Source organism: Zingiber officinale, chromosome 4A, assembly GCF_018446385.1.
Source record: "Zingiber officinale cultivar Zhangliang chromosome 4A, Zo_v1.1, whole genome shotgun sequence".
Lineage (NCBI taxonomy): Eukaryota > Viridiplantae > Streptophyta > Magnoliopsida > Zingiberales > Zingiberaceae > Zingiber > Zingiber officinale.
The window spans coordinates 116,667,699-116,739,168 of record NC_055992.1 but is presented as its reverse complement, the minus strand read 5'-3'; the positions used below and the strand labels follow the sequence as shown (position 1 = coordinate 116,739,168).

The window sequence follows — 71,470 nt, the reverse complement described above, 5'->3', positions numbered from 1 at the left end:
ATAAAGAAACAAAGACCTCGGTTATTATGGAAGTGTGTGCTCTTAATCCTGATATAATAACAAGCACATATATTTGATATTTATTTCTTTAATTTATCAATGGGTGAGATTTAGTTCGATGAATCAATAAGCCCGATAAGTTGGGAAATGGTATCACTTATAGTGTGTGTTGTTGATTATAGAAGGAAACTGTGTCCTAGAGATACTAGGTTGAGAATGTCCCCAAGAGGAGCTCATAAGGATTGTCATGTTAAACCCTGCAGGTGGACTTAGTCCGACATGACGATGAAGTTGAGTGGTACTACTCTTGGAACTAGATATTAATTAAGTGAGTTGTCAGTAACTTACTTAATTAGTGGACATTTGTTATCTTAAACACAGGGAGACTAACACACTCATAATAAGAAGGAGCCCAAAATGTAATTTGGGATTGGTGCGGTAGTTCAATAATAGTTCTTTAGTGGAATGAATTATTATTGATGAAATTAAGTTGTGTGTTCGGGGCGAACACGGGATGCTTAATTTCATCGGGAGACCAAAACCAATTCCTCCTCTCGGTCCCTATCGTAGCCTCTAGTATATAGAGATTTATACCCACCGCATACCCACCTTCTTACCCATCCAATGGGGCCGACCAAGCTAGCTTGGAACCCAAGCTAGGGCCGGCCAAGACCAAGTGGATGAGCCATGTAGGTGGCCGGCCAAAGCTTGGGTCCCAAGCTTAGGTGGCCGGCCACTAGAATATTAAAAAGGATTTTTATTAAAATTATTTCTTATGTGGATATCATGTTTTTAAAAGAGAGTTTAAAAATTTAAATCCTTCCTTTTATAAGATTCTACAAAAGATTAAGAGAAGAGATTAATCTCTTTCCTTATTTGTAGATTAAAGGATGATTTTAATTTTTGGTAAAAACTTTCCTTATTTGTAAATCATCTACATGTTTAAAAGAGAGTTTAAAATTTGAAATCTTTCCTTATTTGTTGATTAAAGGAGGATTTTAAATTTTAAGAAAACTTTCAATTTTAATCATGTTCATGATTTAAAAGAGAGTTTAAAATTAAATATTCTCTTTTATAAGTTTCTACAAAAGATTAAGAAAAGATTTGATATCTTTCCTTATTTGTAGATTAAAAGAGATTTTAATTTTTAGAGATAACTTTCTTTTTATCCACATGTTTAAAAGAAATATTTTAATTTATAAAATTTCCTTTTTATTAACCACCATGAAGGGAAAAATTATTTGAGAAATTTTTATAAATTTCTGAAAGCAAATTAGGAAGTTTTAATTCTTGTGTGAATTAAAATTTCCTTGATTTGTGGAATGGTGTGGTCGGCCATTGTATTTGTAAAAAGGAAATTATTTTTAATTAAATAAAATTTTCTTTTTCATGGCAAAAGAATTAAGGAAGTTTTTAATTAAATTTCCTTATTTGCCAAGACCAAGGATTATAAAAGAGGGGGTAGAGGTGCCTTCATGTGTGATCAACTCTATTATTCTTCTCCTCTCTTTTCCTCCTTGGTGGCCGGCCCTAGCTTCTTCCTCTTCTCTTCTTCTTATGGCCGGCGGCAACCTCTCTTTTGGAGCTCTTGATGGTGGCCGGTTCTAGCTAGGAGAAGAAGGAGAGAAAGGTGGTTTTGTTTCTTGCATCCCTTGGAGCTTGGTGGTGGTGGCCGGACCTCTACTTCTCTTGGAGAATTGTGGTGGCCGAAACTTGTAAGGAAGAAGAAGGTGCTTGGTGGTTCTCATCTCGGAAGATCGTTGTCCACACAACGTCCGAGGTTAGAAGAGGAATACGGTAGAAGATCAAGAGGTTTTTCTAAAAGGTATAACTAGTAATTTTTCTTTCCGCATCATACTAGTTATTTTTGGAAATAATACTAAATACAAGAGGCATACGATTCTAGAGTTTCGAATTTATTTTCGATATAGTGTTCTTTTGTTTTTCTTGTCCTTGTGATTTGATTTTCTTTTCGGTTAACCTAAAGTTATTTTAGGAAATTAAATATTAGCTTTCTATAAAAGGTTTTGTCTAGTCGGTGGTGGTTGCTCCCATATCCAAGAAGGCCATGTGCCTCGCCACGTCAGTACTGGGAACCGATTATGGAAATTAATATTTAATGGAGTTAATAACTTAAGGTGACTTGGGTCGAACGTGTTAAGTTCCGCAGGAGATCCAAGTCAAAACCTAAAAGAACAAATAGATTAAGTTTTGGATCAAACGTGTTAAGTTCCACAGGCGATCCAAAATTTAATTTAAAAGAACACATGGTAGCTAGGAAAAGGTTCAGACCTTTGTACAAAATTTTTGTACAGTGGAACCTCTAGGCTTTCCGAGTAGCAACCAACAATTGGTATCAGAGCCTCAATAGGAGGGATAGATCCCATCTACATTACTCACATCCCTCCGCATAATTTGTTACATACCCAGTAATCGCCTTTATAGTCCACCCAGTTACGGGTGATGTTTGACGAAGCCAAAGTATGTAACTCCTTATGTAGGGAACCATGGTGACTTCAGGTCCTAGGACTAATAGTCATACTAATAGCCACATGAGAAAGTATATGACACTCATATAACGATCCATGATACTTTCTCATGGCGGGTTATTCAGTATACATTCTCCAATGCATACCCATGTGTCAACTTGATATCTCCATATCCATGACTTGTGAGACCAAGTCATCGAGTTGACCTACATGCTAGTCTCGTCGTATTAACATTGTCCCTGAATGTTAATACTTGACTAGGAATGATTAAGAGTAGTGTTCTATATACCATCTCACTATCGATTCAACCAATCGATTGATATAGATAAGAACTTTCTACTCAAGGACGTTATTATACTTAGTTATTTGACACCAATACAAGTAAGTATAATAACCAAACAAATGTCTTTATATACATAGGAATATGATACAATGAGTCCATACAGCAATCATCATATGATTGGCTCTAGGGCTCTAACTAACAATAGTATACTGAGCAGCCCTCTTCTTAAATATCCTTGCTTGTTCTGCATCATTCAGAAGAATGCCCTGCTGCAAATATAATATGATTGGTGCCTTCCAATCACCTTGTATTTCTGCGTCAGCTTGTCTTTCGATACAAGATATTAACAGTGTTAGAGTGTATACTAAAAGCCTAGCTTTTGTAAATATTTATTTGTTGAAATAAAAGAATCACATTGGTCAATATCTGCATTTATTTGTTAAATGTAATTGTTCAATTAATTTATATAGTAGATAACATGGAGTGTGGTGTCACACTCAGAAGATTATATTGTCGGTTCTATATAGATTATAAACAAGTTGCTCATGACTAAGATGGAAAGGAACAAACCATCAGAATAGTCGTAGTGTAATTAAGTATTAGTTTATCTTAACTAATAAATTACACTGATACACTTAAAGTGTATTGAGTAGGACCATTTAGATATGTTCTTTTTGTACTGACTTAGTAAAAGAACTAGACCTTAGTTATTATGGAAGTGTGTGCTCTTAATCCTAATATAATAACAAGTACATATATTTAATATTTATTTCTTTGACTTATCAAAGGGTGAGGTTTAGCTCGATAAATCAATATGTCTGATAAGTTGAGAAATGATATTACTTATAGTGTGTGTTGTTGATTATAGAAGGAATCTGTGTCCTAGTTATCTAGGTTGAGAATGTCCCCAAGAGGAGCTCATAAGGATTGTTATGTTAAACCCTGCAGGTGGACCTAGTCCGACATGACAATGAAGTTGAGTGGTACTACTTTTGGAGCTAGATATTAATTAAGTGAGTTGTCAGTAACTTACTTAATTAGTGGACATTCGTAATCTTAAACACAGGGAGACTAATACACTCATGATAAGAAGGAGCCCATAATGTAATTTGGGATTGGTGTGGTAGTGCGATAATAACTCTCTAGTGGAATGAATTATTATCGATGAACTTGAGTTGTGTGTTCGGGGCGAACACAGGATACTCAAGCTCATCGGAAGGCCAAAACCAATTTCTCCTCTAGGTCCCTGTCATAGCCTCATTATAGCCTCAAGTCCATCCAAATGTAAGGCTCTTCTTGGTGTCCAAGAAGGGGGCCGGACCATTGCTTGGTGACCAAGCAATGGCCGGCCACATCCTGTTATAGGGGCCGACCCTATTGCTTGGTGACCAAGCTTGTAGGGGCCGGCCAAGATTAATTCAAATAGGAGGGGTGTTTTGAATTTTTAAAATCTTCTCTTTGTAGAAAACTATAAGTTTTTAAAGAGAGATTTTAATTTTTAAAACTTTCCTTATTTGAATTAGGCCACATGTTTTAATAGAGAGTTTTAAAAGTTTTAAAACTTTCCTTTTTTAACCATCCTCATGGTTTAAGAAAAAAAAAAGAAGATAAGTTTTAAAATTAAAATTTTCTATCATCATGTTAAAAAAGAAAATTTTGTTAGAGAAGTTTTAAATTTTAAAACATGGTTTTAATTTTTTAAAACTTTCCTTTTTTAACTCTAGGAAAGAGAGCAAGAAAAATTTTATAAGAGTTTTTCTTCTTGTAAAATTTTATTAAAAAATTACTATTCCTTTCCTAAATATGGTGGTCGGCCACCTTGCTTGGTGCCCAAGCAAGGGGCTGGCCAAGCTTAATCCTAAACCAAATAGGATTGATCACAACCATTGATTGGTGATTGATTCAATCAAGAGGAAAGAAAAGGAAAAATAAAAGGGAAAAGGAAAAACTCTTGGATGATTTTATTTTTTGTAAAAGGTTTTTCCTTATTTGCCTTGGGCAAGTAATATAAAAGAAGGGGTGAAGGGGCTTCATGAGACACAACTCTTATTCTCTTGCTTGGAGACCTCTTGGTGGTCGGCCCTCTCCCTTCTCCCTTTCCCTTTGCTCTCTTCTCCTTGGTGGTGGTGGTGGCCGGATTTTAGAAGAAGAGGAGAAGCTCTTTTGGGTGGTGTTCATCTTGGAGGATCGTCGCCCACATGACGTCCAAGGCGAGGCGAGGAATACGGCAGAAGATCTCGAGGTCATTAGCTTACAAAGAGAAGGTATAACTAGTATTTTTCTTCCGCATCATACTAGTTATTTTTCTTTGTATGAATTCTAAATACAAGAGGCAATTAGATCTAGTTTATCAAATTTATTTTTCGATTTTGTGTTTTCTTCTTTTTCAAATTTGTGATTCGATTGTTCTTTTTGGTTAACCTAGAGTTATTTAAGGAAATAAATATTAGCTTTCCTTAAAAGGCTTTGCCGAGGCAGTGGTGGTTGCTCCCATATCCAAGAAGGCCATGTGCTTCGCCATACAGTCCTGGAAGCCAATTTTGGAAATTAATATTTATGGAATTAATAACTTAGGTAGATTTGAATCAATAGTGTTAAGTTCCGCTTGCGATTCAAATCTAAACCATTAAGAACAGATAAGCTAAATTTGGAATCAATGATGTTAAGTTTCGTCTGCGATTCCTAATTTAACTTCTAAAGAACACAATAGGTTATTTAAGGAAAGGTTCGACACTTGTACAAAAATTTTTGTACAGTGGAACCGGTACGTTTTCCTAGGACTAACCAACAAACAGGGTCTGCTCCACTGGCCGATCCAGATTTCATGGTGTTATAGCGGAGGCTAATTTAGCTAATTCATCGGCTACTTGATTTTCGGATTGAGAAACTTTTTGTATATTTACTTCTTGAAACTGAGACTTCAATTTATCAAATGCCTCAGCATATAACTTGAGCCTATCATTATTAATTTCAAAGTTACCTGATAATTGTTGGGCTGCTAACTGAGAATCAGAATAGATGAGAACTCGAGCTGCTCCTACATGTCGAGCGGTTTGTAATCCGGCTATCAATGCTTCATACTCTGCCTCATTGTTAGTGGCTCTATAATTTAGCCTGACAAAAGTTGAAGTCTATCTTCTCTCAGGGATATAAGGAGAACACAAATTCCACTACCTTGTCTGGTTGAGGATCCATCCACATAAACTTTCCAAGTATTTTCTTCTTCAGGGCCTTGAACTTCTATAATGAAATATGCTAATGCTTGTGCCTTGATGGCCGAGCGAGGTTGATATTGTACGTCATACTCACTAAGTTCGTTCGTCCATTTGATCAATCGACCCGATGCCTCTGGGTTAAGCAACACTCGCCCGAGAGTACTATTGGTCAACACAATAATTGTGTGTGCTAAAAAATATGGGTGCAACCTCCGGACAGTCAACACTAATGCATAAGCCAACTTTTCGAGTGTAGTATATCTACACTCAACTCCTATTAATAAATGGCTAGAAAAATACACTGGGTGTTGCTCTTTCCCTTCCTGTCTAACTAACACAGAGCCTACAACATTTTCATTGGCCGAGAGATATGCCTACAAGGTATCTCCTGTTAGGATGTATACTAAAAGCCTAGCTTTTGGTATAAACATTTATCTAGAAATAAGAATCACATTGGTCAAATGTCTACATTTATGATAAATGTAGTTGTTCAATTAATTTATATTGTAGATAACATAGTGTATGGTGTCACACACAGAGGATCATGTTATCAGTACCTTATAAATTATAAACAGTAGCTCACGACCAAGATGGAAAGGAACAAACCATTGGAACGTCGTAGTGTAATTAGGTATTAGTTTATTTTAACTATATAATTACACTAATACACTTAGAGTGTATTGAGTAGGACCATTAGAGGTCATTTCTTTTATACTGACTTTATAAAGGAACAAAGACCTCAGTTATTATGGAAGTGTGTGCTCTTAGTCCTAATATAATAACAAGCACATATATTTGATATTTATTTCTTTAATTTATCAATGAGTGAGATTTAGTTCGATAAATCAATAAGCCCGATAAGTTGGGAAATGATATCACTTATAGTGTGTGTTGTTGATTATAGAAGGAAACTGTGTCCTAGTAATCTAGGTTGAGAATGTCCCCAAAAGGAGCTCATAAGGATTGTCATGTTAAACCCTGCAGGCGGACTTAGTCCGACATAATGATAAGGTTGAGTGGTACTACTCTTGGACTAAGATATTAATTAAATGAGTTGTAGTAACTCACTTAATTAGTGGACATTCGACGTCTTAAACACAGGGAGACTAACACACTCATAATAAGAAGGAGCCCAAAAATGTAATTTGGGATTGGTGCGTTAGTTCAATAATAGTTCTCTAGTGGAATGAATTATTATTGATAAAATTAAGTTGTGTGTTCGGGGCGAACACGGGATGCTTAATTTTATCGGGAGACTAAAACCAATTCCTCCTCTCGGTCCCTATCGTAGCTTCTTAATTATAGAGTACTATACCCACCTTCTTACCCATTCTATAGGGGCCGGCCAAGCTAGCTTGGAGACCAAGCTAGAGCCGGCCATGGCTTGGTTCATGGGTGAATTCATGTGGCCGGCCCTAGCTTGAACTCAAGTTTAGGTAGTCGGCCCTATTAAAATAAAAAGGAATTTTAATTTTAAAATTTTTCTTATGTGGATAACATGATTTAAAAGATAGTTTAAAATTTAAATCTTCCCTTTTATAAGATTCTACAAAAGATTAAGAGAAGAGCTAAATATCTTTCCTAATTTGTAGATTAAAAGGTTGATTTTAATTTTGGTAAAATCTTTCCTTTTAATCATGTTCATGATTTAAAAGAAAGTTTAAAAAATTAAAAATTCTCTTTTATTAGTTTCTACAAAAGATTAAGAAAAGATTTAATATCTTTCCTTATTTGTAGATTGAAAGGAGATTTTAATTTTTAGAGATAACTTTCCTTTTTGGAAATTATCCACATGTTTAAAAGAAAATTTTTAATTTATAAAATTTCCTTTTTATTAACTAATCATGAAGGGATAAAAATTATTGGAGAAATTTTTATAAATTTCTGAAAACAAATTAGGAAGTTTTAATTCTTGTTTTAATTAAAACTTTCCTTGATTTGGGGATTGTAGGTGGCCAGCCATTGATATTAAGAAAAGAAAATTATTTTTAATTAAATAATTTTTTCTTTTCATGGCAAAGGAATTAAGGAAGTTTTTATTAAAATTTCCTTATTTACCAAGACCAAGGATTATAAAAGAGGGGGTAGAGGTGTCTTCATGGCTAACGACTCTATTCTTTTTCTTCCTCTCTTTTCTTCCTAGGCGTGGCCGGCCCCTAGAGTTTCCCCTTCCCCTTCTCTCTTCTCCTTCTTGTGGCCGAGACTTCATCACCTCTTGGAGACATCGAAGTGGTCGAATCTAGCTTGGAGAAAAGGAGAGAAAGGAGGCTTGTTTCTTGCATCCCTTGGAGCTTGGTTGGTGGAAAAAATTCTTCATCCTTTGGAAGTTTTTGCTTGACCGAAACTTGATGGAAGGAAGAAGAAGGTGCCTTAGTGGTTCTCATCTTAGAAGATCATTGCCCACACAATGTCCGAGGTTAGAAGAGGAATACGGTAGAAGATCAAGAGGTCATTGAAAGTTCACAAAGAAAGGTATAACTAGTAATTATTTTTCGCATCATACTAGTTTTATTTCTTTGTAAAAATACCAAATACAAGAGGCATGTGATTCTAGATTTCGAATTAGTTTTCGATGCTGTTTTCTTTTTGAACTTGTGCTTCGATTATTCTTTTTGGTTAACCTAGAGTCATTTAAGGAAATTAAATATTAACTTTCCTTAAAAGGCTTTGTCTAGGCGGTGGTGGTTGCTCCCATATCCAAGAAGGTCATGTGCCTCGCCATGCAGTCCTGGAAGCCAAATTTGGAAATTAATATTTAATCAACTTTGTGACCTAGGTGATTTGGATTGAACGTGTTAAGTTCCGCAGGAGATCTAAATCTAAACCTAAAAGAATATATAAGTTAAACTTGGGTTCAAACATGTTAAGTTCCGCATGCGATCCAAGTTTAATTTAAAAGAACACATAGTAGCTAGGAAAGATTCAGATCTTGTACAAAATTTTTGTACAGAGGAATCATTAGGTTTTCCGAGTAGCAACCAACATCTCCTACTACAGGCTTAGCCAATATAGGAAGGGTGGACAGATAGTCTTTCAACTCTTGAAAAGCTTTGTCACATTCTTCATCCCATTGAAATTTGTTAGCCTTCAGAAGTATCTTGAAGAAATGGAGACTACGATTGGCCGACCTTGAAATAAATCTAGACAAGGCTGTAATCCGACCGGTGAGTCTTTGAGCTTCCCTCATGTTGCGTGGTGGCTCCATGTTCTGCAGAGCTTTGACTTTGCTTGGGTTGGCTTTTATTCGCCGCTCGGACACCATATAGCCCAGGAACTTTCTCCCCTTTGCTCCAAATAAACATTTGCCTGGGTTTAGCTTGAGCCCATATTGCCTCAATGTCTTGCAGGTCTCCTCTACATCCCTTCTCTTGGTCCTCCTTAGCTAAGGGGACTTGATGATAGCCCTGATAAGTGTCCAGCATAGAAATGTATTCACACCCAGATGTAGAAGCTACTAATTCTACTAATTGGTCAATCCGGGGCAGTGGATAATAATCTTTTGGGCAAACTTTGTTGAGATCATGGAAATCAATACATACCCGTCATTTGTTGCCTGGCTTAGAGACCAATACCACATTAGCTAGCCAGCTAGGGAACTGTACCTCCCTGACGTAGCCAGCTTCCATGAGTTTAGTCACTTCTTCCTTGATGATTTGATTTTGTTCTGCGCTGAAATTTCTTTTTCTTTGCATGACCGGCCGGGCATCTGGGAAAACATGCAAAGAATGTTCCATTACCGAAGGGGAAACACCCATGACTTCTTTGGCTGTCCAGGCAAAGATATCATTGTTTTTCTTCAAGCACTGAACCAGCTCGGCTTTTAATGTAGGATCAAGATCGGCCGTGACATAAGTAGTAGCTTTAGGTCGACCGGTCTGTATCTAGACTTCTTCCTTTTCTTCATAAACCAGAATAGGTGACTTTTCTTGAATGGCATTAACTTCCATTCTTTGGATTTTTCGAGCGGCGCTGGCTTCAGTTCGGACGATCTCTACATAACATTTACGGGTTGTCTTCTGATCACCCCGCACTTCCCCAACCTGGTCATCAACGGGAAATTTAATTTTTTGACAGAAAGTAGAAACGACTACCCTAAACTCATTTAGGGTCGGCCGACCCAATATTACGTTGTAGGCAGATGGAGCATCCACCACCATGAAGTAAGATCTTCTGGTCCTCATTAGGGGCTCATCTCCCAAAGATATGACCAATTTTATTTGACCGAGCGGTTGTACCTCATTACCGATGAATCCATATAAAGGAGTCACCATCTGTTGAAGTTTGCTTGGGTCAATCTGCAGCTGATCAAAAGCTTTCTTGAAGATAATATTCATGGAACTACCAGTATCTATGAAGGTACGAGAAATAGCATAATTGGCTATCACAACCTTAATTATTAATGCATCATCATGGGGTATTTCTACTCCCTCGAGGTCTCTGGGCCCAAAACTGATTTCTGGACTGGATGCTCTCTCCATACTGCAACCTACAGCATGGATCTCGAGTTTTCATGCATGTGCTTTCCTAACCCTATTGGAATCTCCATCAGTGGGCCCTCCTGCAATCATGTTAATGTTGCCTCGAGCGGTATTACTCCTGTTTTCTTCTTGTCAGGCTGTCATGGCTTCAGGTTGAGTCTTCTCAGGCACCTGAGTCGTACCGACCGGATTGGGTAATGCACCTTATTGAGGCTCGACCGGGTGATATTCCAGTTTGAGCGGACTTTGTTGTCTGGGGTATTGTTACCGATAATAATTTTGCCTTTGATAACGATCCCTGTTTGCTCTCTTATTTTTAAAACAAAACAGTCCTCTATATGATGACTGCTGGTCTTATGGTATGTGCACCACCTTCTTGGTGCTTCTTGTTGCATCTCCACGTGTTGTACTGCTTGCGGGCGATATTCTGAATGATGATGAGATGGATGAATTACTCGAGGTCCTCTTGGTGGAGGGACAGGAGCAGGAGCCTTCTCCTTAACATGGGTAGGAGAAGAAGTAGTGCCTTCTTTTCTACGGGTAGCCTGAGCTTCTTCAACATTAATGAATTCAGTAGCACGCTCGATTAAGGAGTCAAAATTGGCAGGAGGATTTCTTACTAGATCTTTAAAGAAATCATTATCATTCAGACCTTGAGAAAAATCACTTACTAATATTTCAGTAGTAGCGTTAGGTACATCGATAGCTACCTGATTGAATCTTTTGATATAGGCTCTAATGGACTTCTTAGATGCTTGTTTAATTGAAAATACACTCCAGGGAGTCTTATGGTGCCTCTTGTTGCTAGAGAAATGGTGTAGGAAAACCTTCTTGAAGTCCTTGAACTTTCGAATAGATCTTTCCGGCAATCTCTTAAACAAACGCTGCGCGGCTCCTCCGAATGTCGTGAGGAACATCTGACACTTCACTCCATCAGAAAATTATTGTAATAGTGCTACGTTCTCAAATTTTAACAAGTGATCTTCTGGATCTATAGTCCCAGTGTACTCAGCAATCTGCAGATTTTGATACCACTTAGGAAGCGGATCCTTCGATACACTTTAGGAGAACGGAGAAATGATTCTTTCCGGCGAGCTATCGCTAGCTATCATCTTAACTTTGCATTTTTCTCTGTCTGGTGCTTCGCTAGAGGATTCCTGAAATATAGGCTTTCGTCCTCCCTATTCCAAGGAGTACGAAGGAAGGCTCGAGGATGCCTAGTCGGAGATACTGTAGTCGGAGGGAAATATACATGTTCCTCTTCTTCTGGCTCCTTTCCCTTCCGGTGCTCAGTAGTCGAAATCGTCGGATTATGAGCTACCGGTAGAGTAGCCCCAGTATGAGCTTGATGTTGTTGTTGTTGCAAAGCTTTCTGTATGTGAGTATTAATGAGAAGATCTAGATCCTCATAGCTAATAGTGAGTAGATTTGATTTTCCAGCCTCTTCCATCTTGTAGTCTCAGATTCAGGTGAAGTTTCCCATAGACGACGCCAAATTTGATCCTGACTGAGAAACTTAACAAAATGGAAAGCTTGGGAGAAAACCTACTGCTGATGAAGAGTAATACCTAACTGACTAAATACTGATCCGAGAAACTCAAAGCGGATCGAGGAGAATGAAGTCACCGAATGCCCTCCTCCTGTGAAGATTCAATGACGAGATAGAAATCTAATTGAAGAAAACCGAGATCCCGAGCTTCCTAGGCTTCCTGCGCACAAGAGACCAACCAACACTATCAACAGCGACCTAAGACCGGGGTGGGAATCCCTGGCTAGGCCCTCCGACGCTCAAGTCAGTGATCTCTTTTGTTGTAGAAGAAGGAAGAAGAAGAAGAACAGTAGTTGAGAATTAGGGTTTGTGAGTGCGAGCAGTCATGTGAACTTACCTGGCCAACGGAGAGGATTCTCCTTTTTATACCACTTCATATAACCTCCGTAATCATGAAGTGGACCCCGGTTTGTTAGAATTTGTTATGAGATGACGTAAGCTGCGTACTTGTGGCAAATGACTTTTAAGAAATCTTTTTTGTACCCCAGATGTACCTCTTTTATCATTTAGTACCTGCAGAAAAGTCTAAAAACACACTTCCCACCAAATAAGTAAACCTGTTATACAATCACATATAGATATCTTTATTAAATTAATTATGAGTATTCTTGAAATATTTGCTCCTACTCTATCTTATAAGTTATATCGGAGTATATTTATCACTCCTACCTATTCGTCCTGTCTTTATTATGTTGTAGACAGCTTGGTATCATACTATGTTTTGTATTGACCGAATATTAAACCTAGACCTTGTTCGGTCGATTTATTATTATCACTCAACTAATCGTTTAGTAATATACTACCAATTCTATAAAGTCTTAGATCTTTTCATTACCGGGCGATCATGTATACTTAATTAATTTTAGATATGCCACTTTAAACAATCCTGGCTTCTTATCTCAAACGTGTAAACCCGACCGATATTGATTTACCCTTCCTAAGATGTATCCCGGCCGATATTGGCCTATTCTTCTCAAGATATTTCTCGATCGGTATCAGCTTACTTTCATTAAGGTATATATCGGTCGATATTAACCAGCCTCTCCTAAGGTATATCTCGGTCGATATTGGCATGCCTCCCTTGAGGCATATTTATGTCGATATTGGCCTACCTCCCTTGAGGTATGTATCGATCGATACCGGCCTACATCCCTTGAGGTATATATCGGTCAATATTGGTCTCCCTTTATCAAAGTATTATCTGACCGGGATTGGCCTACCTCTCTTAAGTTATAGCCCGACCGATATTGATCTATCCTCTTAATTGTATATCTCTATCGATATTGGTCTTCCTTTATTAAGGCATTATCTGGACGGGATTGACCTACCTCTCTTAAGGTATAGCCCGGCTGATATTGACATATCCTCTTAATTGTATATCTTGATCGATATTGGTCTTCCTTCATTAAGGTATTATCTGGCCGGGATTGATCTATCTTCTTAATTCTGCTATCTCCCTTTCCTTTTTCATCAGAGACCTGCTAAACCTAACCCATATCAATGTGCATCAACCCAAGTTCAAGTTAGGGTAAAACAAACAAGTAATAATTTAAAGAAATGATTAAACTACTAGTTTAAACATAAATTTGCAATTAAAATAAACTGCAACATAAAATTTAGTTCTATCTGACACCAATTTTTGAAAGGTTTGTGAGTGCGAGCAGTCATGTGAACTTACCTGGCCAACGGAGAGGATTCTCCTTTTTATACCACTTCATATAACCTCCGTAATCATGAAGTGGACCACGGTTTGTTAGAATTTGTTATGAGATGACGTAAGCTGCGTACTTTTGGAAAATGACTTTTAAGGAATCTTTTTTGTACCCCAGATGTACCTCTTTTATCATTTAGTACCTGCAGAAAAGTCTAAAAGCACACTTCCCGCCAAATAAGTAAACCTGTTATACAATCACATATAGATATCTTTATTAAATTAATTATGAGTATTCTTGAAATATTTGCTCCTGCTCTATCTTATAAGTTATATCGGAGTATATTTATCACTCCTACCTATTCGTCCTGTCTTTATTATGTTGTAGACAGCTTGGTATCATACTATGTTTTGTATTGACCGAATATTAAACCTAGACCTTGTTCGGTCGATTTATTATTATCACTCAACTAATCGTTTAGTAATATACTACCAATTCTATAAAGTCTTAGATCTTTTCATTACCGGGCGATCATGTATACTTAATTAATTTTAGATATGCCACTTTAAACAATCCTGGCTTCTTATCTCAAACGTGTAAACCCGATCGATATTGATTTACCCTTCCTAAGATGTATCCCGGCCGATATTGGCCTATTCTTCTCAAGATATTTCTCGATCGGTATCAGCTTACTTTCATTAAGGTATATATCGGTCGATATTAACCAGCCTCTCCTAAGGTATATCTCGGTCGATATTGGCATGCCTCCCTTGAGACATATTTATATCGATATTGGCCTACCTCCCTTGAGGTATGTATCGATCGATACCGGCCTACCTCCCTTGAGGTATATATCGGTCAATATTGGTCTCCCTTTATCAAAGTATTATCTGACCGGGATTGGCCTACCTCTCTTAAGTTATAGCCCGGTCGATATTGATCTATCCTCTTAATTGTATATCTCTATCGATATTGGTCTTCCTTCATTAAGGCATTATCTGGATGGGATTGACCTACCTCTCTTAAGGTATAGCCCGGCCGATATTGACATATCCTCTTAATTGTATATCTTGATCGATATTGGTCTTCCTTCATTAAGGTATTATCTGGCCGGGATTGATCTATCTTCTTAATTCTGCTATCTCCCTTTCCTTTTTCATCAGAGACCTGCTAAACCTAACCCATATCAATGTGCATCAACCCAAGTTCAAGTTAGGGTAAAACAAACAAGTAATAATTTAAAGAAATGATTAAACTACTAGTTTAAACATAAATTTGCAATTAAAATAAATTGCAACATAAAATTTAGTTCTATCTGACACCAATTTTTGAAACGAATATCATTTTATAAAAATTCAAACGGATTGTGAAAATATTTCTAACTCCCCCTTAACTTGTGTCTATCTCTCCCCCTTTGATCACAGCAAAAACGGGGTATAAAACATGTTCAAACTAAATTCTAAGTCTTTTGAAAGAATTAAAAATAAACAATTTAAGAATTTTTCTAAGTAAAACTTAGGTAAGATAATTTTCTGAAAATTAAAAAAAATTCTAATTTCAGAAGAAATTTTAACTTAGGCAAAAAAATATTATTTAAGAATTTTCCTAAGTAAAAATTTTATGTAAGAAATATTTGTCTAACTTTTAAAAATATTTTTGATGAATTAAAAAAATTATTTTTAAAAAAAACTTTCTAAAGCATTATTTAATTCCAATTTTAATGCTTTTCCAGAAAGTTAATTAAACATTTTATTTCAATATTTTGGTTTTTAGGTCGTGGCGAGGCACTAGACCTTCTTGGTTATTGGAGCAACAACCACTTCCTTAGACAAAGTCTTATAAAGAAACTCATTGTTTAATTTTCTCGCTGTAAGCTCTAACTTAAAGAAAATTTTAATCTAGTAAAGATTTTGGAATCCAGTAAAGGTTCCTTCCTGCTGGATTAATCAAAAACTTAGGGGGTACATAGTTTCTAGGAACTTTTCTAAGTTGTCCCTGATGTTTTCTAATATACCAATTTAATTTTCCATAAGTTCTATGTTTTGATTTTGGAAATTTATTTAAGCATGCATGATTATTCTTCAATTTTTCAATTTTTTATTTTCTAATTTTAAATTATCATACATTTCTAGGAGACATGCTTTTGCTAATTTCAATTTCAATTCAGCATTTTTTTTTCCTAATTTTGCTAGATCTTTCGTAAGTACTTTGATAAATTGAAAAGACTGAGTAGGGGTTAGAGCATGTATCTTACTTACCTCACTTGGTGATGCTCCCCCTTCGTCACAGCTTTCTTCTTCTGATGATCCTTCCCCTTCATCTATGCTCATCTCCGAGCTGGTTTCTTTAAAAAGGTGGTTGGCCATCAGTGCTACTCCCGAGAAGGCTTCAACTTCAGATTCCGAGGATGAAGATTCATCCCATGTATCCTTCAAACTCTTACGTTTAGAGGGCATCGGTCTTCGAGACTTTTCCTTATCCTTTTTCTTTAATTTGGGGTAGTCATCCTTGATGTACCCTTCCTTGTTGCAGTTGTAGCATCGGACCATCTTTTTGTTATGTTGATTCTTCCTTGACTGCGATCGAAATTTATTAGTTTTAAGAAATTTATTGAAACGTCTTACCAGTAGCGACGCTTCGGTTTCGTCGATTGACGCTTCGGAGTCGGGATCATCCTTTTCGGCTTCTAGGGCAATGTTGAGGTTCGACTTCTCTACTTGTTTAGGCTCTGCAAGTCGAAACTCGTGAAGTTCAAAAGTAGAAAATAAACTTTCTAAACTACTTACCTCAAAGTCCTTAGAGATGTAGTAAGCATCTACTAAGGATACCCACTCTGGAGTTCTAGGGAAGGCGTTGAGCGCATACCGGATAGAGTCTCGGTTCGTTACCGATTCGCTAAGATTTGTCAATTGCGTTATCAGCTCCTTGATTCTCGCTTAGAGTTGTGCTACCTTCTCGCCGGTGTTCATCCGGAGATTCGTCAGCTGAGTCCGGAGGATGTCCCGCCTTGCTAACTTCGCTTCTGAGGTGCTTTCGTGGAGCTCCAGGAATTTATCCCAGAGGTCTTTAGCGGAGTTGTAGCTTCCGATCCGACTTACCTCCTGGGGCGGTAGAATGCTGAGCAAGTGAAATTTCGCCTTTCTATTGGCCACGAAATCGGCTTGCTCCTTCTTCATCCAGTTGTATTCTTCTTTGTCTTTTGGCGCTACATATCCATATTTCATTATTAAAAGTAAATCAAATTCAGTCTTAAAGAATACCTCCATTCGGCATTTCCACGTAGCGAAGTCTCCGTCGAACTTCGGGGGATGAATGTTCGCGCTGGCCATCGTCTTGATCTTTGTGCTTTAGTCGGTGGTTAGTCCTTCTGAGGCTGTCGAGCTCTGATATCACTTGTTGATGCAATGGGGCCGGCAAGAGGGAGGTGAATTGCCTGAAAAATAAGAGAGTATACCCTCCTCAAGACTTTCAACTCAAAAGAAAATGCAACAGTAATAAAGTAAACTAAAAGAAAAAGACTCAGCAATTTACTTGGTTACAACTCAGGGGGTTGTTAATCCAAGGCAATAGAAAAAGCTCTAAATGATCTCCTTTTCTGAAGGCGGAGAAGCCTTTTACACACTAGAAGCTCAGAACTATTGTTAGAAATGAATACAGAGTTGAATACTTGATTGATCATCATTCCTAAATCCAGGGGTCCTTTTATAGCCCCTGGAAAGTCTATCCCGTAGGTCGAAGGCGCCTCCAACTGAGGTCCAAGGCGCCTTAGCTCGGGTGAATGGATAGAACCCTATTCGGTCGACAACGGTCGTTTTGACCAGGGCTAATGCGTCTCAAACAAACATGAAGGCGCCTCCAAGGTGGAGGCACCTCAAATAAACATAAAGGCACCTCCAAGGTGGAGGCACCTCAAACAAGCATAAAGGCGCCTCCAAGGTGGAGATGAAGGCGCCTTGAGCTTCATTTCTAGCCTGCTTTCTCCTTTGTTTTGACTTCTGAAGCTTCATGCGTTTGGGTGATTTCGGCCAATCGAAATAGGGCTCACCCGAACCCAACTTCCGACCTTATCCTCGAGCAGGCTTTCGTCCCGACTTCTCATCCCTCGAATACCATGCACGTTCTTCTCGTCCACCGGTGTACTCTTCCGCAGCTCTTTCGTCCTTTGGATGCACCAAGCCCGTCAACTCCCTTCCCGTGCCGTCCTTCTCGCTAGCTGCGTCTTTCGCTCGACTTCCTGTGCGCCTAAGCTCCTTCACACTTAGACACAGGGATCAAATAACAAACAGGACCTAACATAACTTGGTTGATCATATCAAAACAATCACAGGGTCCAACAATAAATATTAAATATATGTGTTTGTCATTATATCGGGATTAAGAGTACGTACTTCCATAATAACAGAGGTTCTGTTCTTTTATGCAATCAGCATAAAAAGAACAACCTCAAATGGTCCTGCTCAATACACTCAGAGTGTACTAGTGTAATTTTATAGTCAAGATAAACTAATACTAAATCACACTACGACTGTTCCAATGGTTTATCCCTATCTATTTTGGTCGTGAGCTACTATTTATAATTTATAAGGAACTGATAACATGATCTTCTGTGTGAAATCACACACTATGTTATCTACAATATAAATTAAATGAACAACTATATTTAACATAAATAAAGACATTTGACCAACGTGATTCTTATTTCAAAACAAATGTTTACACAAAAGTTAGACTTTTAGTATACATTCTAACACTTAGATGCATTAGGCTAAATCAAGAAAAGCATCGTCTGGGATGTTCTCCATGATCTTTCAGCGCTTGATGAAATTTCTAGGGATATCAGCTATTAGATAACCTCCCTCCCTTAGTTGCTTGATGGCCCCATCTAGACCATAGCTGAACATTGTGGTAGTCTGATTGGCCAGCATTTGATTAAAGTCACTCGAGCATAAGTGCTTACTCTAAAGGACTCTAGTCGACCGGGCTCCTCTTCCTTATATTTGGCAAACTTAGCCTTCAGAGCTTCTAGCTCAATGTCTTTAGCGTCGAGCGCTTGCTGTTTTTCTTCGAGCTGAACCGCACTAATTGCCTACTCAGCCACTCGACTGACTTGTTCAGAGAGAAGATTGGCCTTTGTTTCTTCCTTCTTCTTGGCCAAAGCTCGGGCCTCCTTGTTTTTGAGGTCCAGATCATCTATGGCCCTAAGCTTTCTTGTGTTGGTTAAGTGGAGGTGCGGCTCGTAATTTTATACTTGCTTCAGCATTCACTCGAGCCGAACAACATAGTCATGATTTTATCTTTCTCCATTGTAAGAGTCCACTCAGACCCCAATAGTTGCTCTGACTAGGTGTCTAACTCTCTCTTTAGTTGAGCCACCTCTACTGACAACCGCTCAGTTGAGGCTTGGGATATGCTTGCTCCCTCGACCGAGCCCTATAGAATATAGTGCTCGTGGCTCAACTTGGCAAATTTTTGGCTGAGTGGTAAGCCCTCGACCCAAAATTATCAAAAGGAAAAGAATGTTAGAGGAAGCAAATAAGAAAGGAGAAGGTACGAGAACCAAGTAAATTCAACCCAGTAATGCCTTGACTTAAACAGTCGACTAGCTTCTCGGAGGAACTTTCGGCCGCTCGGGCTCGTGCATCCACCCAAATTTGGGCCAAGGGTCCTTGAATCTTTATTATATGCTCCTGGGCCAAGGACTTGGCAGAGTGCATAGATAGAAGATCCTGACAAGATAGCCTAAAGATCACCCGAACTCTCTTCTGGTTGCCCAACTCACTCAATTCGGTGGAGCTAGATTTTGATTTGCTTATAGATTTGGAAAGGGGAGTCAAGTGTTAATACCCCAAAGTAATTTTGACATAATCAATCAAGTCAGGTTAGGTTCTGTTGGTTTTTAACTCTATGTCTAAGTGTGCAGGAACTTAGGAGCACGAGAAGTCAAGCAAAAGATGCAGCTAGCGAGAAGGACGGTACGAGAAAGAGCTGACGGGTTTGATACATTCGAGGGATGAGGTGCTGTAAAAGAATACGCGAGTAGACGAGAAGGAGGCGTGCGGCGTTTCCAAGGGATGAGAAGCCAGAGCGGAAGTTTACTCGAAAATATGGGATGTTGGGCTCGGGGAGCTCTATTCTTAATGGACGACATCACCCAAGCGAGTAGAACCGGAGTGGAAGACCCAGACGATGTTGACTTTTTGGCTCTAGGTGCTCGGCCTCTGAGCGCCCGAACTCAAATGTTATCGAATCACAACATGGCATGATCTGTTACGACAGGGATAAAGTTTTATCCCACTCCAGGCATTCCAACCAGGGTTATAAATACAACCATGGTCCTAGAGGTTGAGAACAACACTTGTTATCGTTTTCTTTTGAGTTTAACTTTCAATTGTGAGATTTAATTGCTGTAAGAGGTTTCTTCGCCCAAAGGAGATTTTTACTGAGTTTTTCATCTTCCTTGGATTAGCAACCTCCTCAGTTGTAACAAAGTAAATTCGTTGTGCCTCTTCTTTTTAGTTTCTTAATTTTTTGTTTATGCAAGTGTTAATGTTAATTACGTTATAAAAGTTCGAGAAAGGTTTTTCTTTTTTTTTCATTGCAGGGCTATTCACTCCCTTAAGCCGATCGCTAAGGGTCCTACATCAAGTGTATTGTAGAAAGGGGTTGTGCAGGCTTAGTCGGTGGAGGCATCAAAAAGGAAATTGGCTGGGGAGAAATTAGTCCAACAGGTAGCTCAGACAAGGAAGGAGTCTGATTAGATGAAGCCTAGGTTTGTTGACCAACCCCAACTTCAGGGATCGCAGATGTTGAGCTCTCCCACTGCTCGGAGGGCGGTCACATGGTCGAAGCTACAACAGATGTTTGCTAAACTATAGAAACTGAGTGCACCGACGTGGTCGATCGGTGTCTTTTGCAGCGTTGACGCTAGATCAATGGCTTGGCAGAAGCCATGGACTCTGAGGGAACTGCTATTGGAATCAAGGTAGGTCGTGGTGGGGGCATCTCCTTAGTATTTGCTGTCGCATCACTCCCTGCGGCTTGGCTCACACCCTCTTCATCGGTTGGCTCCTCAGATGGTCTGACCAGCAAAAGCCTATGGCTCTCCAGCTTGACTTCCCCTCAAGCTTCCATTTCATCATCTACCAATTTCATGGAATCACTCAGCAATGCCTTCCACATGGTTTTGGCTATAAAATAAAAATATAGTTAGATCCAACAGCAAGAGAAGGATGAATGGCTCACTAAAGTTGCTATGGAGTTGAGCTCGTCGAGGACTTAGCCCAAACATATACAATGTGCCCTTAGTCAGTAATTTTATGAATATGATATTTAGGCCGGCGAGCTTAGCGGAGGCCTCGAGGTAGATCGACTCCTAGTGATACTTGATCAGTACGAGAGGATTAGGTAGTTCCATTTGTAACCCGGTAGGTAACATTATTGGATGGGACGGTCGGAGGAAGAAGTAGTGTGATTTTCAACCTTTATTAGAGGTGGACATTTTATCAAAAAGCACAACACCCACTTGGGCTTGGAAGAGGAAGACGTCCGACTTAGACTTCTTTGGATAATAAAAGTAATGAAAGACACGAGGGTACAAAGGGATGCGATATAGGTAGAATAATACAACAATCTTGCACAGTAACTTAATAGAATTAGGTGCTAATTATTGTAGGGGAATATGAAAGTAAAAATAAATTTCTGAAAAGAAAGGATGAAGAGGGAATCAGAGGTCGACCATTAATTGATCCTTAAAGAAAGTGATGAAGTCGACTAGAGGAAGGTGGGGATGATCGCAACTAGAAGGAATCACAATATGGTGGTCGTGGGAAAGGTGATAGGAATAACGCATCTTGTCCACCTCGTCGTCATTAAGATTAGAGACGACAGAGGTGTACCAAAGCCCATGGACAACAAACCGGGGGCCATGAGGATAGGACGGGAAGGATCAGAAGGAGAGAAGAAATGAAACTTACTAGAAGCTAGAGGAGTAAAAGATGCAACTGATTGTTGGCAAAGGCAAGCAGAAAATGAAGAAGTAGAAGGTGAAGAGAAAGAAGAAAGCAGTACAGTGACGTTAAAATATGCAAGTTAAAAACTCTAATGATGGCTGCTCACAGCCGTTCGATCAAAAGGACAGAGGAGAGAGGTTTAATCTAGATCGTCGAATTTAAGCCGCTTACAGTTGCATCGAATCACAATAGTAGTCTATCATATCGAATATTCTTCTATGCAGTCGTACAACATGTGTCGATAAGATATAGGCCACATTTACGAGGGATGTGAGGCAATAAATAAACTTATGCTAAAAAGTTATGCTCATCATTCTTCGTAGTGATTTTTCTCAATTTCCAAGATGTCAGGATGACATTAGCTAGAGCCGAGTGGTGGTTCAAAAAATGAGTGTTTGATAAGGGCACATAAAGCAACAGCAGTTAAGTATTTTATCAGCTTAATATGAATGAAAGTACAAAATAGGACAGTCTAGCCGAGAAATATTAGGGTCTCAAAAATCTTAGCGGCTAAGTATAATATTGTTTGAAGCAAATGAACGCACGTTCAGAGAACAAGAAGTACAAGCTACATTAGAGTCCAGTCAGTCAGACTTGCAACCTCCTTCTGAAGGATCAAAAAGGAGTGACAGAGGGGGACACCAGGGGGGATATCTCTTCTTAAAAACTTCTTTTATCGTATTCATAAAATGGAAATAGAGTATTAGTAGCGGAATAAAAAGAGACAAAGACAAAGATTATTTTTACTTTGTTCGGAGTCTACATTGACTCCTACTCAAACCTGCGATCCTTGATCGTACCGTTGAACAATTCACTATAATTCTTATTTCCAAAACTTTCCGAAAGAAGTAATTTGTACAATGAATTTAATACAATAGAATGCAAGCTAAAATAAAAATACCGACAATACAACAACGAAGATTGTTGGAGTTTCTTGGTGATGTAGCTTGCACGCTAAGTAGAAGAATAGAAGCAACACGAGAAGCAATATAGTAGAATAGAGGAATGTAGAAAGTTCCTTCGGCTCGGTGCTCTAGGCTTGCTTTTATAAGTGTTGATTGGTCGATTGAAAAACCCTTCTGTCGATTGATTCGTTCGGTCGATCGTACCCTCTATTAGTCGACTGAACACTGTGTTTTCCTTCTTTGCCGAGATCCGATCTTTGTGTCATTAAGAGCATTTAATTGATTGATCGACTGAACATAATGATTGGTCGACCGCTCCTTGAAGTTTCCAACTTCTGCTGAGAATGAATTTACCAGTATGCTTAACATATCTGGTTCGGTCGACTGATCCACTTGGATTATGCAAAACAAAGTTAGATGCACAGTATATAATAGATATCCCTGCAACACAAAGTTAGCACATAGATATGATGCATGAGTAATAGACAGTAATATCTGTCTTACTCTCAACTTGGAAATCTCCCGGTTTCTTCAGTTGGATCAGTGACCTACGATTTGTCCCTTCCCGGAACACAGCCTCTTGTCACTCCACTCCAGTTGATTACCTCAACCTACATGCTAAACATGGTCCTCCAGACTTATTTGGACTTTATCTACTCAGTGTCTGATCCATGATCCACTAAGGTTTTTCCTGCAATACTACATTAGCCAACAACAATAATATTAATGCACAATAGTGTGGTAAAACTAAACTTGGATTTACCAAGATTCGTTGGTCCAGTCGACAGTACGCAGTACACCAGAAACCATCTGATCAACTTTGCTTGGAATTTACTCCTTCAAGACTTCTCATTCCGAAGGTTATCTCCCTCTAGAATTTTCTCCATCTAGCTTCACTCATCAGAACCTAGAGTTACCTCCCTCTAGGATTTTCTCCACTTGGATTCATTCACCAAGACTCAGTATTTGATCGGCCCACTAGGGATTCGATATTGGGTCCTCCAGACCTATCGAATCCTTTTACTTGACTTTTATGATTTACCGAGATTTCTCTTGCCTAGCCGCAACTAGGACTTCCCTTGCCTAACCGTAGTTAGGACTAGTCACTCGATTGACTTCTCACCCTTGCCTAGTCGCGACTAAGGCTTCCCTTGATCAAGCTCCATTAAACATATTTGTCGGATATTAAAACCCTGGAGGTCGATTGCACTAACACCTTCAACTAGATTTGAAGAGGAGGCTTGCGATACGGTAGTTAAGGTGGACCCCCCCCCCCCTTCCTCCTCATGTGGGTCAAAGTTCAAGAGGTCGGCTAGCATAAGTCAAGAGGAGGTCAACATGCTGAGCCAAGGTGTATCCTCATTTAGATCGAGAACTTGCTCGATTAGATGCTATGGTCGATCGAGCCTCTAGCCCCAATCTTCTAAATATTGATGAAGCTCAAAGCCAAGTATTAACGAGCTCAACCGAGTGCTCCAATTGATTGGACATATGGCCCGATCGAACATAATGGATGCTTGGTCTACCCAAACTCCTAAGCATTGATGAAGCGCGAAGCCAAGTAATAACGAGCTCGACCGAGTGCTCTAGTCGATCGAACATATGACCTGATCAAACATATTGGACGCTTGGTCTGCCCGAGGGAAGACCAAGTCGCCGACTGCATTCACCAAAGTTGATCGGGTGGCTCTTGCGAGTGATGGTCGATCAGACTATATTAAGGACTCAGTTGGCTTGTCGGGTGAGCCTATTGTGGGCTCCGTGGTCCAACGATCTCATATTCCTTTTTGACATTTTGTGCCATAGAGGACAAAGAATATTTTGTATATAAGTTGCATATTTGAAGCTTCCATCTATCAATCGTAGAAATTACAAGTCCATTTTGGGAAAGGTGTCAAAGCCTTTTTATAGTCTGTCCTTTTTCCTTTTTTGAAATGTTTTAAAATCCATATACAAACAAACAGTAACACTATAAAAAAGTTGGCTTGTCGGGTGAGCCTATTGTGGACTCCGTGATCCAACGACCTCATATTCCTTTTTGACATTTTGTGCTATGGAGGACAATGAATATTTTGTATATAAGTTGCACATTTGAAGCTTCCATTCTATCAATCGTAGAAATTACGAGTCCATTTTGAGAAAGGTGTCAAAGCCTTTTTATAGTTTGTCCTTTTTCCTTTTTTGAAATGTTTTAAAATTCATATACAAACAAACAGTAACACTATATAAAAGGGTCTCCATCTACGGGCACAGGTATGTGATGCTATATAATTTTACACACCTAGCGCTGCTGTCCTTTCCACTATTCATTTCCTAAAACCGATCATTGACTTGAATGTCAGAGGACCAACACCGGAAACTCCTTTTCTAACCCGGTCGATAATGTTCTTCTTGCATGCAAGAGCACTTGGGAGTCACTTGAATATAACGGCAAGTCTTCATTTAGTTCACACGAGAGCCACACGTCCAGCATCATCTCCATCCATTTTAGGCATGATCATATATTATATAATAATACATATATAAGATCACAATAATCCATCAATTTTATCATATTCCATCTTCCTTCACCATTCAATATTCACACTATCAACATCCGAATTCATAAATCATACACCATTAAGCTCAAGTTCTTAGTTGGTTACCTAGGAAACTCGATATCCCCTTGCGAAGTTTGGGGGTTTTGTCGGTCGAACAAGCACTATATGATCACTTTGCAGCATGAGAACAACTTCCGATATAGTTGGCCTTTGTTCTATGTTTTCTTGAACACACAACAAACCTATTTGGATGCATTTCATGGCTTCCTTAGCTTGGCATTCGTTGTTATCGAGCATTGAATCCACAAGCTCGGTTGCCTTGTCATCGTTCCATAACTCCCAAGCCTATGGAAGCAGTTGTATTACTAGATGCTTTGGAGTAGGAAGAGTATTAATGGAGGAATACAATCAATCTACTTACACGTCCAAGGAGGTTTTGTCCATACTGTTCCGCATACCCTCTTCCATTCCTTTCTCCACTTATAATTTCCAATAGGAGAACACCGTAACTAAATACGTCAGATTTCACGGAGAAACATCCATCCATAGCATATTCAGGAGCCATGTATCCACTGTATCAATATCGCAAAAGAACTTTCATTACTAAACGAAAACAATAGCTATTATTAAAGAGCAATAGAGGGTTAGATTCGCTTACTAAGTCCCAACAATTCTAGGTGCGCTCATGTCACTTTCCTCTGTGGTATAAACCTTTGCCAAGCCAAAGTCCGATATCTTAGGGTTCATGTCTTTATCGAGCAGTACATTGCTAGCTTTGAGGTCCCGATGAATGATTTTGAGAAGTGAGTCTTCGTGGAGATAGAGAAGGCCTTTCGCAACCCCGGAGATTACGATAAACCTCATCTCCCAACTCAATTGCGAGCGCTTGTTTGGATCTATCGACGAAAAGGAAAACTAGTTTGAGAATTTTAAAGTATTTCTATATAAAGTAAAAAAATCTAAGATAAAATCTAACCAAATAAAATGGCATCTAGACTTTTATTAGGAAGGTATTCAAAGACTAGCAACTTCTCTTCTCCTTCCACGCAGCATCCCAACAGCCTCACAAGGTTCTTGTGCCGGAGCTTCGCGACCAGCTTCACTTCATTCTCGAACTCAGAAAGGCTTTGTTTGGATCTCTGTGAGAGCCTTTTGACTGCGATTTCTTTCCCATCGATCAGGACTCCCTGAGAACATCATGATGGATTCAACCAGTGATAATCAATGGAGAAAATTAAGGGGAAAGAAAGAAGCAGTTTAATTAGCACCTTGTAAACAGCTCCAAATCCACCTTCTCCGAGCTTGTTTTCAATGGAGAAGTTGTCGGTGGCCGCTTGAATGGCGGCCAGTCCCATGAAAATTAAGTCTCTGCCTTCCAAGGACTCGAGATCGATTGGTTGGGGAATTGATCTTCTTGCTGTAAGACAAATTCAGTATGTGTTTTCAGTCTTCAGAATCTTCGAGTGTTGAGTGACTGATTGGTTTTTACCTTTTCTTCTCCTCAGATTCCATGCGGAAAGGAGAAGAATTCCTAAGAGTGAAGCTCCGGCGATTGGAAGAACAATGGCGATGATTCTGGCCTTTGATGATCTTCCTCCTCCTCCTGTAAAATGTACATTTGATTGAAGTCGAAGAAGTAGCAAATCGAAGGTTGAAGAAGGGGGAGAATTGCCTGGTGCGATCCAGGCGGATGGATCGTTGAAGAAGCGGAATTGTTCGTAGCGGACGGTGCAGCTGCCGGTCAAGTACTGCCAGCCGCCGCTCTGCGCCCCGCACGACGCCGTCATCCTCCCGATCCCGCCGCCCAAGCAAATCTGGCATCTGTCGGCCGTCAGATCCCGCGTGCACTGCGCCAGCACGTAGCTCCTCGCCGTCGCGTTCACCACCACCTCGCCGGCGGCGTACATCGACGGGCTGCCCCACGCGACCTGCGCGATGCTCCGCGCTCCCGCCTCTGTAGCACGACTGAACTCCGCGGTCACCGGCGCCGCGCCGCCGCAGAAGGTGTGCACGTCGGTGTCTAGCTCGCCGAAGAAGCGCTGCTGCGAGTACTTCAAGAAGCATGGCCCGTACCACATGTACCCCTCCGTCTTGTTGGGGCACTCGTTCGCTATGGCCCGCCCCGCTGTGGCGAGGCACGCCGCGCACTCGCCGCGAGTCGCATCGTCCCCGGCGCAAAGCCCGAGGCCGTACATCCTATCGCTGCCGTCTCCGGCGGAAGCGCTGTAGAATCCCGTCGCCGGAGCTTGAGCACTCAGGTCGTCGAAGAGGCCTCTTAAATTGGCCGTCCTAGCGCTGAGGCTGTTGGATTGGATGTCGATGTTCGAGCACTGGCTCCGGATGATGTACGTGCTCAAGTTGTTGGGGTAATTGCCGAAGAACGGAGTGGGCTCGTACCTTATCCAGCAGCTCGGGGAGAGATACCGCCACCCTTTCCTCTGGATGCAACAGTTCTCGATGGCCGCCAGACTCGCCGTCAAGCATCTCCGGCAGCCGTCGGGGCTCAGGTCGGCCGTGCACTGAGCCAGGGCGAATAGGGGATACATATCCGACACGTTGGTGGCAAACATGAGCGGCCGTCGCAGGGGCGCCGCCTGCACCAAATCGGACAATACGTTGAACGCCATCCGCGAACTGGTTACCTCCAAGGGGTTGGTCATGTTGAATCCGTCAGCGTCGACGACGCCGAAGAAGTTTGCGTCAGAGTAGCGGAGGTGGCACTGGTCGTAGTAGACGATCGCTCGGCGAACTCCCGGGCAGCTTTGGTTGGCGCCGGCGACGGCCGTCTGGATGCAGCTCTGGCAGTTGGAACCGGAGAGGTCGCCTTGGCACATGTATAAGCCGTAGACGGAGTCGCTACCGGCTCCGGCGGTGGCGTTGGCGGAGTTAGAGGTGGACGAAAGGAAAGTGAGGGAGGACAAGAGATCGCTTAGGCTTCTGCCAAAGCTGCTACTCGAGTTGTAGGCGTCGCCGCCGCAGTCTGCTCTGAAAGGGTTCGCTGCCATGGCAGCTGTGGGAGCTTGGAGAAGGAGCAGGAACCGGATCAGGCCGAGGAGGAAGCTCAACTTTCTGCTGCTCCACATCTTGAAACTCTTTGTGCAATTGATCTGCTTCAAACCAATGTACATTTATAGATAAATATTACTGATCAAATAGGCGGCTGCCGGCGTCGCAGTGAAATTGAACGACCGGGAGATAAACTTTCACATTGCTTCAGAGATGAAGTCAATGTGCAGATCCTTAGCCGCCTCCTTCAAACTTCAAATGGTTGACAATCTGAGAGAGGGACACCGTTGACTCTAAATCAATAATGTCGAATCTATAGTGGTGCGGAGCATCAAATGCCGAATCAGTTAGATAGTCAAACACTGAATTAGCATTGAATTTAGTATGTGAAAGCCAAATTTGCACAAATATTTTCAATTGTTTTTGAGCAAAAGTCTCATTCTTCCAGAAGTCCCACTTTAGTTGGAAATATAATTAATTTATGAGTAAAAATTCAGTTATTTAATACTGAAAAAGACCCAGAGCAAGAAAACTCAAAAGCATGGGTGCCTTGCGAGGCACATCTCTTGTTCAATTGTATTGATAATCAAGTTAAATTTTTATAGGATTTAGATACGATGATAGTACATCATATATATGTATGCATTTATTCATGCACATAGATTTACAACCAATTTAATATCAAAATGCATCGGTATATGTTTGTTAAGGATGACCGAAAGAAGGATCGGGATGACGGTTGCCGGTTGGTGCGGGTGGTGTAAAAGGGGACGCTCTTTTGAGGGCTCCAATACTTCCTTTTGTAGCCATGCCCTCGCGTCCACTTTCAGAATGAGTTAATTCATCGACTGCGAGGGCAAAGATAACGAAATATGTTATGCAATAAGCAAGTTGAATCACATTATGCATTACAGAAATGAAGATGAGTTTAGGAACCAAACCTTGTGATTCTATTTGTCGTGAATTGGCAGTGATCATGATCGAGGAGAGGATGCTGACGATAAGGAAGATGGCGAGGAGGAAGTGAGACGAGGATGAATTAAGCTTCATTTTGTTGTAATGTATCTTGCACTACATCAACTGCTTGCCTGACCTTCCTATTTATATAGATTTAGGCATGCCAGCAAATGGTTATAAATAGAGAAGGCAGTTGAAGATTTTCCTATTTGTTTACTTTTGTATTCTTCTCCGGGTCAGTTTGTGGTTTAATTGAATCCTCTCTTGTGCCAATTTTGGGAGACTTTGTCTAGTCAAAACTAATTCAATCATAAATCAAAGCATTTGGATTTTTCATCAAAGAATATTAAGAATAATAATATTAAACTTGCTCTGATAAGAGTTTCTAACAAACCACCAACAATTGGCAAGGTAGTTAGGACACACTTAGAGTTTAAGTCCGTTCATTTAGTCATCATTGTCGAGGGGAAAAGTCATTACAGTGCATCATATCCTCAGCGTGATTTACTTCCATTCAAGAAACCTGAGCTTCGAAGAAGTTTGTATTCATATCGGTCCTTGATTACTATAACAGTAGCCGCTTGTATCGGATGAAGAAAAACCAGTTCAAGTAGGAGTGCTGCACAGTTGCAAGCAAGCTTCTGACCAGAATGGCTAACCAAAATTCTTCAGTACCAGCGTCGTTCAGTATCAAAAATAGATTTTCAGGACCAACATCGTTAGGTATCAACACCCACAGGTTATCATCTTACTATCTGAAGCTCTCATGATCAAACAATTTCTGAAGAATGGCCTGAGATAAAAAAGAATTATGATCATTGCATTTCCCAACTATCATTCTTGTGGAATCAAAAGAGCACTTACAGGGCATGAAGAGCGTGACTTCAACCCCAGATACAGTTCGTGAGGTGAAATCAAAAGTTTCACTGGTTGAATTTCGATGGATAAATTCCGTCCCTTATTGTCAACAAAACCAATCAACTCTCGTTCCAAGAGATGTTCAAAAGCCTAAAAAAATAGTTAGATAATACAAAGTTATGGCTGCAGAAGTAATGATGATATTTGCTTGAAAGATAGACACCTACCCTCAGACATACACTGTCTCTGTAATTGTCGGATGTCTTATAGGCTTCATGGATGGCTTTATACTCTGAAGAGGAGAAGTTCATTTAGGCCTTTAACACCACTATGATAAAGGGAACAAATTTTGACTTACCTTTCATGACAGAATTGAAGTTGTATGAATTCTGCTCTTTACATTCCAGTCTATTCATGCACACTAGAATGTATAGTTCCAGAATTGAGACACCTGCTCAACCATGTTCCAGACACTAAGAATTCTCATACAGACTTATTTAATTGTTTAGAACATATAATAAAAAAATAAAAATAATAATAAAAAGAACACATGAAACCCAATGATAGTTCCAACTATTTGGGATATGAATTTATCCTCATTATCAAACTTTCACAATGCTATATCAATAGTAATATTCAAAATTTCCTAATTCACTACTGCAAAAAAGGGAGAAATACTTAAATAACTTGATGTTAACTAGGATTTTCTACTAAGTCCCTCTAACCCCCATACCCCTGCAACTCCAATTGAAGGGCAATATTATGATTAAACTGCAAATAATACAAGTAACTAACCTTCAAGGATCTGGGTCTTGGGCTGCCTCTGGTAACATAAGTGGGAATCTTTGAAATTTTCCAGGGATAGCAAACCAGATTCTAAGCTCATAGAAGATACAGCTCGGAATCTGAAGAAAAAATTTTCAAAAGTTGAACTATAAAATTAAAAGAAATACAGTGTTTCAATCGTGAAAAAAAATGATAAACAAACTTACAGAAACTGCACCAAGTTATTAATTGCTCCATCAATAAATAAAATGGAATCAAGGATTTCTTGGAATTTTTTGTCATTTAAAATATCCTGCAAGTTATACTAATTAATTCATTACTGCACAACTCAATGATCATGAAAATAATAATAATAACAAAAAATAATAAAGGCAAAGATAAATTTGTGAATTCTCCTATTTTAAGTGAAATTATGTGAGAACTGAGATGGCATATCCATGCGTCCTAGAGGGTTCTGCATCTCATAAATACGAGTAAATCCATGATACTACAATAATCTCACATCAAAATCATGAGTCCTAGATCATTTTACATGTCATCTATCCAAGTAAATCCATCATACTGCCAATAAGCTCACCTCAAAATCATGCTAAAAATCAAATTTGTACAAAAGACTTGCAGGACTATTTGTCAATACCGAGTAGCAGTCTCTGTGGTTTTGGCTATTACACAATAATATTGAATGTAACGATGGGATCGAGACAACACCTGAATCTTTGAGTTGAATTCTGCAACATATTTAGAGAGGAGACCTATGTCTTTTGGCAAGTATAATATGTGCTCCAACAATCTGAATAACATGTCAATAAAGAAAACTGAAGATTAACTGCTTGGAAAGATATTTGACATTATAAGCAATTCATCATAAGTTAGAGAATATGATCACCTTCTTACATCTTCTCTTGAAGGAGGAACAAAAAGTAGTTTTCTGTGAGAAAACCTAGATCGAACTCTTTTTTCAAGAAGTTGGTCGGCATCCTGAAAGACATGAGTGGCTTTATCAAGTAGAACCAGCAATGAGTCAAATAGTGGAATAATAAGAATAATAATATACATAAAAACAATTGTTTACTTAGGAAACCTTGAGTGGTTCATAATTATTTCTTCACTAAAAAATATATCTAAAAAAAAGGATAGAAATCAAAAGAAATTATGTTTCCTTCCACTTTCTTAACTCAAATGTTTCCTTATTTTTTCTTTTACTTGTCCTTTTTAAATTTTCAACACACATGTTATAGAAGAGATTAAAAAATACGGGTGGCCCAGTGTATATTGCCATGAACATGAATATAAAGAAAAGTGAGAAATGTGGAGGCTACATACCAATCTGCAGCTAACACCAATAACTACAGCCTGTGAAGACACTGTTTGCATTGCATCAAGCAAACTATAAAGTAATCGTTGTTTCCCCTGAATACACATGTATCAAATAGCTCAAAGGTTTAGAATAAAGCAAAGAATGAGATAAAAATGGAACAACAAAGGAGGATTGACAAGGAACAGAAGCAAGTAAATAAGTACCTACACAGAATTCTGTAAGTGGCTAAAAGTTACTACTCGTACCTGAGCAAAAAGATCAAACTCATCCAAGACAAAAATTATTGATTTGTGAGATAATCCACACTCCCTGTCCATGGCAAAATAAAAAAAGATGAAAATTCAATTAGAAGTTGAGTGTGCTAAGAAGAAACTTCTCAGAGACTTTTAAGTTTAAACATGGAAAATAAAAGTTGGTGAAAACCTGTACTTACTTTAACATATCAATCATGAATCCAGCATTGTCATCTGATGAAGCCTAGAAAACACAATGAGATCTAGAGTTCATACCTTGGATAACTATAAAGTATATTATAAATTTTTTACACTGAAAAACATTAGGACTAAATATACCATCTTAGAAAATAATAATTGGTGATCCAAGCATAACTGCCTAGCTATTTCCTGAAACAGCATATATGTCTTTGTGAATGTCATTAGCAATACAAATTATCATGAAAAAAGCAAACAGAGTTCAAAGCATAACTTGTTGATGTCATGATGAGATCTAGAAAGAGATATTTCAAGGTATATCTGACTGACCTAAAGCTTATAAGCCAAGAGGAACAGCAATTTCATCATTTTGTCATTATATGAATGAGACAGAATTTTGTGATCAAATTGAGAGAGGGGAGGGGACCTTACTATACTACATATAAAAATTTGGTCTACTATGAAAATGAGAAAGATTATATCACTAAACAAAGATGCTCTAAAACCAAAGATTCAATTCAATCACATTTTATCCTATAGTTTGTGAGTTGTTTGGCAAGGGGAATAAGAGGGAAGGAAAGGGAGTGAGAGGAGGAGAGTATCTTTCTCATATGGATGATATTGGTGGAGGGAAAAATAAAGGAACATTTAAGACTAAAATAATCCAATTTATCATATAAAACAACCATAAAATAAAAATAATTTGGTAAAATAGTAATTTATAATAAAACAACTATATCCTTTCTGCATTTTGAGCATAGCAAAGTTTGAATATGAAGGGAGAGGGAGACATGCAAGATCATTCCCACCCCCAGCCTCTTATTCCCTTCTCCCTTCCACTGGTTCCTCTATTCTATACTAAAATCAATTCAATTCTATGCAAATTCACCATAGCAACTTAATAGTTCCTTTTCAGATATTCATAGACATCCTCTTTTCTTTGACATTTGAAGCTCACAAGTATCATGGTATTCACTTGGATGAAATAAGTGGGTAAGAAATGGAAAATGAATCGAATTGTCAAATCATCTTCTTTACTTGGAAGGAAGATAAGGGGAGAAATAATATCACCTCATCCAAATCCTCCATTTTATTTCAGCCAAAATTTTGTGGAAGTTGAGGGAAAGATCCATAACTAACATAAGTAACTTACTTTTAATTTGCCTGAAATATGATAGTATACTTCTTACTTTGTTTTTTCCCAAACTTAAACTACTTCCTTTCCTCCCTACTTTCTTCCCTCCATATAAGCACAACACAATTGCATGGGCTATCTACACACTAGAAAATTTTAACAATCAGAAAAGTGAAGAAAATTGAACAAACAAAGCAGATTTGATAAAGATCTCACTTTCAGTGCAAAGTTGTCATCGCTATGGAGTAGTCCATTCAACCTGATCTGGAACCCAAAAAACACATTGCTATATACTTAAAGATCCCTTACTACAAAAGCACAATAGAACAAGAAAAAAAATGAACCGGTGAAAAGGCAACAGAAACCAAGAAACATTATACCATACCACAGAAATTGAATCAGGGTGTTGAGTTTTCAAATCTTCAAGGACCAAGTCAACTACCTGAACAACAAAAAGGTTGATTGTGTACGTGTAGTGGAAAGATGATGAAGGTTAAAATGTAGATTTTTTACTGAAGGCCTTACCGCAACCTTTCCAGATCCTCGAGGACCAAGGAGGAGGATAGAGTTGTTACAAGAATCCGAAATAGAGTTCATGATAAGAAACTTCAATTTGCTGAAAATGAATGAAAAATATTTTCTTAGAGATCCAGGAATAAACAAAATGAGAAATAGTAGAATCTACCGAATCAATAATGGCAAAGGAAAAATTGGAGGGTTTGAGGTGGGAGATCTGATGGCACTACCAGTAGTTGCTCTCCTCGGAGGATTTGAAGGTTGCATGGACATAGTTAGGGTCATAGAGCCTAGATCGAAGAAGAGCAAGAGCTTTCTCGGTATCCATGGTAGCAATTGGATAAGTGATCTAACGGGCAGGAAATTGAATATTAATACAAGGATAACAACATATATAACAAGTATAAATTCTCTGTGTTAGCGTAAGTATATCACACATGACATGTTAGTAACAAGTAGCAAACGATGAGAATAATCACTAATCATTATAAGGATAGCAAATCTGTACTGCATCCTCAATACAAGAAAATTACCACCGAAATGCTTAAGTCAGTTGAATATCGTGATTAGTTCAAAATAACCAAGATTCCTCCAATAATAACCATACAATTACTCACCGAATTCTTACCTTTAATTTGGGAAGGCCAGTAGTCCCTCTTGGCTCGGCCCAAAACAGAGCCGTAAAACAGAAAGGGAGAAAGAGAGAATGCCGAAGAGGAGAGAGAAATGAAGGTCGGCGGTGTAAATCTCAGCTCTTCTTCGACTTCGGGTGGCGACGGCCGCGTGAACAGAGAGAGAGAGAGAGAGAGAGGGTGCCGGAGAGGAGAGGGGGAAGGGAGGGGCGGCGTTGCTCGGCCTTCTACTGGCTTTGGAGGCTGTGCGACAGAAGGAGAGGGCAGATCGGGAGGGGCAATGGGAGAGTTGTCGCCGCCGCTCGTGTGTGGTGGAGGATCGGCGGAGGGCAACGAGAAATAGGGGCTGTCGCTGGTGCAGTGACGTCACGTGGAGAAGAGAAGAAGGAAGATAGCGACGGGGAGAGGAAGGATGAAGGGGATCGCCGCCCGATCGCTCACTGGCCTCACTTCCGTTTCCGTCAGTTTTGTTAATTAAAAAGATATTTTATAAATTACCTAAATTACAGGCGTGCCCCGCCGTGCTTTTTAAAATTAGAAAAAAAAAAAACACCGAAAACCTGAGAAAGAAACCTAACCTCCTAAACCCCATACCCTCTTCGCGAGCCGCCGTCACCTTCGCGAGCTGCCATTTTCTTAGCTACTCATGATTAAGCGGCGGTTCTACAGGCATGAACACGTCGACCGGGATGGTCATTCCTCCTCGTCTTCTGATTCGGACTCCGACTCCGTTTCGGAGGTCCAGTCGGACAGGGAAGTAGAACCGCATGGGGAGACGGAGACAGAAGAAGTAGGGGTAATCGAGGATTCCAGCGACTCCGACGCAGATGAAGATGATGAAGATGGAGAAGATTCAGAAGACGAGATGCAGCAGCGCCGCTTCCCTTTTTCTGGTTTGATCTGTTTCTCTCGCATATCCCATCTTCTAGCTATAAGGTTTAGATCTTGCTATCGCTAGTTGAATTTGATGACTAGGTTCTGATTTTGATAAGTTTCCCTCTGAGAGATTCTCCATATTGTTATGTATTCAGTTGGTTTCTGGATGACTGTGAACTTTTACCGATAATCAACTCGTACATCTGAGTCTTTAATCAAAGTTGGTGCCTTTTTGCTTAATTCCTTAGCATATGCCCAATGTCAGTTGTTGATTGTCTATTCTTCAAAATTGTGATTAGATTTGTTAAAGCTTTTGTTTAATTTCTAAGCATATAGCAAACGTTAGTTCTAGATTGTCTATTCTTCAAAGATTATATCTTCTCTTTAATTTTCTGCCCTGCCATATGTGAAGCAAATTTTCTCCTTTGTTTATTTGTCTTGCTAATGTGAAAGATGATATCTCTGCAGCTGTTCATCCTAACATTAGATCTAGTGAACCAATTGTTGGCGCAGAAGCTAAAAAATATGGGACGGTCAATGCTGGTGACATTTCTGTTGATTGCAATGATCCCATTCAAGCTGATCTCATTTTTATCTTGAAACATAAGTCAGTTTTCAAGTGCCGTCTCTGCCCAAAAGTTATCTGCTTAAGCGACGAGACAGTTAAGAGACACCTCAGTTCAAAGGTAACAAAATTGCATATGCATACATGTATAGTTGTTTCATGCTGCACTTGCAATAAGAAGCATTTAGCTTGAGCTTCTCTTGTAGCTCATATCATTAATTTACATTTTATTGTTACTCGAGTTCCTGAGATATATCAGTGATGAAATTGATCGGTCCTTATGTAAACAAGAGGAATGTTATTAAGGCTTTTATTTTACTTTCATTTAACATCAGGTATTTTCTCAGTTTTTGTCTTATAGTATTGACCGTCAGTTGTTCATTAATGTTCAGAAAGCTTGTTCTTAATAACTTGAACTTGGATCTATTCTGTTTTTGGAAGAATTCAGTGGAACCAACCTGCTAACACTCCTTACTAAAATAGTACTTCATCTGTTATTGTTTCTTTTTGTGTTTACTCACTTTTATTTCTCCTTGCATTAAGGCGCATGCTCGTTTCAAGAAACAATTTCAAGTTGGAACGCTCAAAGTGATGCTTAATAGTGATGGTGAAATTGAAGAAGAGCAAGAGACTCATGCAGAGAGGTATGCACGGATCGTAGCTCTTGCCAAGGTACTCAAATCTAAACAGTCATTTTGTTTTTGTTTCCTGTTGGTTTCAATGTGTGTTTTTGAAGACCCAATTCCCACATTGATATAGTTCATCCAACTAAAATCTTCAGGAATCAAGTTCACCCAAGAAAAAGTCAGCGTGGCGACAACGGGCCAAGAGGAGGAAGAAGGTTATTTCTCTCTTCCTATTGTTTCAGCATTAATCTAACTTGACCAAACGACTAGGCTTAGCGATGTCTGTTCTTAAGTAAAAAATTACATTTGATGTTGCTCAACATGTGAGTAAAGGCATTGTTGGTCTCATTGGCCACAGAGGATGCTTAGCCGCTCCAACAATGAGAATATAAAAAAAGAAGAGAAGCAGGAGAAGAAACCGCAAAAAACTGAGGGGAAAAAAGAGAAGCCCAAGGAGCAGCGGGACAATAAACAACATAAAACTGAGGGGAAATCGGAGAAGCCAAATGTGATGCTGAAAAAGAAAGCAAATAAAATTGAAGGGAAAACTGAGAAGCCAAAGGAGAAGCGTGGAAAGAAACGTCTAAAAACTGAGAACAAAGAGAAGCCAAAGGAGGAGAAACATGAAAAGAAACGTGCAAAAACTGAGGAGAATACCCAGATACCAAAGGTGGAGAAACAAGAACAGAAACGACCAAAAACTGAGGGTACCGATAAGCCAAAGGAGAAGAAGAAAAAGAAAGAACGAAAAACTAAAGGTTGAAGAAGATCGATTACCTTCATTTCTACAATTTAGCTTCGTCAATTTTGCAGGGTTTTGTTTAGTGACTAGTTGGTGATCTTTACCTACTTCATTATTCTGAAAAAAAAATTCAATCTTTCCTCGTGGATCAAACATATCTATATTCTTTGTTGTTAATTGTTAAGAGTTTCTATACTGAAATGCTTCATTATTCACTATTTTAATTTCTGAAACTTTTTTATTTGAATTATTCAATCTTATTTAATATTTGAAAACTTATAAAACCTGGTGGAGCAACACTGAAGCTCTTTTGTTTTTCAAATAAAAAAATTTACACTGTGAAAAGGGTAACTTCCTGAGCACAGAACATGCCTAACACGGCAAGTGTATCAAAAACGTAAAGAAAAAAACAACGCAAAAAATATTTCAGTGTCAATTAATGGATTTATTTAAATAGAGGTGTAAATGAACTGAGTCGCTAGATCTATTCGAAATTCGATTCTATAAAAAATCGTTTGTGTTCGTTTATTGAGGTTCATTAAGATAAATAAATTAAACTTAAGTTTCATAATATGTGACTCGTTAAAATGTTCATTAAACTCATAAATTAATTTTTAAATAAAAAAATAATAGTTTTGATATTAATTTATAGATTTTACACTCTATTTATAAAATATATAGATAAATATATTAAATTTATTTATTAAAATAAAATTATAAATTTTAATAAGAATATTATAATTTTTTCTAAATATATAATTTAATTTTTAATGAATATTTAAATTTATAATTTATATTTATTAAGTTCGTTAAATTTCGAATAAGCTCGTGAGCCGTGAATATATTTGTTTAATAAAGCTCGAGCTCGGTTCGATTATAAACGAATCAAATGCAAACATTCAAGAGTTTGACTATTAGCCTCAATAAAAGTTCAAATAAACTTGTGAACTATGAATATATTCCTTAAAAAAAATTCGAACTCGGCTCGATTATAAACGAGTCAAACTCAAACATTCAAGAATTCGACTTAACTCAGCTCGATTACATTCATATGCTCAAAGGCAAGGTTTGATATTGAATTTTAAAAATTTATTTAAAGGTCTCCTGTTAATTTATTATATATTTTAAAAATACAAGTTTTTACTCAAGTTTTCAATGCACTCCCTTAATAGATGTGGGGAATTTTTGACTTTTTGTAGACGAACAAGTTTCAGATTACTCCCAATATTTATTTTCTTTTTTTTTATTTCAGATTACTCCCAATAATTTAATTTGACTCCGTGAGAATAGATTTTTCATTGCAGATGAACATTCTCATAAAGAATGAGAATAGGTTTTTCATTGCAGATGAACATTCTCATAAAGAATGAGAATAGAGATTTCATTGCAGATGAACATTCTCATAAAGAAGGGCTCATGAAATTGTAGACTCTGGGAATTGGGGGTTGACTTGTGAAAATCTCAAGCAAAATCAACTTGAATCAGGGAACCAGAACCAATTCACGCCGCTTCTTCAGAAGAAGACTGAAAAAGAAAACACCAGAGGACTTGTAAAAAAGACATGGGAAAGAGTTTCACAGATTAGATATATTACTAGGATTAAATGAGATTATTATTTTTTGAGATTTCCCTGATAGCTATCTACTGCATTTCAATCTCTGAAACTTGATACACAACTTAGAAAACTAAGAAAAGACAGTTCAAGACAGAGATCTGTAAGGCTGTAATCCAAAATAAATCTACTGAAACTTGATTGTTTATCCATCACTGAATTAGCAGTCGAAGCTTAATGGAGACAGTTGATGTTTCCATACTGTCAAAACTGGTTTCTTTATGATGTTTGAAACAACACATAATTTAGCTTTGAACTCGATCACATGCCTCTCAGAAACCATTTGACTTCGCCTCTTTGTCCATCAACACCACCCCATCCTTCCTGGCTACGATCACGGACGTCGCCAATCCGAGGAACATTCCGTGCTCGACCACGCCGGTGATCCTCAGGAGGTCATCGCTGATGGCCTGTAGATCTCCGTGGATTCCATCCTCGAAGAACAGGTCCACGATGTAGTTCTTGTTATCCGTCACAAATGGCTCAATTTCGGATTCTTTTTCGGTAAAGGCGCTAGCTTTGGCGTTGATTGAAGCCGTACGGAGCTTGAGGTTGAAGCCGGGCGTGCCGTCGAAGAGGTTCTGTAGTCGGCGGAGAGTGAGGGCCCAGCCGAAGGGGATGACCTCAACGGGGATGGCGAGGCCGCTGCCTCCGAGGCGCGGAACGAGCTTGGAGTCGTCGACGATGACGACGAAGCGGCGGCTGGCGCCCTCCACCATCTTCTCCCGGAGGAGGGAGCCGCCGCGGCCCTTCACAAGGTTGAGCGCCGGGTCGACCTCGTCCGCGCCGTCGATGGACAGGTCGACCACCGGGTGCGCGGCGAGATCGGTGAGGGGGATGCCGGCGGCCGCAGCGCGGGCGGCGGCCCATTCGGAAGTGGGGATGCCGACGATGTCACGGAGGTCGCCGCCGCGCAGGAGGTCGCCTATGCGGTCGAGGGCGTGGGCGGCGGTGGAGCCGGTGCCGAGGCCAAGGACCATGCCGGACCGCACCAGCTCCACGGCGCGGAGGGCGGCGATGCGCTTCAGGTCATCCTGGGACTGGCCGGCAGCCGCCATAGCTTCTGCCGTCAGCGAGCGAGAGGGTTGGAGGAGGAATGGCGATCCCATCGCCGGATCGGAAGATGAAGACGAAAGACCACACACTCCACGCTATCTTATATAGCGGCGGAAAATGAAAAACCAAAAAGGAGCAATTTTTAACCCTAGAGAATTGCTAAAGAAATCGGCAAAAAAGAGGGGCAAAATCCGCAAGTGTGAATGGAATCGACATGAACGATTGGTGGCAAATATTTAGCCCCCTTGTGGGAAAAAAAAAATCTGGGGAAAATCGTCTCTCCTTTTAAGGACTAGGGTTAGGGTTAGGGTTTGGTGAGGAAAGGAGGATGACGAGAAGTGGTGCATCATGACGGGGAAGGCCTCATCTGTTCGGCTCGATTTGCGAAGCCTTCTCACTAGAATAAATCATGAATGACTTCTCACTAGACTAAATCATGAATGATTACTAACTATTATTAGTATTTGAGTGATCATGACATAAGAATATCTATAATAGTATGAGATATTTCTTTCAAATATTTATAATCCTCACTTTCACATCATTCTTCAAATATCTTATTATTCAAATATCTCAACTTTGAAATATCTCACCATCCAAATATTTATGGGTCCACCAATCAAATATCTCACTCTCAAATATCCTCAACTTCACAATCAAATATCCCACCAATCAAATATTTATAGATCACATGATCATTTTATTAACTTACATATAATTTTATATTTAAATAAAATTAATATATTTCGTCTATCATTTATTCATAAATATTTTTCAAATAATTATTCAATATAATTATTTTAATATTAATATTTTATTTAAATGAAAACAATAAAACATCTAGTGTACACATTTAAAAAAAAACTATAACATAGTTCAAATATTTCACAAAATCAGAATTGAATAACTAAATATTTCATATATAATAAATTAGTCATTTACTCATCACGATGGCATGTTTCCCAGATGTGTTCAACCAAATCATGACGAAGCTAATGATGCACCTGAGTATCACGTAACTCGGAATTTCTTCGAATGTATTCAGCAAATCCTCTAATTGAGCCATGATTCACTGTGATTATATCTTGTTTTTCGTGATCCCAAATCGATATTGCATGGTCTTCGTCCTCCACAATCATGTTGTGTAAAATAATGTACGTATATATGATTTCTTTGCATTTGTCCATAAACCAATGTCACATTGGACCTCTTATAATTGCCCAACGAGATTGGAGTACCCCCAAATACCCGCTTGACATCTTTTCTTGCAGCCTCTTGTTTTTCCTTAAATTTCATTCTTTTCAGATCCTAAGGACAAGAAAAACTCTTGACGAAAGTGGGTCGTTCCGGATATATATATCATCTGTTAGGTAGTACCCTTTTGTATATTGTGTACCATTCACAATAAAATTAACTTCCGATGCATTTCCTTTCAAGACGTCATTAAAAATAGGTGATTCATTAAGCATATTAATGTCATTACGAGATCCAGCAACTTCCAAAAATGCATGTCATATCCACAAATCGACATATGCGACTGCCTCAAGCACAATTGTTGGATAACCATGATCGCCTCGTGTGTACTGTGCCCTCCACACAACCGGACAATTTTTCCAGAGCCAATGCATGTAATCAAGACTTCCTAACATCCCAGGGAAATCATGCTTTTGTTCATGCATTTCAAGCAAACGAATAATGTCAGTTGCATTGGGTTTTCTTAAGTACTCACCTTTGTATATTTGTATCACGCATTGGCAAAAGTTGGACAAGCATTCGAGGGCAGTTGTTTCACCCATTCGCAAGTACTCGTCAAATTGGTCGACAGAACCTCCATAAGCTAGTTGACGGATAGTCATCGTGCATTTTTGAAGCGATGAGAGATCTTTTCTCCTTGCTGCATCTTCCCTCCATTTAAAAAATCCACTAGGATGATTTTCCAAATCAGTGACTATGCGCAAAAATAACTCTTTTCTCATTCGGAATCGTCTTCGGAACATATCATCGGTATACACCGGCTCAACACAGAAATAATCATTGACAAGTTGAGTGTGTCCGGCTACACGGTCTCTGTTAATTGTTCTTCTTCTTTGTGTACTCCCATGATAATCTTGCACGAATTCAGCCACTCTAAATTGATTGCGCACTACCATCATGAATAACGCCTCACCGGGATCTAATATTGTAGGGCTCGTTGTGTCTTCCGGAATATTATGACGAACTTGAGAACTTTCTTTACTAGAATTTTCGTCGATATTTGGAGAGTTGAACAAATCCCTAAAATAATGACCAGAAATTTTATCCATTTCTCTCTAAATTTTTTGTAAGCAATGAGTATGGAAATAATGAAAATAGATGAAAGAAAGGATGTATATATAGGGAGAAATTAAATATTACCCAATGTTTAAGTTTTCGAATATTTTTGAACGTTTAATTTTCCAAATGTTGTTTTTTTCACACGCTAACGTTTGATTTATTTTTAATTTTTTAATGTTCAGAATTTAATTAAATTTAAAAAACAAAAAAAACATTAAAAGTCACAGCACCCATCATTTTTTTTTGACCACATCATATTTAATTAAAAAATAAAAATAAAATAAAAAACTGAAAATAGTGGCAGCCCACTAAAATGGTGCGTCCCATAAGAGAAAATCACCGAGCACAATTCATTCATCCCTCAAATATCCCCCCTCAAATATCCCCCATAATGGAGGATATTTAAGAAGGGGGATATTTAAAGAAATATCCCCTCCAAATATCTCCTATTGGAGATGCTTTAAGAAAAGACATACTTAGATGCATGATTTTTAACTCTAAGAGCTCATGTGAAAATATCTCTCGGGACAATCTAGTGGTTAGCACATAAGGTGTTGTCATCATGAGGTTTGGGGTTTAAATCTCGATAAAATTGAGGTAAATACCTCCCTTATGTGCTAGTCACTATTCTAAAGACTAATAGTCATTCATAATTTACCTTCTTCATATTGATCCTTAGATGAATTAATAAGGGCGCTGGGACAAGCGTATTTCTTTTTACCATCACATGGAAATACCCGTCTCAACCATACCATCCTAGGAGACTTCAGTTTACACGTGTTAATTAGGTAGGTAGCAATTTTGGTGCTTTCTGTGAGGAGATCACATCTGATCTTATGGAAAATCTAGTGGCGTCATTGAGTATAGAAAAGGAATTCTATATCTGCCGTTGATTGATAGTGGACCGTAGACAACGAGCATCGGATCCGAGCAAAAGACGAATATCACTTTTGGCATAAAATCTTTTAGAAATTATTAATGCACCTCTAAAATAAAAGCAAGAAAAAAAAAGTATGTTAGATATTAAATTATGAGTAAACTATTATGTAAATAATTCTTAAAAGGCACATTAAAGTGATATAGATCTGGTTCAAACTATTCTAAAATATTATAATTTTCAAAACTACCCTAAAGTGGTTATCATCCAGCTGTGAAACACAAATAAATATTTTAGATTGTAAATTATAAATAAATTATTATTTAATAATTTTTAAAAGAGGGATATATATAATTTATCTAGGAATGTTTTTTTTTTAAAAAACAAATCCATATTTTTTCCATAATTTACTTAGCATAAAATTAAGAAATTGATGAATTTTGATCCCTTTTTAATGTGATGGAGGCTGTAAGGCGAATGAATCGCGTTTTATCGTATCAAAATTGGATAAAATACCCGGCCCCATTAGTTGATATTACAGTTAGGACTTGCATCAGTCATTATTTTAATAGATTTTAGGATTAATTTTTAATTATACAAAATATTTTATTAGATGTTTAATTTTTATATACAAAAGATCATTATGTTAGGATAAAATATACTTGGGCCGATGGCAACAATATTAGACGGTAACGTTATACCTTTTGCTCCGATTTAAAATTGTATAAAATAGATTCACTTCCTCGAACAACTATTCATCTCCAGTCTTTAAGTCGATTTAAATAATCATTTTAATAATTTAGTTAATTTTAAACTCAACTCCACTTATATTTACCACTCTAATTGAAGGGACGATTAATTGGGCCGACCCAATTTAGGTGGCGTCGACCCAACCATGAATGAGCTGAAACGAGCAGCTTACTAACAGCCAACTTGACAACTTGCTATTGTTCATGAAGAAATTCATTTATTAATCTAAATTTTGCCTATTTGAAGTTGTTAGTTAGATTTTTTTATACGATTAATATATAACAAAGTTGAGTTTCATAAAAGGACCATCCTAATTAATTATCCACTAATAACGCTCATAATTGGATTAATCGGGTCCTCTCGGGATGATCTAGTGACTAGCGCATGAGGTGCTGTCATCATAATTGAACTAATCATGCCCCCTCGAAACGGTACGATGGTTGAGGTATGAAGTGTTACCACATAAGTGTTGGAACCCCAAGGTTATTTTAGTGTGATCAACAAGTTAAGTTAGGTCCTGTGTGTTTCTAACCTTGTGTCTAAGTGTGCAGGAGCTTAGGAGCACAGGTACTCGAGCAGAAGACGCAGCTAGCGAGAAGGACGACAGTCCGAGGGACGAGGTGCTGCGGAAGAGTACACCGGCGGACGAGAAGGAAGCATGCGGTGGTTCCGAGGGACGAAAGCCGGAGCGGAAGATTGCTCAGGGAGCAAGAGACGCAGCTAGCTAGAAGGACGGCACGCGGTGCGTCCGAGGGACGACGACTGCCGATGAGTACGCCGGCGGGCGAGAAGGAAACACGCAGCGATTCCGAGGGATGAGAAGCCGGAGGGAAGCTCGCTCGAGAAGACCGGAAGTTGGGTTCGGGTGAGCCCCTTTCCGGATGGCAGAGATCACCCAAGCGAGCGGATCCGGAGGAGAAGAACCAGACCGAGGCGGGACTGAACCAGAGAAGAGGTCCCGGACGAAAAAAGCTCCGGGGCGCCAAGAGCAGTCCGGGGTGCCCGGAACCCTTCCGGACGCCCGGACCAGACTTTTGACCAGGATCGAGATTTGACTCGATCTGATCGTTGGGGGATAAAGTTTATCCCCCCAGGACACCCGGAACCCCTTCGGGGCGTCCCGACCAAGACTATAAATATAGCCTTAGTCCAGAAGCTTTTCAACGAACTCAGAACTGTAAATCCAACGCTTGTGCGCTTTAGAGTTTTAGTTGAGCTTCTTTCTTTTTGTACGTCAACGCTGTAAGAGGCTTCTCCGCCTGAAGGAGATTGATATTGAGCTTAATCTTCCTTGGATTAACAACCACATCGGTTGTAACCAAATAAATCCTTGTGCCTTGCTTTTTCTTTATGTTTTTAATTTATCAGCTTACTTTATATACAAGTGTTAGCTTAAAGAGTTCGAGGAAGGTTGTTTTCATCTTTGATTTTGCAGGACTAACCAACAACCCCCTTCTAACCGGCCGCAACGGTCCTACAAGTGGTATCAGAGCTGAGACACCTCAGAAGGACTAACTGTCGTCTGAAGCAACAAAACGATGGCCGGAGCTAGCAACTATCTGTTGGATCGAGACGCGCTAGAGGGGGGGTGAATAGCGCTCGTGGCTTTCACACGGTTCGGAATCGTAAATCGTTCGATTAAACACTTGAGTAATGCAGCGGAATAAAAGAGAGAAACAACACAAACACGAGGGTATTTACTTCGTTCGGAGCCACGCTCGACTCCTACTTGAAGACCTGCGATCCTTGATCGCTTACCGTGGGAAACAACTAATAGCTCGAATAAAATTACAAGTGAAGTACAATAATCAATAAGAAATGATTAAATTATACCGAGGACAATATGAATAACTGAAGATTCGGAGCTCCGGGTCATCGGGGGGTCGTCGCGGCACTTTGGGATCGTGTCGTTAGCAGCTAGTCGCAGAAGGATTGCTTGGAATGAGTTGTGAAGAGCTGCTGGTCGAGACACCCTTATAAAGGGTGTTCAAGGCGCCTTCATTAAGCTCCAAGGCGCCTCCAACCTAAGGTTTTATCCCGATTAATCTGTTGTCGATCAAGCTTTGACCGCTGCTCATTATCCACCTCAAGGCGCCTCCAACGTCACTACAAGGCGCCTTCAAGCCACAGTCCAAGGCGCCTTCAGTCCCCATGAAGGCGCCTCCAGCTCCTCTGGACAGCTGGCTTTGGCTTGCACCCGATGCGCCTCCAAGCCCCATGGAGGCGGCTCGGATACTGTTCATCTGAGATGTACTTTGTGTTTTTGGTACTTGCAAACATGTTAGTCCCAAAATACCTACAACATAAAGTTAGTACACAATAATAGTATGAATATGAAGGTTTGACAGTCTCCTGACTGTCCGGGTCTGACTTCGGATTTCCGACCGAAAACCCTAGGTCGACCCGACGCCTACTGTTCCCTCTACGGGGAACGCATCCTCACCTACTCCACTCAGGAGATTTACCTGTTGCCAGTGCGATCCTCCAGATCGACTGGACTTTTGCTTGGTGCTCGATGCTTCCAGACTTTCTGCTGGACTTTCGCTTCCCGGCTGGTCCAGTCTTTCACCTGGTTCGCGACACCAGGACTTTCCACCTAGGGTTACCCCCCCTAGGACTTTTGCCTGAAGCACTCGACCCACCAAGACTTTCCGCATAGGGTTACCACCCCCTATGACCTAGGGTTACCACCCCCTAGGGTTTTCCCTTTGCCTAACCGCAGCTAGGACTTTTCTCCACCTAGGGTTACCACCCCTTAGGATTTTCACCTGCCTAACAACAGTTAGGACTTTCCTGCAATCTCATTCAGACTGTTAGATCACCACACACCTTAACTTTGAATCCTTTGTCATTATCAAAACTCAGGTTCGATCATCGGATGCTTCCCGCACCAACAATCTCCCCCTTTTTGATTATGGCAATCCAAATTCAAAGTTAAGTAAAACAAATACATAAATATATTTAAAAGGTTTAAGTGAGCAAGCTTAAGTATATAAATTCAAATACAAGCATAACTTAAGCTAACACTTAAACGTTTGTGAAGCTCCCCCTTAATACAGGGCTTCCTTTTTGAATTTTTACTTTTGAATTTTCTACTCTCCCCCTTTGCCATTTATCAAAAATATGCCAGTTTTAAACAATTTTCAATTTTTCTTTTTAAAAAATAGATTAAGCTTTGAAAAATGGGATAAGTGCTAAGTTGACTCCTAAAATTTTGAAAGCAATGAATTAAAATTTTGCAAAACTATGATTTTTAATGAAATAAAGAATGAATCTGAAAGGTAACTAAGCAAAAATTTATAAAGTTAGGTTTTAAGGTTGGCTAAGTTTGAAAATGTTTGAAAGTTGCTTTATGAATCACTTAGCTAAGCCTTTTGCAAGCATTGAATTTTGAAAATATAGCTTAAGCGAAAAGGGACTTAGCTTAATTTTGAATAAAATAATACTTATTTTTGAAAAATTAGGAGTAAGAACTTGTTAATTTTTAGGATAAAGAGAGAGTAGCTAAAAATTTAAGTTATTTATTCAGTTGGGCCTTAAGTCCAAGCATGAGTCAAGTTTAATAGCAATCAAATTATCTAATTGGTTTTGATCAGGTATCAGAGCCTTAAAGTACAAGCATGCTTAATCTTAATATTTCCATTTCCTTCACCAACTGTCTAACATTTAGCTACTTGCTGATTGCCTAGAGGGAAGCAGCTTTCACTTGGTTAGTCAAGTTAAGTCATTTAGTCCAGTTAGATTTGACTAATGCTAGAAGACTTGACTTGATTACTGTTAATAAAGTATTTAACGCCCAGACTCATATTGATGCACAGAAATAAGCATTCTTGAGTCCAGGCTGTACCCTATGCATCTCACACCATTCTATATTTTTCAAGCACAAGCAAGCTATACCTAGATGTTTGTGAGATGCTCTGGCTTAAATTTAGGGGAACATGATTTCTAGGGTAGAGCCTAAACTAAGTCCAATTTTTTGAAAATTCTAAGAAAAGGGGATTTTGAAATCATTATTTTCCTATAATTTTCAAGAACAATTTAAAAGTGGTTTTGAAATTATACTCACCATTTTGAAAAAGTGACAACTAAGTTTGAAAATCAACATCTATTCTACCCAGCACATTCCTTTTTGAATTTTTTCTTTTTTACTTTTTACTTAGAATTGAATTAGGTAAGTTAATTTAACTTTAGGTTAATTAAATTTTGAATATTTATTTTAAGTTAATTAATTATTTGAAAAATAATTTAAATTTGAAAAATAATGTTTAATTTGAAAAATAATTTTAAGTTAATAAATTTGAAAAATAATTTTAAAGACTTTTTCAGATTAAGTTTTAAAAGATTTTTAAAATGATTTTTAAAAGATTTTTCAAATAATTTTGAGATTAAGTTTTAAAATATTTTTAAAATAATTTTTAAAATATTTTTCAAATAATTTAGAAATTAAGTTTTAAAAGATTTTTAAAATGATTTTTAAAAGATTTTTCAAATAATTTTGAAATTAAGTTTTAAAAGATTTTTAAAATGATTTTTCAAAGATTTTTCAAATAATTTTGAAATTAAGTTTTAAAAGATTTTTAAAATAATTTTTTAAAAGATTTTTCAAATAATTCTGAAATTAATTTTTAAAAGATTTTTAAAATGATTTTTAAAAGATTTTTTAAATAATTTTGAAATTAAGTTTTAATAAATTTTTAAAATAATTTATAGAAGATTTTTCAAAATAATTTTTAAAAGATTTTTCAAATAATTTTGAAATTAAGTTTTAAAAGATTTTTAAAATAATTTTTAAAAGATTTTTCAAAATAATTTTTAAAATATTTTTAAAATAATTTTGAAATTAAGTTTTAAAAGTTTTTAAAATAATTTTTAAAGATTTTTCAAATAATTTTGAAATTAAGTTTTAAAAGATTTTTAAAATGATTTTTAAAAGATTTTTCAAATAATTTTGAAATTAAGTTTTAAAAGTTTTTAAAATAATTTTTAAAGATTTTTCAAATAATTTTGAAATTAAGTTTTAAAAGATTTTTAAAATGATTTTTAAAAGATTTTTCAAATAATTTTGAAATTAAATTTTAAAAGATTATAAAATAATTTTTAAAAGATTTTTCAAAATAATTTTTAAAAGATTTTTCAAATAATTTTGAAATTAAGTTTTTAAAGATTTTTAAAATAATTTTTAAAAGATTTTTCAAAATAATTTTGAAATTAAATTTTAAAAGATTTTTAAAATAATTTTCAAAATAATTTTGAAATTAAATTTTAAAAGATTTTTAAAATAATTTTTAAAAGATTTTTCAAATAATTTTGAAATTAAGTTTTGAAAGATTTTTAAAAGTTTTTCAAAATAAATTTATTTTAAAAAATAATATTAATTCCCAATTTAATTTTGAATTTGAATTAATTATAGTTACAAGTTTAATTTTGAATTTAAATTTTAAATTCCTTAGTCATCTCACCCGATCTAAATTTTCAATCAGAGAATTCTATAATTTTTGTGAGATGAATTGAGGTTCAATTTAAGGGTTTGGTTTAACTTTGTGTTAGATTCAGGTTTAGCTTTGGGTTCAACAAGTAGGCGTTCTTTGGATAAACTTCTGGGCTATGGTGAGTCACAATGACATCATTAAAGTAGCCATGTCTTCGAGGTTTTCCAAATAGTCCTACCTGTTGGAGCAATCCCAATGGTCCACGGGACCATGTATTTTGATGTTTGGGCAAAGGGTTTAAGTTAGGTTCACCCTTGTTATTTGATATGTGTACTTGAGTTGTGCAGGACTGCAGGATACACATGTGACTCAGGTTGACGGCTTCGGGTCCGGTGAAGGATGGAGCATCCGAGGGACCGTGGACAAGGCAGCAAGGACAAGAGCTGATGGAAGCGACTTCGAGGCATACGCGAAGGATGGCATTGGGGACGAGTCGCGGGCTTGGATGCATCCGAGGGACGAGAGCCAAAGGAAGTAAGCTTGAAGGCAAGAGGTCAAAGCTGCAAAGAAGAGTCAAGTGAGTCGTGAGGGTACGAGTGCATGAGAGATTGTACTCGGGAAAAATCCCGTGGGGGAACTGTAGCAGTTGACGACACTGTAACAGTTACTGTAGCAGTCGACTGTTGCACTGTAGAGAGCCATTGGGCTGGCACCAGTCGACTGGTAACGGGCAAATTAGTTTACTGATTTGCTCCAAACTCTATAAGAAGGAGCTTGGGATGACCGACCAAGGTGACAAAATTAGACTTGGTTAAAGCCAAATTAGTAGTCACTAAGTGCTCAAAGGTTCCTTTGTGTCCAAGTGTTTTTGGTGAGTGTTGTGGTGAGGTTTCTCCACCCACAAGGAGGTTGAGCTAGCCGGAGTTTGCCAGGGACTAATCTACTGACGGATTGAGGAATCGTCCACCTTACGGACACGTCATGCAGTAGGAGCAAGTTATCTCCGAACCACGTAAACGAACGTGTTAGCGGTTTGCATTTCCATTCTTGTATTTGGTATTTAGCTTTCTATTTGTGTTCGTTTGTATTCCGCTGCGCTAACATCGTAGGAAGCAAGTAATTGGGGGCGTCGTCCATTCAACCCCCCTTCTAGCCGACCGCAAGATCCTCCAACAAGTGGTATCAGAGCGAGGACGCTCTCTATTGGACTAACCGCCAAGGAGGCAAAAGATGACCGACTTGATTGAACCACCAAAGTTTGAAGGCGGAGGCTTATGGGACATCACATATTGGATGATGAAGATAGAGGTCTTCTTCAACACAGATTGGGACACCATGATGGTGGTCAAAGAGCCGTTTGAAGTCCCGAAGGACAAGAAAGGAAAGAAGCTCCGATCACGACATTGGACGGAGGAGCAAACCACACGATCAAAGGCAAATTCAAAGGTAATATTAATTTTAATTGATATGTTGCCTAATGATGTTGTGAGTCGTGTAGGTAAATATGAGAATGCCCATGAATTATGGAGCAAAGTGAAGAAATTTCCATGGGAGGAATTTTTGCCTACACAAGAAGAAGAAGAAAAATCCGAAGAAAGTGATGAAGTGGTCCAAGAAGAGAAGAAGGACCAATCGGATGTGGAGCCCAAGGAGATGGGCTTAGTAGCTCAAGAAGAGGAGGTGGAGCAAACGGAAGTTGAGTCACGCTCAACATCGAGGAGGAGAAGGAAGATGAGGCATCATCTACATCCTCAAGAATTGAAGAAGATTCTAAGACAAGTGAAGAAGAAGAAGTCTTGGAAGTCAACATAGCAAGCACCTCCACCGAAGTGAAGTCAAAGAACAACATAATTTTCTTCGGTTGCAATGAAAAAGGACACTACAAGAGTAAGTGTCCATTGGGTAAAAAAGAGGTATCTCCTAAATTCAATTCAATTCATTTTGAATCTAATTTGAGTTGTAGGAAGAAGAAGGAGAAGAAGCACATTAGATGCTTCACTTGTGGTGAAATGGGTCACTACCACACCAAATGTCCAAGGAAGGGAGAGCTCAAGAAATTGGCGCATTTGAAGATGTGGGAAAAGAAGTGGAGGAAGAATGGAGGCTCGAGTCAAGGGGGAGCTCCAAAGGTAAAGGGTAAGGTAAACCCTAGTTTAAATTTGAAGTCAAATTTAAATTCCTCCATGCATGCTAGGAATAATGTTAATCATTATATGCCCATGCAAAATTTTGGTTTCAAATATCATGATAGAAGTAGGGTTAATGTCGATCATAACCCTAGGAGACCTATGCATGATAGACCTAGGAAAGTTAAATTCTCATTACCTAAGGAGAAGAAGGTAATAGAGAACCAAGGCATTAATCCCAAGAAGGGGAGACATATGTCTAGGAAGGGTAGGTCTAGGAATGTCCAAGGTGGACAAATTAACTCTAGGGTTAGGAACCTGGAGAAGGAGAATCAAGCTTTAAGGGGAAAGCTTGATAAGTTAGAACAATTCCTTAAGAGATTCAATGTTGGATCTAAGGAATTAAGTATGGTGTTGGGTAGTCAAAGACCCAACAATGATAGATCGGGCTTGGGATACCGATCTAGTCCCTCCAAGGCCAAAAGGAGACCATGTGCTAGGGTGGCACATGATAAGGGCAAGGGAGAGTCATCTAAAGCCAATGAGAAGAAATATGCTAGGGTTGCATATGATTATGGCAAGGATGATGTGTCCAAGGTGCACCACTGTGGTTTAGCCATAATGGAGAAAGCATCTAAGAAGATGGCTAAGGTTAAGAGCTCTAGGGGTAGCTCAAAGAGTCAAATTGGGACCCATAGCAAATGGATCTTAGGTGGATACTACTTGGGAGTCTAGAGGAGCCATGGAGTGTGCCAAATGGTTTGGAGACGGACTTGAGTCTCAAACCTAGGGTTTTGGCACAATTGGGTTATGTTTCATGCAAGAAATATGACATTTGGGGTCATATTGCATGATATTTACTTTTGGATGTATAGATGTCATATAAACCAATGATAGGGATGCATTGTGGGTTGGTATGGGCAAATACATCAAGAGGAAGTCAAAACTAGGACTTTAGGTCAAGGTTCAATTGAACCATTTAGCTAGTTTTGGATTTTGTGTCAATTTTGGGATTGGTGATAGATACATTTTGTAATATATTTTTCCCAAGTAGATAATGGTACAATAGACCTCTCCACAAAATTTGGAGATTTTTAGAGGTCTAAGGAATTTCTGGTGCATTTCTGAAGTTGGTCTGAAAAGGTTGATTTTTTCAGAAATAGGGTGCCAGTCGACTGGTACAGATACCAGTCGACTGGTAATAATGTTTTTTAGCACAAAATATCTCTGTAAGCTCATTTTGTCGATACCAGTTGACTGGTAACAGTGTTTTTCGACCACAGAATGGTTCTGTAAGGTTGCGTCAAAGGGGGCAGTCGACTGGTACTTGGGGCAGTCGACTGATACCAGCCTGATGTTGTTTCTCAGTGCTGTTCTTGACCATGTCAACTCGTTTAGATGTATGTGATCCATGAGGGATAAATACATGAGTTTAGGGTCAGTTTGGATGATAAGTTTTCAACAATTGGGATATTGTTGGAGAATTTTCTTTGGATGTTAGGCAAAGGGGGAGAAGTAAGGTTTAGTTGGGAAAACCTTAAGTGCCTTTGCGTAGGGGGAGTCTTGTGATGGGTTCTTAAAAATCTCTGTGGGAAAATCCTAGCTCATTGGGGAGCTTAGGTGTAGGGGGAGCCTTGGGATAGGTTCCAATGCATGTTTACATTTTGTTTCGGCAGTGTAAGTCCAAGTGTATAGCCTTGGCAACATAAGTCCATTCGGCGGTGTAAGTCCAAGTGTGTAGCTTTGGCAACGTAAGTCCATTCGGTGGTATAAGTCCAAGTGTGTAGCCTTGGCATCGTAAGTCCATTGTTTTTAGCATGTTTATTTGCTATTCGTTTTCCCTAACTTAAACATATTGCCAAACATCAAAAAGGGGGAGATTGTTGGAGCAATCCCAATGGTCCGCGGGACCATGTGTTTTGGTGTTTGGGCAAAGGGTTTAAGTTAGGTTCACCCTTGTTATTTGATATGTGTACTTGAGTTGTGCAGGACTGCAGGATATACATGTGACTCAGGTTGACAGCTTCGGGTCCGGTGAAGGATGGAGCATCCGAAAGACCGTGGACAAGGCAGCAAGGACAAGAGCTGATGGAAGCGACTTCGAGGCATACGCGAAGGATGGCATTGGGGACGAGCCGCGGGCTTGGATGCATTTGAGGGACGAGAGCCAAAGGAAGTAAGATTGAAGGCAAGAGGTCAAAGTTGCAAAGAAGAGTCAAGTGAGTCGTGAGGGTACGAGTGCATGAGAGATTGTACCCGAGAAAAAATCCCGTGGGGGCACTGGAGCAGTCAACGGGGCACTGTAGCAGTTGACGACACTGTAACAGTTTCTGTAGCAGTCGACTGATGACTGTAGCAGTCGACTGGTGCACTGTAGAGAGCCGTTGGGCTGGCACCAGTCGACTGGTGCAAGGACCAGTCGACTGGTAACAGGCAAATCAGCTTACTGATTTGCTTCAAGCTCTATAAGAAGGAGCTTGGGATGGTCGGCCAAGGTGACAAATTAGACTTGGTTAAAGTCTAATTAGTAGTCACTAAGTGCTCAAAGGTTCCTTTGTGTCCAAGTGTTTTTGGTAAGTGTTGTGGTGAGGTTTCTCCACCCACAAGGAGGTTGAGCTAGCCGGAGTTTGCCGGGGACTAATCCACCGACGGATTGAGGGATCGTCCACCTTACGGACACGCCATGGAGTAGGATCAAGTTATCTCCGAACCACGTAAACGAACGTGTTAGCGGTTTGCATTTCCATTCTTGTATTTGGTGTTTAGATTTCTATTTGTGTTCGTTTGTATTCCACTGCGCTAACATCGTAGGAAGCAAGTAATTGGGGGCACCGTCCATTCAACCCCCCTTCTAGCCGGCCTCAGGATCCTCCAACACTACCCATTGAACTTAGTACAAAACCTTGGTCTAACTGGTTAGGATTCATAAAGGGTAGCTTCGGTCAGTTCCACTTAGCCAAATGCACCAGGTCGAAGCCATATCTTCCTAGACATGTGATGACTAAGCTTCCCCAACGTACTATCATTCAATACTTCACCAGTACCGTGAGTCAAGTTAAACCTAGCTCCTTTTAATCTAACCTTAATTACCCTGCCGGGTAGTCTACTCTTGTTTACCCATTTCGGGTAGATTAAGTTCGGTTACCCAGTCGGGTAGTTTAGTTGGGGGTGCCAGCTATTCTGGATCCTCCTTCTATTTTTTATTTGATTTAAATTGAATTTTGAATTTTAATTTAATTTCAAAATTTTAATTGAATTTTGAATTTAAATTTAATTTCAAATTTTTAATTGAATTTTGAATTTTAAAATTTGAATTTTAATTTAATTTCGAATTTTTAATTAAAATTTGAATTTGAATTTAATTTTTTAATTTATTTTCGAATTTGGAATTTTAATTTAATTTTTTAATTTATTTTTGAATTTTGAATTTTGAATTTTAATTTCAAATTTTTTAATTTAATTTTTGATTTTTAATTTAATTTCGAGTTTTTAATTGAATTTGAAATTATGTTCGTTTTATTAATATCGTTTTTCTTTTTGCTCCCCTTGGATCATAACCTCGATATGGTCTGTCGAGGTAGTGTATTTGATCCTTCGGGACCCAATATTGGCCAAGTCCAACTTGATTAATCAATTTGGACTTGGGGACCCATGCTTGGATTGTTTTTCTATTTGATTTTTGTACAAGAGATAAATAAGATTTGTATTTTTTCTTTGGTTTAAATCCTAGACCAGTTCTATTGTAAACGACTCTTTGTGTCCCAAGAATTAGGTCAAAATTCTTGGAACCTAAAGAGAACCGTTCTAGTGTTTTCTCCAGATCCTTGACTTGAGTTTTCAGGCTGGAATTCTCTTCTTCAAGTTTTTGGACTTGAGTTGAGTTTCCAATCTGAACTGATTCAGTCAAAGATTTGGAGTTAGTCACTTCTTTAAGGACTTCTACTTCCTTTAGAAGTGACTTAACTCTAAGGTTCGACTTAGCTAATTTTCGTAATAAATAATTAACTGATTATTAAGTCTAGAAATACTCACAGCGGGGTCTGGCCCTTCAGAAACGGATACGGATCTGTGGCTTCGCTCGGACTCGGCCTCTGACTCGCTCTCGCTCTTAGACACGTTGATCTGGTCCCGGGCCATCAGTGCGAGGAGACTCGTCTGATTGAGTTCGTCGTTGGTATCTTCTTCTGAGGATTCACCCCATGTCGCCTTTAGGGCCTTCTTCTTTCACTTCTTTACATCCCTCAGACTTGGGCAGTTGGCCTTGATGTGCCCCTTCTGGTTACACCCGTAGCAGATAACCTCGAACTTACCCTTCGAACTCGGTTGAACCTCCTTGGATTAGATCTCTCTTGTTGAAGCCCTTCTTCTTCTTGTAGAGCTTCTTTACGAGGTTTACAAGCTCGGTTGTTAATTCATCATCTTCATCGTCTGACTCAGGTTCTTCTTCCGACTCCAGTTCAGTTCTTCGTCGTGTTTTCGGTTCGCGTGTTCGATTGGTACCTGCAACCAAAGCAACCCCCTTCTCAGTTGGCTGTGCATTAGTCTGCTCATGAAGTTCGAATTCTGAAAACAATTCATCTAATTTAATACAAGATAGATCCTTAGAGACTTTGTAGGCATCTACCATTGATGCCCACAATGTACTCCTTGAAAACGAGTTAAGAGCGTACCTTATTATATCCCTATTTTCTACCTTCTGCCCGATTCTGTGGAGGGAGTTGAGGATGTCTTGAATTCTTGCGTGCAGTTGGCTGGCCGTCTCGTCTTCCTACATTTTCAAATTATACAATTTATTAAACAAGAGATCTCTCTTGCTTACCTTAGTATCGGAGGTGCCCTCGTGGAGTTCGATCAGCTTCTCCTAGAGCTTCTTTGCTGATGTGAACGGGCCAATTCGATTGAGCTCCTCCTTGGTCAGTCCGCACTGGAGGGTGCAGGTTGCTTTGGCATCAGCTTCTACTTTCTTGATTGTGGTTGGTTCCCATTTTTCGCAGGGTGTCGGCTTGCCGTCTTCGTCGGATGGGAGTTGTAGTCCGGTCTTGATTATCATCCACGTATCGAATTGCGTCTTCAGGAAGGTTTCCATTCACCCCTTCCAATATCCTAAGTCTTCTTCGGAGAAAAGTGGGGGGTGAACGGTACTGAAACCTTCTTGTTGGGCCATTTGTAATATGCCACAACAAAAAGTAAAGAATGTTCCAAGACTAGGTCTTGGATTAGCAGTGCAAAAGAAATAAGGGAAAACGACCTCGAGTGGTATTTGTACCAATCTCGAGCAAAACCGATTCGATAAAACAATTAGAATGTAGCTAGTAAGCTAATTCTAATTTGACTCCGAAAATCTGAAAATACCACGAAAAAAAATATTTTGAATAGTGGTTGCACTGATTCAAAATGACCCCACTCTAATACCAATTGTTGGATCGAGACGCACTAGAGGGGGGGTGAATAGCGCTCGTGGCTTTCACACGGTTCGGAATCGTAAATCGTTCGATTAAACACTTGAGTAACGCAGCGGAATAAAAGAGAGAAACAACACAAACACGAGGGTATTTACTTCGTTCGGAGCTGCGCTCGACTCCTACTCGAAGGCCCACGATCCTTGATCGCTTACCGTGGGCAACAACTAATAGCTCGAATAGAATTACAAGTGAAATACAATAATCAATAAGAAATGATTAAATTATACCGACGACAATATGAATAACTGAAGATTCGGAGCTCTGGGTCATCGGGGGATCGTCGCAGCACTTCGGGATCGTGTTGTTAGCAGCTAGTCGCAGAAGGATTGCTTGGAATGAGTTGTGAAGAGCTGCTGGTCGAGACACCCTTATAAAGGGTGTTCAAGGCGCCTTCATTAAGCTCCAAGGCGCCTCCAACCCAAGGTTTTATCCCGATTAATCTGCTGTCGATCAAGCTTTGACCGCTGCTCATTATCCACCTCAAGGCGCCTCCAACGCCACTCCAAGGTGCCTTCAAGCCACGGTCCAAGGCGCCTTCAGTCCCCATGAAGGCGCCTCCAGCTCCTCTGGACAGCTGGTTTCGGCTTGCACCCGAGGCGCCTCCAAGCCCCATGGAGGCGCTTCGGACACTGTTCATCTGAGGTGTGCTTTGTGTTTTTGATACCTGCAAACATGTTAGTCCCAAAATACCTACAACACAAAGTTAGTACACGATAATAGTATGAATATGAAGGTTTGACAGTCTCCTGACTGTCCGGGTCTGACTTCGGATTTCCGACCGGAAACCCTAGGTCGACCCGACGCCTACTATTCCCTCTACGGGGAACGCGTCCTCACCTACTCCACTCAGGAGATTTACCTATTGCCAGTGCAATCCTCCAGATCGACTGGACTTTTGCTCGAGGCTCGATGCTTCCGGACTTTCTGTTGGACTTCCGCTTCTCGACTGGTCCAGTCTTTCACCTGGTTCGCGACACCAGGACTTTCCACCTAAGGTTACCCCCCTAGTACTTTTGCCTGAAGCACTCGACCCACCAAGACTTTTCGCATAGGGTTGCCACCCCCTATGACCTAGGGTTACCACCCCCTAGGGTTTTCCCTTTGCCTAACCGCAGCTAGGACTTTTCTCCACTTAGGGTTACCACCCCCTAGGACCTACGGTTACCACCCCCTAGGGTTTTCATCTGCCTAACCGCAGTTAGGACTTTCCTGCAATCTTATTCAGATTGTTAGATCACCACACACCTTAACTTTGAATCCTTTGCCATTATCAAAACTCAGGTTCGATCGTCGGATGCTTCCCGCACCAACACTATCCACCTGCATTCGAGGGGGAGTTTTCCATCTGGAAACAAAAAATGGAGGTATACCTTAATTCAGATTTTGGTATTTCTTTAATAATGAAATTTGGTTATGAAGAACCGAAGAACGTGCACAGAGAAGAAATCGATAAACGTCTCTGGACTCACAAGCAACGTGAGGAGTTTATGGCAAACGCGCAAGCTAAATTTCACATTCTAACCGTAATACCAAAAGAAGATCTCGACATAATCGGAGAATACAAGAACGCAAAAGAACTTTGGGAAAAGTTCTTGAAGATCTACGAAGAACCTGCTGAAGCCGAATCCGACTCCTTGATGGACACCAAGCCGTCGACAGAACAGTCCGAGAATAAGGAAACTGCCGAGATAGTCGATCTCTATCCCGAGGACACAGAAAGCTCATCCCAGGTGAGCATCAATGAAGGGGGAGAGATATTGGAAGAAAGCAACTCAACAGGGGGAGAATCAACCGCTGACAAGGTAAGTCAGGTATGGTCTCCACCTTCTGAGCAATTGGATAAATTTATTGAAAAATTGCCTGAAAATAAAAAATTGCTTGGAAATTTTTGTGATTTAAAAATCGAATCAATAAAAGAGTTTTTTGGTTTACCAATAACTTTGAAAGAATTCTGCAAATTAAAAATATTATCAAAAGAATTCTTCGAACTGCAAAATGTTTCGACGAAAGATTCTTACGAATTACAAAATCTTTTAAATAAAACAATTATACAAATTAGAAATGTTGTCGAAAACTTTCTTCGAATATTTTTTTGAATTACAAATTACTTTCTCGAAAGAGTTTTGTGAATTAAAAACTAAAAAATCATTAAATAATAATGAGTTGAAAGAATTTCGAACAATAGCTTGTCGATTAAAGATTCTCGATAAACTAATAATAGAAATTAACGTGATACAATTCTCTGTATGTTTAATACTGTCTGCTTTAAATCTGAAAAATTATGATCTAAAAAATAATGAAAGATTAAAATGGAAGTTTAGATATGTGGCAGTAACTTGAGAATGAATATATATATATATATATATAATAAGTCAGAAGTTATTTTCTGCCTTAAATTCTTTTTCAAAAATAATTTTTACAAATATCTAGAAATTTCTCAAATTTTTTGTGAAAAATAATTCAACTTAGAAATTTTCTCTGATATTTTGATATTGCTTTTGTGAAAATTATTACAAAATTTTCAAAGTTCTCAAAATTTTCTAAAAGTTCTTAATGACTTAGAAATCATCTTGACTTAGAAATATTTTCCAGAAAATCATGTTGACTTAGAAAGTGTCAACCCTTAGATTTGTCCTACAACCCTAATTTTTTATGTGATCAAAGGGGGAGAAGAAAAAGTATAAGTCTAGGGGGAGGTAGAAAATTGAAAATTGGAATTTTTAAAATTTAATTTTTTCTATCATGTTGCATGTTATTGCAATAAATTATTTTATTCTATGTCTATTTTGACCCTAGCTTAACTTGGGTTGATCACATCAAAAAGGGGGAGATTGTTGGAACCCCAAGGTTGTTTTGGTGTGATCAACAAGTTAAGTTAGGTCCTGTGTGTTTCTAACCTTGTGTCTAAGTGTGCAGGAGCTTAGGAGCACAGGTACTCGAGCGGAAGACGCAGCTAGCAAGAAGGACGGCAGTCCGAGGGACGAGGTGCTGTGGAAGAGTACACCGGCGGACGAGAAGGAAGCGTTCGGTTGTTCCGAGGGATGAAAGTCGGAGCGGAAGATTGCTCGGGGAGCAAGAGACGCAGCTAGCGAGAAGGACGACATGTGGTGCGTCCGAGGGACGAAGACTACGGATGAGTACGCCGGCGGACGAGAAGGAAACACGCAGCGATTCCGAGGGACGAGAAGCCGGAGGGAAGCTCGCTCGAGAAGACCGGAAGTTGGGTTCGGGCGAGCCCTTTTCCGGATGGTAGAGATCACCCAAGCGAGCGGATCCGGAGGAGAAGAACCAGACCGAGGCAAGACTGAACCAGAGAAGAGGTCTCAGACGAAAAAGTCAACATCTGTTGACTTTGGGCTCCAGGGCGCCCGGAGCAGTCCGGGGCGCCCGAAGCCCTCCGAGGCGCCCGGAACCCTTCCGGGCGCCCGCACTAGACTTTTGACCAGGATCGAGATTTGACTCAATCTGATCGTTGGGGGATAAGGTTTATCCCCCCCAGGGCGCCCGGAACCCCTTCGGGGCGCCCCGACCAAGACTATAAATATAGCCTTGGTCCAGAAGCTTTTCAACAAACTCAGAATTATAAATCCAACGCTTGTGCGCTTTAGAGTTTTCGTTGAGCTTCTTTCTTTTTGTACGCCAATGTTGTAAGAGGCTTCTCTACCTGAAGGAGATTGATATTGGGCTTAATCTTCCTTGGATTAACAACCACATCGGTTGTAATCAAGTAAATCCTTGTGCCTCACTTTTTCTTTATGTTTTTAATTTATCAGCTTACTTTACATATACAAGTGTTAGCTTAAAGAGTTCGAGGAAGGTTGTTTTCGTTTTTGATTTTGCAGGACTAACCAACAACCCCCTTCTAGCCGGCCGCAACGGTCCTACAATAAGGTCTTGGTGTCGAAACTCAGCGCGTCCGAGTATACCTTCCCTCATGCCTTGGCTACCTGCACTAATGGCTAGTAGTCACCCGTGATTTACCTCCTCCGTGTTAACCTAGGAACTGGTTGGCAGAGGCGCTGAGGACGAGTGAATCACCTTTTGTCACATAATTGAATTAATCATGCTCTGGAATTATGGTGCATGGTTAAGTCTTCCAACCGAAACTAAGGGTTGTAAGATTCAAATCTAAGCTGCAGTGCACGATAGGAGATTTTAGCCGACCTAAGAAGGTTGACCATAAGGAATGACCTCCATTAGTACTTTCTGATTTATCATGGTGACTAGTAAGAAACTTTCATGGGGTCTGACCGATCACCTTCAGGATTAATCGATTCAAAGAGTTGGATACTTGGATTACCAAAAAACTATAATTGAATTAATCATGCCCCGGGGATATGGTGCAGCAAAAGGACACCAACTTATCACTCAGGTACCTCTAGTTCGATCCTCAGCTACAACTCATTTGCAGGAATTTTTTCTCCAAATGGGGTACACATGTTAGCTAGAGCCCTAAAGCCAATCATTTGATGATTGTATTTTTGGACTTGTTATATCATATTCTATATAAATAAAGGCATTTGGTTTTTGGTTATTATACTTACTTGTATTGGTGCCAAATAAACTAAGTATAATAACGTCCTTGAGTAAAAGGTTATTACCTATATCAATCGATTGGTTGAATTGATAGTGAGATGATATATGAAACACTACTCTTAATCATTCCTAGTCGAGTATTAACATTCAGGGACAATGTTAATGCAATAAGACTAGCATGTAAGTCAACTCGATGACTTGATCTCACAAGTCATGGATATAGAGATATCAAGTTGACACATGGGTATACATTAGAGAATGTATACTGAATTGTTAGGACCAAAAGTAGCTAGAGGGGGGGTGAATAGCTCGTCGCGTTCGCTCGTTGCTCGTTCCTTCAAAGATGTGCAGCGGAAATACAAAGAAACAATCACACAACGCTAACACGGTTGGTTTACTTGGTATCCACCTCACAAGAGGTGACTAATCCAAGGATCCACACCAACACATGCACCCTCCACTAAATAAAACTCTCCTTTATGGTAACTACCAAGGGCGGAGAAGCCCTACAAGACTCAATACAAGAAGAGAGGGAAAGGATACAAGAAATACAAGCTTACAAGCTTACAATGAGTATAAACCTTAACCCTAGCTTCTCTTCTTGGCTTTGATCCGCCTCTTGACTTGGAAAACTTCCAAGATCCTTCAAGAACTGGCGATCTGAGCTTTGTGAGTGCTGTGGAGGAGCTGGCGAGAAATCTGGAGTGAATCGGAGAAGAGATGCCGAAGGAAATGAACGCCTGCGGCCTTTATCGACGCCAACGGTCGGATCCCGATCGATTCGAATGTTCCCAATCGATCGGGGAGGCTTTGGATTGATCCACGGATCGATCCAGAGCGCCTCTGTGCTCTGGAAAAGCGCCTGGATCGATCCACGGATCGATCCAGCGCTTATCGCGCGAAGCAGACGCGTCCCAATCGATCCACTGATCGATTGGAACATCTGGATCGATCCACGGATCGATCCAGAGGCTCTCTATTCGCTTAGGAGAAGCCTGGATCGATCCACTGATCGATCCAACACTTGGTTTTTGCCCAAAACCAAGTTCCAAGCCTCTCAAACCAACATCCGGTCAACCTTGACCTGTTGGTACATCATGCCTAGCATCTGGTCACTCCTTTGACCTGCTAGGACTTCCCACCAAGTGTCTGGTCAATCCCTTTGACCCACTTAGACTTTTCTATTCATGCCAAGTATCTGGTCACTCCCTTGACCTACTTGGACTTCCATCAGATGTCTGGTCAATCCCTTTGACCTATCTGGACTTCCCAACACCAGATGTCCGATCATCCTTGATCCATCTGGATTTTCCCTTGCCTGGCTTCACTCACTAGGACTTTCACCTAGCTTCACTCACTAGGGTTTTCCATCTGCCTAGCTTCACTCACTAGGGCTTTCACCTGGCTTCACTCACCAGGACTTTCACCTAGCTTCACTCACTAGGGTTTTCCTTCTGCCTAGCTTCACTCACTAGGGCTTTCACCTGGCTTCACTCACCAGGACTTTCACCTAGCTTCACTCACTAGGGTTTTCCTTCTGCCTGGCTTCACTCACTAGGGCTTTCACCTGGCTTCACTCACCAGGACTTTCACCTAGCTTCACTCACTAGGGTTTTCCTTCTGCCTGGCTTCACTCACCAGGACTTCCCTGTCAAGTATCCGGTCAACCTTGACCTACTTGACTCTTCTTCAATCAATTTCTTATTGTCAAACATCTAAACTCAAACCAAGACTCAGCTTGGTCACCCAGGTCAACCTTGACCTGAGGGATGTTGTACCAACAATCTCCCCCTTTTTGATGTTTGACAATACCACAATAACACTTACAATACAACATGTAAGTTAGGCTAATCCTATAGCCTCAATCTTCATGCCACTAGGTAATGAACATATAAATTAAGCTCTTCATTCTCCCCCTACGAGGGCACACTCCCTCTAGGTAATGAAAGCCTAACTTTCACCCATTCATAGGTCCTTTCATTCTCCCCCTATTGGCACACATCAACCCATCTTTGGGCACACATCAACCCATGCCCCAATTTTGGGTACACATCAACAAATCCATTTGTTGACGACTCTCCCCCTGAAGAGTTACTCATCATTGTTCACAACATCACTCGTTGTGATCAACACGATAATGAAGGTCCCAATCCCTTCATTTATCCTTAACTTCTCCCTCAATGTAGACAAATACCCAACCTTGAGCATTATCTAACCACTTGAGTTCCCACTTGAAATAATGAGGATATCCACTCCCCATTTCAAGTTCAAAAAGCTCATACATGAGCATTTTCTTTACAGAAGGTTAACCACCTTCCAAGGTTCATGAAAAGTAATTTTTCATGTCTTTAAAGAGTCCCTCCCCCTAAAGACATGGTGATGACTTCTGTCATTGCATCAACAATGACTTGGAATCCCTAAACCTTTAGGAAACCCAAATTTAGAAGTTTTGAGGTTCAAATACTCAAAATTTGAAACAAACCTCAACCTAAACTTCAATGAAGCCTTCCTTAACCAATCCATCCTTGTTTTCACATGAAAACACCCTTTGTATGTATACAAATGTATTTTAGGGGTTTGGAATGGTTACCTAGACTCAAAGAGGTTCAAAGATGCTGAAATCAAGCCTTCCCAGCCAAAATCAGCAACTTGGATCGATTGGAGTTGGGTTCCAATCGATTGAACCTCTCTGAATCGATCCACTGATCGATTCAGACACCCTGGATCGATTGGCTGATCGATCCAGCGAGCTTCTGCTCGCGGGAAATGCCTTCTGAATCGATCCATGGATCGATTCCGGCACTCCAATCGATCCATGGATCGATCGGAGCTCTGATAGTTGCTGAAATTCCATTTCAGTCAACTTCAGAAACCCCTAGAAAATTCTACAAAAATCCAAAAATCATGAAATTTCGTGTAGACATTATTTAGGGCATATACTATCAAAGAAAAATAGTTTTCTATGAAAATACATCATATTTTCAAATATTGACACAAACTTAAAAACTTGCAAAAACTTTAGTGTTTTTCTTCAAGTTTGTGTCTAACTATTCAATGGTGATTACTATCAAAAGATAGCCTTCACCAAGGTTTTCCAAAAACATTTTAAAAACATTTTCAAAACCAATATCCCATCATGTTCCTTGGGCATAATGCACATGACTTGTACATTAGCTTTCCCAATGATGGGAAAACACATAACTATGTGTTTTGATGAACCTAAAACTCAAAAGAATGCACTAAATCAACATCTTGAGGTTTGTTCATCTTCCTAACATCTCACTTGTATCTAATGTACACTAAAACACGGACAAGTCACCTTATAGTCCTTGTGAGATGTGGGATTTTGATTTTTCCCTAATCTAGGGATCATGCATATCTATCTAGGCATTCTAGAGATATTAGACATCCACCTAGGATGTCACTTGTCAATAAGTGTCGTTAAATGCCATTCGTCCTTAATTACAAGGAATTAAACTTAATGCATGATTATGTTATGACATACATCAAAAGAAAATAATTTTCAAAAGAAAATATCCTATTACTACATGATGTATGAATGTCATGACATGGTATTTTTGGATTTTTCATAATAAAACATGAATGCAAAACTAGACATGATGTCATGGCATATGATGGGCAAACAATCATGGCAAGATTTAGCATAAATAAAATATACCTAGATTAACTATCTAAGTATCCTTAAAGTCTTAGCTAAACTTACACCTTAAACCTAAATTGCCCTAAAGTGCTACAAGAGAATGCCAAAGCCTAAATTGGCATTTCTAATTTCCTTGATTTAATGTATGCCAATTGAAAATAAACATGTCCTCAAATGTTGGCATATTCCATTTTTCCACAAGAGTAGCACTTTTAAATTAAGGCCCGGATTGCCTTAAATTGCCTAAGAACATACCAAAATCCCAACTTGATAGTTCTTATGAATTTCCCAATATGTGCCATTTAAGATTAAAATCAATTCTTCCACCATTAGGCACATTTTACTCTTTCAAGGAGTAATCAATAGGTCCATTTCATTTTCAAAGGTTAACTAAAACCTTGAAAATGCTCCTTGAGTGTCAATTTCCTCAAAGTTAGGTTAACTACCCTTCTAATCGGAGTTGACACTCTCTAACCCATCTATGGGGAGAAGATGCTCCTAGGAACCCAACACCTATTGGTGCTCCTTGGATGCTCTAGGTACTCACTAGGGATAACTTCCCTAGATACCTTCCTAGTGACCTTGTTGGGCTTCTTAGAAGCCTTGGTCACACTTTCTAGGTCAACTCTAGGGATAGCCTCCCTTGTGACCTTGTTAGTGACTTTCTTAGACTTCTTAGAAGTCTTAGTCACTTTGATTGCAAAGATACTTCTAGGGATATCTTCCCTTGTATCTTTGACTTGACCTCTAGACTTAGGATTTGTTCCATAGCTATATGGAACCCTATGATAACTAGGCACATCCTTTTTAGCTTTGGGTTTGTATCCCAAACCTCTATAGCCATTGGATGACCTTTGTGCACCTAGCCCTAGGTATTGCTCATTTTGCCCTTTAAGGATATTCTCCATCCTTTTTAGGGTCTTTTCTAGTTTGTCAAGTCTTGACCTCAAGACTTGATTTTCTATCATTAAATCCTTAGTTTTAGATTTTTCATTTGATTCATGAGCATATTTGTTTTTGGGTTTGTATCTAAAATCTTTAGAGTTATTGCCCAAGTGTCTATCTACCTTTCTAACCTTAGGTTGGGTAGTTTTGGCATGTAGGGCCATATGTTTTTCCTTAAAGCCCTCATGCTTTCTATTCTTATGGTAAATTGCATTAAAATGATAAAAGTTAGAACTATCATGCTTTTCACCATAATGTAAGGGGGTAGGCTCAATAAATGTTACCTTCTTCTTTACCTTGGAGGCTCCCCCTTGACGAATGCCTCCTTGAGCCTTGACCATCTTCTTCCCCTTGGGGCATTGACTTCGGTAATGCCCTTTTTGATTGCAAGAGAAGCACACAATGTGCTCCTTGCTCTTCTTTGTTCCGGGGATGGTCTCCTTGGGCTTCGCCTTGCCCTTTTGTGCCACTTGGCCCTTCTTCTTGGCCAATTTAGGGCACTTGCTCTTGTAGTGCCCATGTTCCCTACACTCAAAGCATATAATATGATTTTTATTATTAATTGAAATGTTTATACCTTCGCTTGTAGAGATGACATCTTTTCCTTTGGATCCGGAGGTGGAAGCTTCCTCTTGATCGAACCTTGATTCCCCTCCATTTGATTTTTCTTGACTTGTGGAGGTAGAAGCTTCTTCATCCTCTTCTTCTCTTGACCTGGATGTAGAGGATTCTCCTTCATCTTGATCCGGCGTCACCAAGGATTGCTCCCCCTCAATCCCAGAGGTGGAGGCTTCATCATCTTGAATATGAAACAAGGAGTATGCTCCCTCCTTGTTCCCTTCGTTGCATTCCCTTGAGGATGAAGCTTCTTGGATTTCTTCTTCTTCAGAGGTTGAGCATCTCTCAACCTCGGAGTCCTCCTCTTGGTCTTGATCCAATGAGTCGCCCTCTTTGGATTCTCCTTGATTTTGTACAATGGAGGGGATCTCATGCATTCTTGCCAATTTGCTCCAAAGCTCCTTGGCATCATCAAACTCTCCAATTTGTTCCAAGATGTTGCTTGGCAATAAATTGACCAAAAGCTTGGTCACTTTGTCATTGGCCTCACATCTTTGGATTTGGTCTTTGCTCCACTTGCTCCTTTTGAGTACTTTGCCCTTGGAATTTGTGGGAGCCTTGAAGCCTTCCATTAGAGCAAACCATTGCTCTATCTCCATCATAAGAAAATTTTCGATTCTTGATTTCCAAGAATCGAAGCTTGTAGATGAATATGGTGGAGCCACCCTTGTGTCAAATCCAAGTCCATCTTGGAATTGCATCTTGAAGTTGAGCTTGATAAAATCTTGAACTTGAAGAATTTGCTCCAACTTCTTCACCCCTCTAGCTTTTCTTGTTATGCTTGACCCTTCCGGCGATGATTCCGGTGAAGAGCGGCCTCGCTCTGATACCACTTGTTAGGACCAAAAGTAGCTAGAGGGGGGGTGAATAGCTCGTCGCATTCGCTCGTTGCTCGTTCCTTCAAAGATGTGCAAGAGAAATACAAAGAAACAATCACACAACGCTAACACGGTTGGTTTACTTGGTATCCACCTCACAAGAGGTGACTAATCCAAGGATCCACACCAACACACACACCCTCCACTAAATAAAACTCTCCTTTATGGTAACTACCAAGGGCGAAGAAGCCCTACAAGACTCAATACAAGAAGAGAGGGAAAGGATACAAGAAATACAAGCTTACAAGCTTACAATGAGTATAAACCCTAACCCTAGCTTCTCTTCTTGACTTTGATCCACCTCTTGACTTGGAAAACTTCCAAGATCCTTCAAGAACTGGCGATCTGAGCTTTGTGAGTGTTGTGGAGGAGCTGGCGAGAAATCTGGAGTGAATCGGAGAAGAGGTACCGAAGGAAATGAACGCCTGCGGCCTTTATCGACGCCAACGGTCGGATCCCGATCGATTCGAATGTTCCCAATCGATCGGGGAGGCTTTGGATCGATCCACGGATCGATCCAGAGCGCCTCTGTGCTCTGGAAAAGTGCCTGGATCGATCCACGTCCCAATCGATCCACTGATCGATTGGAACATCTGGATCGATCCACGGATCGATCCAGAGGCTCTCTGTTCGCTTAGGAGAAGCCTGGATCGATCCACTGATCGATCCAGCTCCTGGATCGATCCACTGATCGATCCAACACTTGGTTTTTGCCCAAAACCAAGTTCCAAGCCTCTCAAACCAACATCCGGTCAACCTTGACCTGTTGGTACATTATGCCTAGCATCTGGTCACTCCTTTGACCTGCTAGGACTTCCCACCAAGTGTCTGGTCAATCCCTTTGACCCACTTAGACTTTCTATTCATGCCAAGTATCTGGTCACTCCCTTGACCTACTTGGACTTCCATCAGATTTCCTCGTGCCAAGTATCCAGTCAATCCTTTGACCTACTTGGACTTCCCAACACCAGATGTCCGATCATCCTTGATCCATCTGGATTTTCCCTTGCCTGGCTTCACTCACCAGGACTTTCACCTAGCTTCACTCACTAGGGTTTTCCATCTGCCTAGCTTCACTCACTAGGGCTTTCACCTGGCTTCACTCACCAGGACTTTCACCTAGCTTCACTCACTAGGGTTTTCCTTCTGCCTAGCTTCACTCACTAGGGCTTTCACCTGGCTTCACTCAGCAGGACTTTCACCTAGCTTCACTCACTAGGGTTTTCCTTCTGCCTAGCTTCACTCACTAGGGCTTTCACCTGGCTTCACTCACCAGGACTTTCACCTAGCTTCACTCACTAGGGTTTTCCTTCTGCCTGGCTTCACTCACCAGGACTTCCCTGTCAAGTATCCGGTCAACCTTGACCTACTTGACTCTTCTTCAATCAATTTCTTATTGTCAAACATCTAAACTCAAACCAAGACTCAGCTTGGTCACCCAGGTCAACCTTGACCTGAGGGATGTTGCACCAACATGAATGACCCGCCATGAGAAAGTATCATGGATCATAATATGAGTGTCATATACTTTCTCATGTGGCTATTAGTATGACTACTAGTCCTTAGACCTGAAGTCACCATGGATCCCTACATAAGGAGTTATGTATTTTGGTTTTGTCAAACTTCACCCGTAATTGGGTGGACTATAAAGGCGATTACTGGGTATGTAACGAATTATGCAGAGGGATATGAGTGATGTAGATGGGATCTATCCCTCCTATATGACGGGAGTGACATCGATATTCTTGATACAGTGAGACCACGAAGTGCATGGCCATGCCCAAATGAGTCAATATGAGATATTGAGCTCATTTGATTGAGTGAGTCTACTTGGAGTTCAAGATTTAGATTGGTCAGAGGATGACACGGTCTATGCCTCACATTGATCAATCTAGATGACTAGGATAGAATGACATTTGTCATATTTTGTGAGGAGTCACAATTAGTAGTCATAAGGTGATGTTGGATCTTAACATTCTTGTAACTTGGGTAGTAATGATGTGTTGCTAGATACCGTTCATTACTTATGCTCCTAAATAGGTTTAGGGGCATTGCCAACGTTACAAGAACCTATAGGGTCACACACTAAGGACAATTAGATGGAGATTAGGTTCATATGATGAACCAAGATGATTAGATTCATTTGATGAATCAAATTGGATTAAGAGTAATCCTAATTGGGCTAACTTGAGTTGGACTCAAGTTGATTCATGTGTTCAATGAGTCTAATTTAGATTATGACTCATTGAATCAATTTAATTAAATGAATTAGATTCATTATATTAAATTGGCTTGAATTAAATGGTTGGATTAGATCAACCATGAGAGAGATTAAGTCAAGTTTGACTTGACTTGAGAGGAAGAGAAAGAGTCAAGTTTGACTTGACTTTTTGCCACATCACTAGTGAGTTGGCAAGATGTGAACCAATGATGATGCTCCACATCATCATGATTAATTAAGTGAGATGCCACCTCATGGAGGTTACAATTCTTCACTTTAATGGCTACACATTAATTGCACTTAATGCAAAATGGGAGTTACATTCTTTTGAATGTGGCCGGCCACTATGGTGTGGTGTGGAATGAATTTTTCATTCATGTGTGCATTCACTCTCTCTTCTTCCTCTCAAGCTCTCCCTCTCCCTCTTCTCCTCTCTTGTCGTGACCTATCAAGGTGCTAGCACACCTTCGTTTAGGTCTTCTCCACCTAATTAGTTCGTGTGGATACTTCTAGAGGAGTATTTATTTTGATACTCTTGAGATCCGGCACCGTTTGGACGAGCGGGAACGCGAAGGGCTTCGCTTCAAAGGTATAACCCTTTTTCATGTAGATCTAGGAGTAGATCTCGGTAGAAACTCGTATTCGTAGTTTTTCAAAATTTTTCTTTGCACGGATCCGTTGGCTTTGGGGCTTTCGGGGTTTCCGCGACACGAAAACGCGGTTTTCGCGACGCAAAAACGCGGTTTTTTTACGCGAAAACGCGGTTTTCACGGCCCGAAAACCCAACAGTGGTATCAGAGCCACGTGCAAAGACGAATACGAGTTTCTTTTGTGTTTTATGAAAACTTTTCAGTTCTGTAATATTCTGTAAAATTATGTTTTTTTATAGTTTTTATGGGTATTTTTCTCGTAGAAGCGAAGCACAAGTGTTTCGATACTTGTAGGCTTCGACTACCGAGAAGAATTTTTCAAAACGGCCAAGTTTCGCCCCAAAACTTTTTGGGACAGCGGGCTAAGGCGCTGTTAGATCGCAATAGAACCCTCGCGATGGTTAGATCACGGGTAGGGGCGCTGCCCCTGGCCCCGCAAGGGGATTCGTTCCGCGATTGCGCCCGAAAACCGCTAAACGGAACCACCGGGAAATTGTACTCGTAAAAATTGTAAAAAATAATAGAAAAATTACAGAAAATTATAGAAATATATAATTTTGAATTATATATTATTTTTGTGATAGTCATGGCCCAAAGACCCAATTCGATTGGATAATTCGTGTTGTAATTCATAATACGGCCTGTGTGCCGTGATGTGCTGTGCGTGTTGTATTTTATTTTTTTTCCGCGACCTGCGCGTCGTACCTTTCTCTTTTATTCTTGTTGTAAATTAGATTTAGACTTGAATGTAACTCGAGTTTTAAAATG

The 71,470-nt window shown here is 39.6% G+C and overlaps 4 protein-coding genes across 5 annotated transcripts; 1 reads left to right on the top strand and 3 right to left on the bottom strand.

Annotated features, from left to right (window-relative positions):
- Positions 1 to 24,951: 24,951 nt before the first annotated feature.
- On the bottom strand, positions 24,952 to 28,487 carry LOC121970726 (putative cysteine-rich receptor-like protein kinase 20). The gene is made up of 6 exons (XM_042521618.1): positions 26,610 to 28,487; positions 26,389 to 26,537; positions 26,097 to 26,307; positions 25,779 to 26,016; positions 25,542 to 25,692; positions 24,952 to 25,465 (listed from the first exon to the last, which is right to left on the bottom strand). The coding sequence occupies exons 1-6, from the start codon at positions 28,246 to 28,248 to the stop codon at positions 25,226 to 25,228; spliced, it is 2,628 nt and encodes an 875-aa protein (XP_042377552.1). The 5' UTR covers positions 28,249 to 28,487; the 3' UTR covers positions 24,952 to 25,225.
- Positions 28,488 to 29,429: 942 nt separating this feature from the next.
- Positions 29,430 to 35,246, bottom strand: LOC121970724 (origin of replication complex subunit 4-like). Of its 2 annotated transcripts, none has more exons than XM_042521614.1 (17): positions 34,756 to 35,246; positions 34,358 to 34,476; positions 34,137 to 34,227; positions 33,997 to 34,053; positions 33,828 to 33,875; positions 32,618 to 32,668; positions 32,479 to 32,522; positions 32,291 to 32,354; positions 32,051 to 32,137; positions 31,614 to 31,705; positions 31,436 to 31,517; positions 30,934 to 31,031; positions 30,737 to 30,846; positions 30,300 to 30,392; positions 30,169 to 30,233; positions 29,948 to 30,091; positions 29,430 to 29,876 (listed from the first exon to the last, which is right to left on the bottom strand). In XM_042521614.1, exons 2-17 carry the CDS (start codon positions 34,453 to 34,455, stop codon positions 29,835 to 29,837), a joined length of 1,266 nt encoding a protein of 421 aa, XP_042377548.1. In that variant the 5' UTR covers positions 34,456 to 34,476; positions 34,756 to 35,246; the 3' UTR covers positions 29,430 to 29,834. The 2 variants fall into 2 exon arrangements, with proteins under 2 accessions (XP_042377548.1, XP_042377550.1); XM_042521616.1 differs by having other exon boundaries at positions 30,934 to 31,019.
- Positions 35,247 to 35,299: 53 nt separating this feature from the next.
- On the top strand, positions 35,300 to 37,809 carry LOC121970725 (DNA ligase 1-like). Its single transcript, XM_042521617.1, has 5 exons — positions 35,300 to 35,652; positions 36,104 to 36,321; positions 36,744 to 36,872; positions 36,982 to 37,041; positions 37,185 to 37,809. Exons 1-5 carry the CDS (start codon positions 35,406 to 35,408, stop codon positions 37,587 to 37,589), a joined length of 1,059 nt encoding a protein of 352 aa, XP_042377551.1. The 5' UTR covers positions 35,300 to 35,405; the 3' UTR covers positions 37,590 to 37,809.
- Positions 37,810 to 39,199: 1,390 nt separating this feature from the next.
- Positions 39,200 to 40,618, bottom strand: LOC121970723 (probable ribose-5-phosphate isomerase 2). The gene has a single exon (XM_042521613.1). The coding sequence runs from the start codon at positions 40,287 to 40,289 to the stop codon at positions 39,453 to 39,455; it is 837 nt and encodes a 278-aa protein (XP_042377547.1). The 5' UTR covers positions 40,290 to 40,618; the 3' UTR covers positions 39,200 to 39,452.
- Between the last annotated feature and the right edge of the window lie 30,852 nt (positions 40,619 to 71,470).

Excerpts from the sequence above, each read along its gene's own strand:
- LOC121970726 (XM_042521618.1), bottom strand. The coding sequence starts at position 28,248 with ATGTACATTGGTTTGAAGCAGATCAATTGCACAAAGAGTTTCAAGATG. Across the intron at positions 26,017-26,096 it reads TCTAGATGCCATTTTATTTG|ATCCAAACAAGCGCTCGCAA; the intron begins GTTAGATTTTAT and ends TTTCGTCGATAG. Across the intron at positions 25,693-25,778 it reads CCTAGAATTGTTGGGACTTA|TGGATACATGGCTCCTGAAT; the intron begins GTAAGCGAATCT and ends ATATTGATACAG.
- LOC121970723 (XM_042521613.1), bottom strand. The coding sequence starts at position 40,289 with ATGGGATCGCCATTCCTCCTCCAACCCTCTCGCTCGCTGACGGCAGAA.
- LOC121970725 (XM_042521617.1), top strand. The coding sequence starts at position 35,406 with ATGATTAAGCGGCGGTTCTACAGGCATGAACACGTCGACCGGGATGGT. Across the intron at positions 36,873-36,981 it reads GGATCGTAGCTCTTGCCAAG|GAATCAAGTTCACCCAAGAA; the intron begins GTACTCAAATCT and ends TAAAATCTTCAG. Across the intron at positions 37,042-37,184 it reads GGGCCAAGAGGAGGAAGAAG|AGGATGCTTAGCCGCTCCAA; the intron begins GTTATTTCTCTC and ends CATTGGCCACAG.
- LOC121970724 (XM_042521614.1), bottom strand. The coding sequence starts at position 34,455 with ATGGATACCGAGAAAGCTCTTGCTCTTCTTCGATCTAGGCTCTATGAC. Across the intron at positions 32,138-32,290 it reads AGTTTGATCTTTTTGCTCAG|GGGAAACAACGATTACTTTA; the intron begins GTACGAGTAGTA and ends ATGTGTATTCAG. Across the intron at positions 31,518-31,613 it reads TCAAGAGAAGATGTAAGAAG|ATTGTTGGAGCACATATTAT; the intron begins GTGATCATATTC and ends CATGTTATTCAG.